Here is a 72,089-nt window from a genome sequence, read left to right on the forward strand (position 1 = left end):
CTCTCCACGGCCACCACTGCACTGGTGACACAAGTTCCACTCGGGACACAGGCTGCACAGAAATGTTTTACTTTGTTGTACAGTGGAAAAAAAATATAGTATCAAAATCATGCTTTTCGGGGGGGGGCCCTTCCTGATTTCTTGCACCGGGGCCCTGAGGTTTCTAGTTACGCCTCTGACTCCACTGTGTGGCCTGTCAGTAAAGGCCCTAAAAATGAAAGAGTAATGACATGGCCACCTTCCTCACCTGACCTAAACCCTATTGAGAACTGGTGAGCCCTTCTTAAATGGGAGATTTACGGTGAAGGAAAACAGTACACCTCTCTGAACAGTGTCTGGGGAGGCTGTGGTTGCTGCTGCACAAAAAGTTGATTGAACTCCACGAATGGAAGGCTTATGACTGTTACTGAAAATAAGGGGGGGGGGCAATATTGGTCCCAGGTTTTTTTTTTTTGTTTGTTTGTTTTTTTATAATAGATATATTTAGAAATGTTTATTTGTAAAGTTTGAGTTGTTTGTTTTTTTATTTTCACATTAACTATTTCCCGCAAACCGCCATCATTGTATGTCGGTACTTTGACGTAGAATACCGCGGCTATGGCAGCCCGGTATTTTCTTCAACGGCGGTTCGCTTTCAGACAGAAGTGGTCTCCGCGGTGGATTCGCCGCAAAATCACTTTTATTGGGGGGCGGGGGAGAAGGCCTGCCATACTCCAATCATCTTAGCTTCTTACCGGAGCCGCCTGTAGTAGCAGAGACGATCTGATCCTATCTTCTCAGTAGCATGGAGCCAAGTGAGAGAATGATGGCCCCCCCCCCCCCCACTCGGCTCCATAACATTGGATGACGGAAGCAATGTCAAACCTCACTTCCGCCCAATGTAAACCCACAGATTTTTTTTTTTTTTTTTTTTTTAAACCCGTAAGGCAAAAGGCCATAATGAGCTAGTATGCACCACATAATAGCTCCTTATGAAATAATTACCTTAGAACAAGGTGTCGACAGGTGATCGCGGTCCACGCCGAGGGAGCTGACATTTTCCCTTGGCGTGTCCTCCGGGACATGTACACGGGAGACTTCTTTCCGGCAAGGTCTGGAATCTGCCAGACCTTTCAGCCGGTAAATTCAGAGCGCATGTGCCGCTGAAGTCAGCGGCTGCATGCAAGGGGAATGTCTCCTAAACCGTACAGGTTCAGGAGGTATTCTTTTTACCTACAAGTAAACCTTATTATAGGCTTACCTGTAGGGCAAAGTCAAAAAAATGACTTTACTACCGCTTTAAAGGGGAATTTTTTTTTTTTTTTTTTTTTAAGACATTTATTTATTTATTTATTTTATTGCATTTTTGTGTAAATATGAGATCTGAAGTCTTTTTTTGACCCCAGATCTCATATTAAAGCGGTAGTAAACCCGCAAATTTTTTATTTTATTTTTTTAAACCTGCAAAGCAAAAGGCATAATGAGCTAGTATGCACCGCATACTAGCTCATTATGAAATACTTACCTTAGAACGAGGCCCCGACATCTGGCCCGATCCACGCCGAGGGAGCTGACATGCTCCCTCTGCGTTTCTTCCGGGTATCGCGGCTCCGGCGCTGTGAGTGGCCGGAGCCGCAATATCGTCACTCCCGCGCATGCGCGCGGGAGATTTCAGTCCGGCCGGTCGGCCGCTGACGGATTTTCACGGCGTGAACCCCCTTGTGCGCATGCGCCGCTGCAGTCAGCGGCGCTTTCCCGAGGGGAATATCTCCTAAACCGTACAGGTTTAGGAGATATTTTTTTTTACCTACAGGTAAGGCTTATTATAGGCTTTGCTGTAGGTAAAAGTTAAAAAATTGAGTATACAACCACTTTAAAGAGGAACCGTCATGCTTTTTTCTTTATAACAAGGGATGTTTACATTCCTTGTAATAGGAATAAAAGTGACCCAAAATTTTTAAAAGGGCAGTGTAAAAATAAAAAGTAAAATAAATAAGAAAAAAAAAAAAAAAAATTTTTAAGCTCCCCGTCCTGCCGAGCTCGCGCGCAGAAGCGAACGCATACGTGAGTAGCGTCCGCATATGAAAACGGTGATCAATCCACACTTGTGAGGTATCTTTGCAATCAGAAGAGCGAGAGCACTATTTCTAGCCCTAGACCTCCTCTGTAACTCAAAACATGCAACCTGTAGACATTTTTAACCGTAGCCTATGGAGATTTTTAAGGGTCAAAGTTTGTTGCCATTCCACGAGCGCGTGCAATTTTGAAGCGTGCAATGTTGGGTATCAATTTACTCAGCGTAACATTATCTTTCACAATATAAAAAAAAAAGTTGGGCAAACTTTACTGTTGTTACATTTTTTAATTTAAAAAAGTGTATTTCTTCAGACAAAAATTGAGCTTGTAAGAATGCTGCGCAAATACGGTGTGACATAAATTACTGCAACGACCGCCATTTTATTCTCTAGGGTGTCTGAACATATATATATATATATATATTTAAAACGTTTGAGGGTTCTAAGTGATTTTCTAGCAAAAATAAAAAAAAATGATTTTAACTTTAAACAAGTTTGAAAAACATGCCCGTTAACAGATGAAAATAAACAAGCGAGATCAGAAACTTTTCATTTAGTTGCCCAATAATTCTGCACACAGAGATATTCTAAAAAAGCCAAAACCTCAATTTTACTTTCTTAAATATTCGGGTTTGAGTTTTTTTTTTTTGCATTTTGGAATGACTGAGAGCGCCGTAGTTGTTCAATTTATATTGTAAAGCGCTTCGTAAACTGTTGGCGCTATATAAATCCTGTATTATAAAACTAATAATAATAATAATAATGAAATGAATCCTAAAGAATACATGTCTAATTAATTGTGCACAGTGCACTAGCATGCAATTCCGCACTCTATGGGGTGGATTTACTAAAGGCACAGCAAACTCTGCACGTGCAGTTGCCCCAGAGCTTAGTAAATGAGAGGAAGCTCTGCTGACTTCCATCATCCAATCACGTGCAAGCAAAAATGCTGTTTTTTGGGGTTTTTTTCCTTGCATGTTTTTGCACAGCGAAGCTTCGCCTCATTTACTAAGGTCTGGAGCAAACGCACTTGCAGATTGAATCATCTGTTTGTCTTTAATAAATCAATCCCCCCCCCCCCCCCCCCTGTTTCCTCTCTACAGAAACAGGACATACAGGGGACCCCATAGAGTCACATCTAGTGATAGGGACCACCATGACAAAAGGTTCTAACAGTCTCTTGTATGATCAAACAGTCCCTCCAGTGCTGTATGTAGACACGGGGACCCCACTATGTGAGATTCCAGCTTTCCCTCTCTGTAGAGATAAGACTTCCACATTCCCAGGAGGTCACATTTACTGCTAATGTCCCAGCATGAGCACAACCTCTAACACTCTCCTGTATGATCAGTAACACTCTCTGGTAATACACTGCTGTATACAGGTAGAGCTCCCCTATACTGGCCGGTCCTATACACATCCCAGGGAGTGACATTCAGCAGCCCCTCCATGACATGAAGCTCTAACACTTTGCTGTACAGTCAGTAACACTCTCTGGTGATACATTGCTGTGTAAAGATAGAGCCCCCTATAATTAATTCCTACAACCCTCTGTACTGGCCGGTCCTTCACACATCCCAGGGGATGATAAACCTCAGTCTCTCCATACCCCAACTCTAACACTCTCTGGTAATACATTGCTGTATACAGTACCTCTGTACTGACCGGTCCTATACACATCCCAGGGGGTGACATTCAGCAGTCCCTCCATGATGTGACGTTCTAACACTCTTTGGTAATACATTGCTGTATACAGTACCTCTGTACTGACCAGTCCTATACACATCCCAGGGGGTGACATTCAGCAGTCCCTCCATGACGTGACGTTCTAACACTCTCTGGTAATACATTGCTGTATACAGGCAGTACCCTCTGTACTGCCCGTTTATATACACATCCCAGAGGGTGACATTTAGCAGTACCAGTCCCACCATGACCTGCCACTCTAACACTCTCTGGTAATCATATGTAAACTCATCCCAGGGGGTGACATTCAGCAGTCCCTCTGTGACAAGAAGTTCTAACACTCTCTTGTATAATAAATAACACTCTCTGGTAATACATTGCTGTATACAGGCAGGGGTCCTCTTTACTATATACATCCCGGGGGAGGGGGGGGGGGCATTCAGCAGCCCCTGTGTGACACATGAAGTTCTAACACTCTCCTGTGTAATCAGCAATGCTCTCAATAATACATTGCTGTGTGCAGGCAGAGCCCCCTCACAACAACACCCCCCCCCCCACTGACCCCTCCTATACACATCCCCGGGGGGTGACCTTTGGTAGTCCCACCGGGACCTGATCCTCTAACTCTCTCTTTTAATACATTGCTGGGTACAGAGCTCCTCTGTGAAATTCAGAGGTTCCTCTATGACATGAAGTTCTAACACTCTCTGGTAATACATTGCTGTATATAGATAAGGTTCCTCTGTCCTGGCCGGTTCTATACATATCCCTGGCAGTGATATTTAGCAGTCCCACATGGACCTGTCTCTCTAACACTCTCTGGTATAATAAATAACACTCTCTGGCAATACATTGCTGTATACAGGCAGAGCCCCTCTGTGACATTCAGCAGTCCCACCATGACATAAAGTTTTAACATTCTCCTGAATAATAAATAACACTTTGTGATAACACATTGCTGGGTGCAGGCAGAGCCCTCTATACACATTAGGTTTGGGGGTGACATTCAGTAGTTCCTCCAAGACAAGTTCTAACACTCTCCGGTATAATAAATAACACTCTCCGGTATAATAAATAACACTCTCCGGTATAGTATATAACACTCTCCGGTATAGTATATAACACTCTCCGTTATAATAAATAACACTCTCCGGTAATACATGCCTTATACAGCAGGGCTCCTATTCTGTACTGACTGGTCTGTATAAGGGGGGGGGGGGGGGATATTTAGAAGTCCCTCCAGAACATAAAGTTCTAACACTCTCGTCTACAAATCATCCCCAACACAACTAATGTCCCGGATCTCCCGGGATCGGAGCTCTGATACTCTCCGGTGTGCTCAGTAATAAGTATTGTAGTCCACAATAGTACAGCATGCACCCCTCCCTCCAGAACACGCCCCCCCCCCCCAGCACGGACCGGGTCACCCCCCCCCCCCCCCCCAGCCCCGGGCTCCGGTGACGTACCTGGTACGGAGGATAGAGGGCTGACGGCGGGGATCGGACCGGATTTGAAGCTGATCGGAGCTGCTGGCGGGGGCGTGGCTTGAGCTATATATATGGCACAGCACTGGATGCCATGGCACTGAGCATGTGCGGCGCGTGGGGCGCGCTCCCGAGACCTGGCAGCTGATACAATGTAACACCGTCCCTATCAGTCTCTACTATTGATACGTTGTATTACCCTGAACTGTCACTGATAACATGTATTACCCTGAACTGTCACTGATACATTGTATTACACTAGATTGTCACTGATACAATGTACAGTATTTCTCCAGACTGGCATATAGACAATGTAACAAGAATTCAATAACCCTGATCTGTGTGGTGGATGCTTCCTCCCCCCTCACTACAGGGGGACTACAACTCCCAGCATCATCCTCATGAAACTACAATCCCATCTTATTATTTGCATAGAATTAGTTAAAGTAATACAGGCTAATTGCTTCTTCAAGGCTGCCAGGGAACTACAAGTCCAAGCAAGTCCTGGTAGCCTCTGCTGAATATGACATAGGCAGGGGCGTAACTATAGGGGGTGCAGCAGTTGCGACCGCAACCGGGCCCTGTGATGCAGGGGGCCCATGCAGCCCCCTCTACATATGGCCGGCAGCAGCATAGGCAGCTAGGGGTACCAATGCACCATGCACACGGGTGGCTGGAGGTGGAGGGTGACTAGCACAGAGCTCCATGCTCGACTATCGCACTGGCTGCTCTTTAGTTGTGCATTCCCCGCATGACCTGTGTCCTCGGCCGGCTCCTCAGAGTACCCCTCTCCTGCTCCATGCATTGCCACTCAGTCCGATGTCTGTTCTCCCCAGCCAGAGTCCCGCCCCCCCCCCGAGTCCGGCCCACACTGCACTGCATACTTCTCCTGGATAAACAAACTTTAAGCACACAGATGCAGTGCAGCCCTATGAGAGCCCCCCGGAGGACACTGCAGGCTTGTCTGGAGTTCCACCGCCGGACTCGGAGGGAAGGGCCCTGGTTGGGGTTCAGGGGGGCCCTTCATGGTTTCTTGCATCGGGGCCCTGAAGGTTCTAGTTACGCCACTGGACATAGGACTGATGCATCAAGAACACGACTATACACTTTTACTGTAGAACTACAAGTCCCAGCATGTCCTGTCAGCCTCTGCTAAGCATCATAAAGATTGTAAGCTCCTTGAGGGCAGGGACTGATGTGATTGTACAATATAAAGAGCTGCATAAATTGACAGTGCTTAATAAGTATCTGTAATTATTTTATATATATATATATATATATATATATATATATATATATATATATATATATATATATACATATATATATATTTTTTTTTTTCTTCTATCTTTTCATGTGACAACACTGAAGAAATGACACTTGTCTACAATGTAAAGTAGTGAGTGTACAGCTTGTATAACAGTGTAAATTTCCTGTCCCCTCAAAATAACTCAACACACAGCCATTAATGTCTAAACCGCTGGAAACAAAAATGAGTACACCCCTAAGTGAAAATGTCCAAATTGGGACCAAAGTGTCAATATTATGTGTGGCCATTTTAACCCTCTTGGGCATGGAGTTCACCAGAGCTTCACAGGTTGCCACTGGAGTCCTCTTCCCCTCCTCCATGATGACATCACAGAGCTGATGGATATTAGAGACCTTGCGCTCCTTCACCTTCCGTTTGGGGATGCCCCACAGATGATCAATAGGGTTTAGGTCTGGAGACATGCTTGGCCAGTCCATCACCTTTACCCTCAGATAGCAAGGCAGTGGTCGTCTTGGAGGTGTGTTTGGGGTCGTTATCACGTTGGAATACTGTCCTGTGGCCCAGTCTCTGGAGGGGAGCATGCCCTGTTTCAGTGTGTCACAGTACATGTTGGCATTCATGGTTCCCTCAATGACCTGTAGCTCCCCAGTGACAGTGTTCTGCCAAAAACTGTCCCTCAATTGGATAATGTCCACCCCGTACTGTGCAGGCGCAGTGCTTGCGCACTACGGAGGACAAGGAGACTGCGAAAGTCTCCGAAGATGAACGGCGCCTGTGCACTGAGTCCAGGTTCAAGCCCCACCATCCAAGTGGACATACGGTAGCACTTAGTAAGAGCGCCCCTCGTGGGCTCGCTTCGCTCGCCACGCTTCGGGCACGGGCTCGCTTCGCTCTGCAATTTTTTATTCTAACTCTATGTCCACTTGGATGGTGGGGCTTGAACCTGGACTCAGTGTGCAGGCGCTGTTCATCTTCGGAGACCTTTGGCGTTTCTTTATCCTCCGTACTGCGCAAGCGCACTACAGGGCGGACACTATCCAACAGGGGACCGTATTCTACACAACACTGGCAGCACTCACGCAGCCCCAGACCATGACACTCCCACCACCATGATTGACTGTAGACAAGACACACTTGTCTTTGTACTCCTCACCTGGTTGCCCCCCCACACGTTTGTCACCATCTGAACCAAATACGTTTATCTTGGTCTCATCAGACCACAGGACATGGTTCCAGTAATCCATCTCCTTAGTCTGCTTGTCTTCAGCAAACTGTTTGCAGGCTTTCTTGTGCATCATCTTTAGAAGAGGCTTCCTTCTTTGACGACAGCCATGCAGACTAATTTGATGCGGCGCGCGGCGTATGGTCTGAGCACTGACAGGCTGACCCCCCACCCCTTCAATCTGTGCAGCAATGCTGGCAGCACTCATACATCTATTTCCCGAAGTCAACCTCTGTATATGATGCTGAGCACGTGCACTCAACTTCCTTGGTGGACCACGGCGAGGCCTGTTTTGAGTGGAATCTGTCCTTTTAAACTTCTGTATGGTCTTGGCCATCGTGCTGCAGCTCAGTTTCAGGGTCTTGGCAATCTTCTTATAGCCTAGGCCATCTTTATGTAGAGCAACAAATCTTTTTTTTCAGATCTTCAGAGAGTTCTTTGCCATGAGGTGCCATGTTGAACATCCAGTGACCAGTATGAGAGAGTGAGATCAATAACACCAATTTTAACACATCTGCACCCCATTCACACCTGAGACCTTGTAACACTAACGAGTCACATGACACCAGGGAGGGAAAATGGCTAATTGGGCCCAATTTGGACATTTTCACTTAGGGGTGTACTCACTTTTGTTGCCAGTGGTTTAGACATTAATGGCTGTGTGTTGAGTTATTTTGAGGAGACAGCAAATACTACTTTACATTGTAGCAAAGTGTAATTTCTTCAGTGTTATCACATCAAAAGATAGAAGAAAAGATTTACACAAATGTGAGGGGTGTACTCACTTTTGTGAGATAATGTATCTATCTATCTATCTATCTATCTATCTATCTATCTATCTATCTATCTATCTATCTATCTATCTATATATATATATATATATATATGACTGATACAAAAGGACAACATGACCATACACTGTTACTGTAGAACTGCAAGTACCAGCGTGTCCTGGTGGCCTCTGCTGAATATGACATAGGACTGATGCAGCAACAGCTTGACCATACACTGTTACTGTAGAACTACACGTTCCAGCAAGTCCTGGAAGCCTCTGCTAAGCATCATATAGGACTAAAGTGGTTGTAAACCCTTACAAACCACTTTGACCTACAGGTAAGCCTAGATTAAGGCTTACCTGTAGGTCCAAGAAATATCTCCTAAACCTATATGGTTTAGAAGATATTTGCCCCGAAAACAGGCACCGCTGTCTACGGCGCATGCGCCATAGACAGCGGCGCGCAGGCGCACTGAGCGCGGCATTCTCAACGACGGAGCTGCCGCGCGTGTCGGCTCCCGTGCGCATGCGCGGGAGTGACGTCATCGCGGCTTCGCCGAATGACAGCGGCGGAGCTGCGAGACCCCACCAAGAAGATGGATGCGGTGGACTACAGGGGACAGTGGTGACTTCGCTGGCTCCTGTGTCAGGTAAGTGACACATAATGGGCTACTATGCGATGCATAGTAGTCCATTATGCTTTACCTTTGCAGGGAATGAAAGAGGAAGTAAACCCATCAGCAACAAAGTAGCAACATGACTATACACTGTTACTGTAGGATTACAAATCCCAGAATGCCCTGACAGCCGCTGCTAACTATCACAAAGAATAAAACTTACTGTGGAACTACAAGTCCCAGCACATGCCTGCTGTTTTGGAATTGCACCCTTGTTTATGCTGTTAGTTTCTATCATGCTGGGGTTTGCAGTTCCACAGCAGATGGAGGTGACAGGGTGCCTGCACCTGCACAAGTGCCAATGGGACAACAAGAACCATCATGCAATGCCTATCTACCAGTGTCCTTGTTTGGCTGATTTTGTTGAATGTTTGTGGAATATTTCATATAAGATATTTAATTTCTCTTTTGTGTTACTGTGATATAGAATAAATGTTTAACTGATTTCTTTGGTAAAGATTTTTTTTTAACAATTAGTAATAATACTAATATTTAAAAAGAAAAGAAAACACATAAATAAACAACTATATATTTTGTTGGGGGGGGGGGGGGGGGGCTAAAACAAGGCATTTCCAAGTTCCATATCTTGTGTTAATGTGTTATGGAAAAAATATATAAATGTTTTGTTTGGAAAATTAAAAAATATATAACATATATGTAGCACCCCCTAGTGTGTGCTACAAGTTAGTGCAGTGTGTTTTAGAAGTAGAGTACTGTAGGTGCATTTTGGTTTAGCTCAGGACTAAGCAGGAGCCATGGAATCTGGGTCAGGGTTCAGTAAAGTTCAGGGCTGAGTGACTCATCCTTGCAGCTCTCTGGTGCCTCCCCCTGGTCTAGAATGTTGGAGCATCTTCTAGAATTCGTGGGAGGAGGTTAGGAGGAGCTGCCTTGATTTTTTTATGGAGCATCAGCCAATCCTTAGAGGTTGGATGGCAGGGGGCTCAGACCACTCCATAAATAGATATGGGCTATTCCAGCAGGGGCAGTCGGGTGGAATATGGAGATACAGTGCTGAGAGGGCTGTCTGTATCCCTCAGGGGTACCCACTAGTCAGGAGGGGTTGTCCTGCCTTGGGCCTGGGCTCGGGTGCTGGAAGGATCCTTCTACAACACAAGGAAGGAGTCTTTTCTTGGGAGCAAGAGAGGACAGAGTGAATAACAGCACTGTGGGGACTAACAAAGGGGGAGAGTCGCATGTTGCCAGTTTCCCTCGAAGACAGCGGTGTGCTTAAAGTGGTAGTAAATCATTGAAAAAAATTTCCCTGCAAGGCAGTGTCATATTGTGCTAGTATGCATCGCATACTAGCACATTATGAGAGACTTATCTTAGAAAGGAGGTCCTCCAGCATTGCGCTGTCAGCCTCTGAGAGGGCTGACATCTTCCCCCGGTCTTCCTTCCAGATTCGCGTCCTCTGGCTACATGAGTGGTTGGTGGCACGATGACATCACTCCCGCACATGCCCACAGTAGCCTCCATTTCCCGCACTGTATGCCGGACCTTCAGATCTCATGCGCTCGTAACGTCACCAGCAACTGAGTTTACTACCACTTTAAGTCTTCACTCTTCCCTGAGAGATATCATGAGAGTCAGCTGGATGGGCTGGTAAAGAGTCAGCCAGGTGGGCTGGTGAAGAGTCAACCGTGTGGGCTGGTGAAGTCAGTCTGGAGGACTGGTCAAGAGTCACCCGTTTGGGCTGGTGGAGTCAGTCTGGAGGACTGGTGCAGAGTCAGCCTAGGCTGCTGAAGTCAGTCTGGAGGACTGGTGAAGGGTCAGCTGGGTGGGCTGGTGAAGTCAGTCTGGAGGACTGGTGAAGGGTCAGCTGGGTGGGCTGGTGAAGTCAGTCTGGAGGACTGGGGAAGAGTCAGCCGGGTGGGCTGGTGAAGTCAGTGGTCAGTCTGGAGGACTGGTGAAGAGTTAGCCGGGTTGGCTGGTGAAGTCAGTCTGGAGGACTGGGAAGAGTCAGCCGGGTGGGCTGGTGAAGAGTTAGCCGGATGGGCTGGTGAAGTCAGTCTGGAGGACTGGTGAAGAGTTAGCCAGGTTGGCTGGTGAAGTCAGTCTGGAGGACTGGGGAAGAGTCAGCTGGGTGGGCTGGTGAAGTCAGTCTAGATGACTGGTGAAGATTCAACCAGGTGGGCTGGTGAAGAGTTAGCCGGATGGGCTGTTGAAGTCAGTCTGGAGGACTGGGGAAGAGTCAGCTGGGTGGGCTGGTGAAGTCAGTCTGGAGGACTGGGGAAGAGTCAGCTGGGTGGGCTGGTGAAGTCAGTCTGGAGGACTGGTGAAGATTCAACCAGGTGGGCTGGTGAAGAGTTAGCCGGATGGGCTGGTGAAGTCAGTCTGGAGGACTGGGGAAGAGTCAGCTGGGTGGGCTGGTGAAGTCAGTCTGGAGGACTGGTGAAGAGTTAGCCGCGTGGGCTGGTGAAGTCAGTCTGGAGGACTGGGGAAGAGTCAGCTGGGTGGGCTGGTGAAGTCAGTCTGGAGGACTGGGGAAGAGTCAGCTGGGTGGGCTGGTGAAGTCAGTCTGGAGGACTGGGGAAGAGTCAGCTGGGTGGGCTGGTGAAGTCAGTCTGGAGGACTGGTGAAGATTCAACCAGGTGGGCTGGTGAAGAGTTAGCCGGATGGGCTGGTGAAGTCAGTCTGGAGGACTGGGGAAGAGTCAGCTGGGTGGGCTGGTGAAGTCAGTCTGGAGGACTGGTGAAGAGTTAGCCGCGTGGGCTGGTGAAGTCAGTCTGGAGGACTGGGGAAGAGTCAGCTGGGTGGGCTGGTGAAGTCAGTCTGGAGGACTGGGGAAGAGTCAGCTGGGTGGGCTGGTGAAGTCAGTCTGGAGGACTGGGGAAGAGTCAGCTGGGTGGGCTGGTGAAGTCAGTCTGGAGGACTGGGGAAGAGTCAGCTGGGTGGGCTGGTGAAGTCAGTCTGGAGGACTGGTGAAGATTCAACCAGGTGGGCTGGTGAAGAGTTAGCCGGATGGGCTGGTGAAGTCAGTCTGGAGGACTGGGGAAGAGTCAGCTGGGTGGGCTGGTGAAGTCAGTCTGGAGGACTGGTGAAGAGTTAGCCGCGTGGGCTGGTGAAGTCAGTCTGGAGGACTGGTGAAGAGTTAGCCGGATGGGCTGTTAAAGTCAGTCTGGAGCACTGGGGAAGAGTCAGCCGGGTGGGCTGGTGAAGACTGGACTATGTTGAGGCTAGTAGCCAATAGCTTTGGTCTCGTAATTTGATCTGAGCATGTGTGGCACTTTGTCCGATTGGAATAGATAGCAATAGAAAGATGTCCCTGAAGCTTTTGCTAAAAGTTTTGCTGAAGTCAAGTGGGCATCCCATAATTTCTCATCCCTATCCAATTTATTACCCTCAATAAATAACAAAAACAAAGTCACGGACTGTTCTCCGACTCCGGAGTGCTGTGAAAATTCAGTGTGCCTGGCTGTGCAGTGCTGAGGATCCAAAGACATCAGCAGTCCCTAGGGGGGTGTGCTACATATATAAATACCGTATGTAAATGATAATAATAACAAAAACAAAATACATACAAAATAGTATTGGCTAAAACATGACATTTCCAGGTCACTGATCATTCCATTTGATCTGATTAAAACCATTAATGTGATCTGAAACTTCTACAGCTACATTGTAATCATTCCATTGTTGGATTTTGTTGATCAATATCTGATTAACAAACACATTAATTATTTTATTTTTTTAAATAAAATATTGAGTTCTTTATAAGAAACAATAATATATAAAGCAAACAAACACGTCAAACCAGCTGGGGGAGAAACCTAGCAGTAGCAATGGAGCAATGGGGGGTTATTTACTAAAACCAGAGAGTGCAAAATCAGGCTCACTTCTGCATAGAAACCAATCAGCTTCCAGGTTTTATTGCCAAAGCATAAAGTGATTGTAAAGACCTGTTTTTTTTTTGTTTTTTTTTTAACCACTTCAGCGTCGGAAGTTTAACCCCCTTTCCTGACCAGGCCTTCTTGTTTTTTTTTTTGTTTTTTTGCTATATGGCATTGCCTTGCTTTCTTTGACAATTGCGCGGTCATGCAACGCTGTACCCAAGTAAAATTATTTTGGTGGTATTTGATCACCTCTGCGGTTTTCATTTTTTGCGCCATAAGCAATATTTTTGACTTTCTGCTATAATACATACCCATTAAAAAAATGGAAAAATCTAATTTATTTGTCAATTTAGGCCGATATGTATTCTGCTACATATTCTTGGTAAACAAAATCCCACTAAGCGTATATTGATTGGTTTGCACAAAAGTTATGGTGTCTACAAACTATGTGATATATTTATTGAATTTTTTATCTATTTATTTACTGGCAGCTCAGGCCAATCACAGCACCGGAGCACGCGATGCCCAGAAGTAACGAAGACCACTGCGGGGGGCTTCGAATTAAGGTAAGTAATTCATAATGAGCTAGTATGCATACTAGCACATTATGCCTTTGTCTTGCAGGGATTTTTTTTTCTGTTCGTGGGTTTACAACCACTTTAAGACCCCTTTTACACTGGGGCGGTAGCGGCGTCGGCGGTAATGCGGCGCTATTTTTAGCGCCACTTTACTGACGTTTTAGCGGTGGTATTGCGGCCGCTAGCGGGGCGGTTTTAACCCCTGCTAGCGGCCAAAAAAGGGTTAAAACCGCCACTGCAGCTGCGCTTTGCCGGCGGTATAGCTGCGCTGCCCCATTGATTTCAATGGTTAGGAGCAGTTTAGGAGCCGTGAATACACCGCTCCTTCACCGCTTCAAAGATGCATCTAGCAGGACTTTTTTCAGCGTCCTGCTAGCGCACCGCTCCAGTGTGAAAGCCCTCCGGCTTTCACACTGGAGTGAAAGGGGACAGATTTTTTCAGGTGCTATACAGGCACTATTTTTAACCTGGAAAAAACGCCCCAGTGTGAAAGGGGCCTAAGTGTGCTTATAGGGAGTGCTTTCTAACTGTGTGGGGTATGAGATTTGACTGGAGGAAGACAGATATCCGCGTCCCTGCTTAGCAGGAACACAAGATCTCCATTTTCCTCTCTCACAGAATAGCGGTCTGCCTTGTTTACATAGGCAGACCGCCGTTCTGCCTCACCTGAGGACGCGATGTCCGCTGGGACCCGCTGATTGGCTCTTGCTGTGTCCAATTGCAGCGGGAGTGGGTTGCCACTGACACTCGCGCATGCTCCAGGTACATGATGTCACGCAGGAGGTCCACCCTGCTGCAGTATATCTGCGTGGGGCGGTCCTTAAGAGGTTAAAAAGTAGCAAACATGTTATATTTACCTCCTCTGTGCAGTTGGACGTGCACAGAGCAGCCCCGATCCTCCTCTTCTGGGGTCTCTCCCTGGCACTGTTGGCCCCTCCATCCTGTTGAGAGCCAACACAGCAAACAGCTTGCTATGGGGGGGGTACCCGAGTCAAGTAGCAGCTCCCTGTGTCCATTCAGGCACAGAGACACTGTTCAGGCTCACCCCCATTCTCACCTCATTGGCTAACTGACTTTGATTGGCAGCAGTGGGAGCCAATGGCGCCAATGCTGTGTCTCAGAAGGGAGAATACCGGATGGCCGAGGCACTCATGCACATCACAGGATAGAGATGAGGCTCAGGTAAGTATTGGGGGGGGGGGGGGGGGCTGAGGGAGGCTACTGCACACAGAAGTTTTTTTTTTTGTCTTCCATAGAATGCACCTTCTGCCTTTACAACCTTTTAATTGTACAAGCTGAGGTTAGAAGCTGATTGGTTTCTCTGCAGAAGTGAGGCTGATTTAGTAAATAAGTCTCAATGTCTCCTCTCCAGCCTTAATTTATTGGAATAATGCCCTCCAGTCACTTCCTGCTATAGAGTGACAACGCTGCCTTGCAGGGTCTGACTGTACAGCGTTGTCACCACTACTGGAGGTTTAATTACTGCCACGATTGTGAAGCAAACCATCAGGACCGTCCGTGGCATGTGCACACCCTGGCCACTGCCTACTTTAAGTAAAAAGAATGAAAATTAATATATACAACTGCACTCAAAAGTTTGTATCCCCTGACAGAAATGGTGACATTTTGGCATTGATATTGAAAATCTGACTGATCATGCAAAAAAAAAGAACTGTCAAAAGACCTGCGTAACAAGGTAATGGAACTTTTTTAAAGATGAAAAGGATATAAAAAGATATCCAAAGCCTTCCAGACAGTACTGTTCAATTACTTATTAAGAAGTGGAAAATTCATGGATCTCTTGATACCCAGTCAAGGTCAGGTAGACCAAGAAAGACTGAAGTGACAACGGGCAGAATATTTTTGGGGATACAAAGAAAAAACCCCCCACAGGTAACCCCAAGATTGTTTCAAGGAGTACAATACAATGATACTTGCACAAAAATGAGCTGGATGGTGGAGTTGCCAGAAAGAAGCCTTTATTGCACCAATGCTACAGAAAAGACCGGTTACAATATGCCTGACAACACCTTGACATGCCCCACAGCTTCTGGCACACTGTAATTTGGAGTGACGAGACCAGAATAGAGCTTTAGGATCACAACCATAAGCACTATGTTTGGAGAGGAGTCAACAAAGCCCATAGCGACAAGAATACCATCCCCACTGTGAAGCATGGTGGTGGCTCAAAGTCACGAGGAATCATGTGAAAACTGATGGCAAGATGAATGCAGCATGTTCTCAGAAAATACTGCCAGACAATTTGCATTCTTCCGCAGGAAAGCTACGGATGGGACACTCTTGGACTTTCCAGAATGACAATGACCCAATGCACAAGGCCAAGTTGGCCCTCCAGTGGTTACAGCAGGAAAGGGTGAAGGTTCTGGAGGCCATAAAAGTCTGCTGACCTTAATATCATGGAGCCGCTCTGGGGAGATCCTTAATGTTCGGTTCTTGTAAGATGACAAAAGACTTTGCATGATCTTGGAGGCATTTTGCCAAGACAAATGGGCAGCTCTGCCACCTGCAAGAATTTGGGGTCTCATACACAACTATTACAAAAGGCTGATCACTGTCATTGATGCTAAAGGGGGCAATACATGGACTTAAGGACTAAGGGGGTGAAGACTTTTGAACAGGGGGCATTTCCTTGGTTCACTTGTTGCCATGTTTTGTTTTATGATTGGGTCATTTTGTTATCACCTCCAGTAACAGAATATGAATCCCATAAGAAATACAAGGAATGGGTTTTGCCGGCTGAGCTCACTCATGTTTTTTTTTTAAAATGGTCCATCCGGTATGCTACAGATTCTCCAAGGGGAGGCAAACTTTTGAACGCAACTGTATATACTGTATATAGATATTCATAGGATGGAAGAGATACATTGAACTTAAAATAGTAATGTGATTAGCTCATACTGACTTCACTCTTTAACCACTTTGCACCCGCACTATAGCTGAAAGACGGGAGGGCCGCAACGTGCTCTGTGATCACAGAGTCCTGATCACAGAGCAGGGTAAAGGGCCAATCATAGCCGGCCCTTTACCATGTGATCAGCTGTCAGCCAATGGCAGCTGATCACAGAAGTAAACAGAAGCCTGTCCCCAGCTTTTTTCTTTCTTCGCAATGTCAGCTTGAAGAAAAGAAGCAAGCCGTTAACCGGCTTCTGTTAGAGGGACATCGGTCCCCTTAGTAAACACCTGTGCTGCAAATCAGTGCCACCTATCAGTGCCCATCAGTACTGCTAATCAGTGCCCACCAGTGTCACCTATCAGTGCCCATCAGTGCTGCAAATCAGTGTCACCTATCAGTGCCCATCAATACTGCTAATCAGTGCCACCTATCAGTACCCATCAGTTCCACCTATCAGTGGCACCTCTGTGTCGCCTATCAGTGCCAATTAGTGCCACCTATCAGTGCCCATCAGTGCCACCAATCAGTGACCATCAGTGATGCCAATCAGTGACCATCAGTGCTGCCAATCAGTGACCATCAGTGCCTCATCATCAATGCCCACCAGTTCCACCTATCAGTCCCACCTCCGTGTCACCTATCAGTGCCAATCAGTGCCACCTATCAGTGCCCATCAGTGCCTCATCATCAGTGCCCATCAGTGCCACCTATCAGTGCCCATCAGTACTGCTAACCAGTGACCACCAGTGCCACCTATCAGTGCCCATCAATACTGAAAATAAGTGCCCACCAGTGCCAACCATCAGTGCCCACCGATGCCACATATCAGTGCCCATCAGTGCAGCTAATCAGTGTCCAATAGTGCCTCATCATCAATACCCACCATTGCCACCTCCATGTCACCTATCAGTGCCTAGCAGTGCCCATGCATGCCACATATTAGTGCCCATCAGTGCCACCCATCACTGCAGCTGCATCAGTGCCTCCTGATCAGTATCCATCAGTGCCACCTATCAGTGCCCATCAGTGAAGGAAAAAAATTACATGTTTGAAATATTTCATAACAAAATATGAAAAATGATTTATTTTTTTGTTTGTTTTTTTCAAAAGTTTGGTTATTTTTTGTTTGTTTAGCAAAAAATAAAAACTCCAGTGGTGATTAAATACCACCAAAATAAATTTTTATTAGTCTGAAAAAAATGCTAAAAATGTCATATGGGTACAGTGTTGCATGACCTTGGCCTGGGGCAGGAAGGGGTGAAAGTGCCCAGTAAGCAAGAGGTTAAATCATGTGCATTATGAAGTTTAGTGATTGCTCAACTAGATAGAATGGGGAAGGGCTGGGGACTTTTATTGCAGACCGTATCTCCATCTAGAGAGGTTCAACCACACAGGAGGTGTGGCAAAATCTCTGCAATGGGGACAAAAACCAGCAAAAACACTTTTCACCTCTATCTACCCCGGGGTCACTGGCCTACAGGTCTACATAAAGTAACACTGGGGTATAGGCGTCCCTGTATTTGGTGACACAGAAATGAATTGGAATGCCAGCTGAGCATTCAGCCTGCCGTCTCTTCAGGAGAGTGGACGGGATTTGGCCATGTGTTGTGACATATGTTGTGGCAGCTTTCATATACACACCACGCTGTGATACTTACCCCTATGCTGGCATCAAGCATCTCTCCTGCTGTGCCTAGTGATCCGAGTCAGCTGCATTGTGAGATGGAAAATCCGCTCAGAGACACAGAAATCCTTAAAAAAAAAAAAAAAAAAAAAAACAATACATTTTGCTTATAGCATATCCACCATTCTAAGGGCCCATTGCAGTTGTGCATTGTGAGTATGTGCTTTTGCAATGCATGTAACACACCTTCACTATGTGCGGTGCATCGCACTGTTTATCCATCCATTCATTCTACAGTATAGCCAGTGGCGTAACTAGAACCTTCAGGGCCCCGATGCAAGAAATCATGAAGGGCCCCCCTGAACCCCAGCCAGGGCCCTTCCCTCCGAGTCTGGAGGTGGAACTCCAGGGCGTGGTCACAGGTATGACCTTTGTGAGCCCTGTAGTTCCACCACTGGCATCAGTAGTTTTTATTTTATTAGTTTTTTATACATTTTTAGGTGCCCCATTGGGGGACTGTCCCTAGGCAGGATGGGGTCCCCTTCCCCCAGAAGAGATGAGGTCCTTTTCTCCAGGGCAGATGAAGTTACTGCCCCCAGATAAGAAGGGGTCCCTGTCCCCAGGGGGAGATGGAGGGGGTAAGTAATGGTGTGTGGGGGATGGGGTCCCCTCACTCATCATGACCAAGCTGTAGGCCGCGCACTCATCCATGTTGGCCTGGGCTCCATCCAGTGTGCTGGACGGGTGATCACCATATCTCCCAGAAAGACCTTTCATCATCTGTGTATGATGGGGAGGAGGGGGGCTGGCAGTGTCCTCCGGGAAGCCGGCTCTCATAGGGCTGCACTGCATTTGTGCGCTTAAAGTTTGTTTACCCGGGAGAAGTATGCAGTGCAGTGTGGGCCAGACTCGGGGAGGTCGGGACTCTGGCTGGGGAGAACAGACATCGGACTGAGGGGCAATGCATGGAGCAGGAGAGGGGTACACTGAGGAGCCAGCCGAGGACACAGGTCATGCGGGGAATGCACAACTAAAGAGCAGCCAGTGCGATAGTCGAGCATGGAGCTCTGCTAGTCACCCTCCACCTCCAGCCACCCGTGTGCATGGTGCACTGGTACCCCTAGCTGCCTATGCTGCTGCCGGCCATATGTAGAGGGGGCTGCATGGGCCCCCTGCAGCACAGGGCCCAGTTGCGGTCGCGACTGCTGCACCCCCTATAGTTACGCCCCTGAGTAGAGCCCAACACACTGCAGTGCCTTATTGGGCCCTAAGGCGGCATTCATACCTGAGCGTACCAGAATCACGGCAAAACCATAGCGCCCAATTGTCCCGGATTTGGAGGGACTGTCCCTGATTTGGAGGGACTGTCCCTGATTTGGAGGGACTGTCCCTGATTTGGAGGGACTGTCCCGGATTTCGAGGAACTGTCCCTGATTTGGAACAATGTCCCTCTGTCCCTCATTTCTCCTAATTTGCCCATCATTTTGGTCTGATCTATATAGCTGTACATAAAATGCACTTTTTATCTATCAAAAAGTGTTTTCCAGCACTAAACCTTTCATCTGATTTCTAAATTGCTGTATATTTGTAAATTCCAAAATCCAATATAAAGGAATAGTAGTGGTTAAAAAAAAAAAAAAAAAACACTTGTGGGTTTAACAAATCTTGTTTTTTTGTACAATTCTCCTTCTTTAAGGGGACGTTGTAAGGGGTGTGTCCTATACCTACGTCCTTTTGCTGATAGGTGTCCCTTATTCTCATCTCAAAAAATGTAGGAGGTATGCAAAACAAGGGACGGGATGCCATTGCTTCTTAATGGCACCCCAAACGCGGTGTGATTTGTGCCGCAATTGTCCAGCGACCAAACATGCGCCTGTACAAAATTTGGTACTTGTGCTTCTTTGGTGCATTTTTTTTAACCACTTCGGCCCTGGAAGATTTGGCTGCTCAATGACCAGGCTATTTTTTTGCGATACGGCACTGCGTCGCTTTAACTGACAATTGCCTGGTGGTGCGACGTTGTATCCAAACAAAATTGATGTCCTTTTTTTCCCCACAAATAAAGCTTTCTTTTGGGGGTATTTGATCACCTCTGCGGTTTTTATTTATTTTTTCGCTATAAAAAAGAAGAGCGACAATTTTGAAAAAAAATAAAAAATAAAACACAATATTTTGTACTTTTTGCTGTAACAAATATCCCCATTTAAATTTTTTTATTATTATTATTATTATTATTTTTTTCCTCAGTTTAGGCCGATATGTATTCTTCTAAATATTTTTGGTAATAAAAATCGCAAAAAGCGTATATTGATTGGTTTGCGCAAAAGTTATAGCGTCTACAAAATAGGATTCAAGATATGCGAGGTATATGTTACAATCCGCTTACTGTTAGCCAGAGCTGGACTGGGACAAAAATTTGGCCCTGGACTTCATCCAGACCGGCCCACTTTAATTTTGCAAACAAGCACAAAAACAGTATATAAAACTATACGCAATTGTGCAAAAAAAACATAAGTAGCATAACATAAGGAGTCCTCACTAACCTCTTTTATTATTTCACTTATTCTCCTCTGTATTTTTCTCATCTTTCTCACATCACTGCGTGAAGTTGAGGGCGAGCCGCGCAGCCATTACTTTGTCACTGAAACCGGCCCACTGAGCCATCGGCCCACCGGGAAACTCCCTGTAGTCCCAATGCCCAGTACATGCCTGCTGTTAGCCAACATCCCAAAATAGAGCAATATGGAAGTTTTCCCCTTAGGAAAAGGCGGGACTTTTTAGGCATAAACTGTGACTCTACAATAGTTTATAGGAATATATAAAATACTTTGATTGAAACATAAGAAAAAAGAAGAATATATACATTCATTTTTACATTACAAAAGAAAAAAACATCCTTTTTCATCTTTTTTGTTTAATTGTTCTTACATCTTCCGAATGTGCATACGTACAATGTGATAAGAGTACAATAAGAGCCGGTTCACACAGCGGGCGATGCGAGGCGACACGACTCGCCTCGCCTCGCTCTCGCAAGTCGCCCCCGTTCTGTACAATGGAACCGTTCTGAGAGGAGCGATTCGAGTCGCTCCGACTCAGAAAAAAGGTTCCTGTACTACTTCTGGGCGACCTCGGGGCGACTTGCATTGACTTCTATACAGAAGTCATCTGCAAGTTGCCGCTGAGGTCGCGGCGAGGCAAGTCGGAGTCGCCTCGCCTCGCCTGCAGTGTGAACCGGCCCTAAGTATAAAACAGTCTTATGGTTTTATGAATATATGAAGGAAATAATGTTTGTAGAGTCACAGTTTATGCCTAAAAAGTCCTGCCTTTTCCTAAGGGGAAAACTTCCATTCGTCTACGAAATAGGGGATAGATTTATGGCATTTTTATGCATTTTTTTTTTTTTTACTAGTAATGGCGGCAATCTGCAATTTTTAATCGGGACTGCGACATTATTGCGGACACATCGGACACTTTTGACACATTTCCGGGTCAAATGACAATTATACAGCGGCCGGTTCTATAAAAATGCACTGATTACGGTATAAATGTCACTGGCAGGGGAGGGGTTAACACTAGGGGGCAGTCAAGGGGGGTTAACTGTGTTCCCTATGTGTGTTCTAACTGTAGGGGGAGGGGGACTGATTATAGGAGGTGAGAGATCGGTGTTCCCAGCTCGTAGAAACTCACGATCTCTCTCTTCTCACAGAACTGGGATGTGTCGTCCCTGTGTTGCCTCTCGTGCCCATGATCGCTCGTGGCTGGCGGTCATCGTGACTGACGGTCACAAGCATCGCCCCTCCCCCCCCCGCACGCTAAGCGCGCCTGCTATCCCGCTTAAAGGGGCTGACGTACAGCAACGAAGGTTCGCGGGAATGTGCTGGCCTGCCGCAGTATAATGACAGTGGATGGTCGGCAAGTGGTTAAGCAGAGATGGTTGGCAAGTGGTTAAAGCAGAGGTCCACCCTAAAGTGGACCTTCCGCTCATCTGAACCCTCCCCCCCTCCGGTGCCACAATCGGCACCTTTCAGGGGGGAGGGGGGTGCAGTTACCTGGATAATCCAGGTAACTGCACCCACTTCTGGGATAGCTCTCTGCGGAAAGGGGCGTAACTTACGCCCCTTTTCCGCAAGTGCCCGCCCCCTTCCGCAAGTGCCCCGCTGCCTGCTGGGAAACACACAGATCCCAGAGGCAGCGGGGACCATCCTTATTGCGCAGCGTGATTCGCGCATGCGCAGTAGGGAACCGGGAAATGAAGCCGAAAGGCTCCATTTCCTGATTCTCATACCCAAGATGGCGGCGGCAGGACCCGACAGGCGACCTAGAGATCGGCTTCGGGTGCCGACATCGCGGGCGCGCTGGGCGGGTAAGTGTCACTATTTTAAAAGTCAGCAGCTGCAGTATTTGTAGCTGCTGGCTTTTAAAAAAAAAATAAAAAAATAGCGGAGCCCTGGTGGACTCCCGCTTTAAGCACTTCAAAAACACAAAAAAAAGCTAAAAAAAGTTTGAGGAGTCAGACACAAGTGGGAGCATTTCCAAATGTTTGGAACTGAGTGCAGCGCCTCCCCTTTTCTCCATGGCATGGCTGTTAGAAACCACGAGACAAAGTGACAAGCGCCCCCCCCCCCCTTCTCCAGCCAAAAAAATAAAAAATGCTTGCTATGCTTCAAACATGAATGAACACAGTGGGAGTTCAGTACCAATCACTCACTGGGGCTGATTTACTAAACGCAAATAGACTGTGCACTTTGCAAGAGAAGTTGCTCCAGAGCTTAGTAAATGAACAGAAGCTCTGATGACTTCCCTCATCCAATCCTGTACAAGCAAACAAAGCGTTTTTTTTACATTTTTCTTGCATGTGATTGGGTATTCTTCTCGTTCAAATTTTTTTATTTTATGTTAAAATAAATTACATGTACAAAATATAAGACAAATTATGTGATACCAGAAATTAAAAGTAGACATATTGATGTACGGATGATACAAAGCAAAGGAGAATTTCAAGATATTCTCGTGGGAATTACAATAAATGGCCTTTATATATTTTAGAATTTGAAAGCATTCTTATAGCTGAGTTTTAAACATTTTAATCCCAAGAAAATATAAATATGTCTAAAAGAAAATATATGATTTTAAAGTTTTGACCATAACTTCTAAAGTATGCAAACAAAGAAAAAGGAGGGGCCAAAAAGGGGCTGGGGAATCACCAACCCCAGGGACTTTATCAGTATCGAATCAAACAAATTTTACAAAAAAAAGGTAATGTATAAAATATTATAATTTTATTCATACTATACACAATTATAAATTGAACATTCATAAAAAAAAGGGGATGATTTGACATCAATTAACAAGACAGGATGTATTGATATTTAATCCCATTTATCACCACACAGAAGAAGTGAAGAGACGGCAAGTTGCAATCGTTCTCAACATGTTTCGCCCAATGGGCTTTTTCAGGAAAAACTGATTGAACAGCCACAAAACTAGGATAATAAACAACAAAGAATAAAAGAGAATGAATGTTACTGTCAATTAATGCATAAAGTGATAATCAGTTGAGAGAGTCAATAATCAATTACTACAGATAAAATTGGCTTATATTGGATTGCTACAACAGATACACAGTATATTTTAAACTGAAATACAGAGCTTAATTACAATGAATATGTATCTCACCAATCTTGCCAATGCTCCAGAAACTTCAAGATATCAAACGATAGTCAATATAAAATAATATTGACAAATCTGTAATCATTTTAGCGAAAAAAGTCGCAAAGCGCAAAGAGGTTTTGTCGCCTAATTGGGAATCTGCAGAGAGACATAAAACAATAGAGGGGTATGAAGAAAACGGAATACAATAGACCCTCTGAAAATGAAAAGGGTCAGTTAACATTGGAATAAATGTATCATAATAGTTACCCAAGTAATACTGTTGAATCAATAAAAAAGTTGCTGGACAGAGGATTTTGTGGGCTTCAAAAATAGGTCAAAATCAGAATCCATATAGTGTATTGGCAGCGGGCATAGTAAACGCTAAAATAGAGAAAAAAAAGGAAATTCCTCTTTAAGCAGGGGAATCTCTTATAATAAAAAAATGAATATATAAATCATAGGAAAAAGACATCCAGTGAGACCCAATTGAAAAGGGTCATCACAGAGTCCAAAATCCAATATTTGAGTAATGACTAAGATGATCAGCTTACCCGGAGTTAGCTGCCTGTGGGTTTGAACAGTATGAATAAAATTATAATATTTTATACATTACCTTTTTTTTTGTAAAATTTGTTTGATTCGATACCGATAAAGTCCCTGGGGTTGGTGATTCCCCAGCCCCTTTTTGGCCCCTCCTTTTTCTTTGTTTGCATCTATACTGGGACGTGGTATCCTTAGCCTTTTAAGATTCCTTCTCTCTCAAAATCTTTTTTTCTTAACTTCTAAAGTATGTTTATAGTAAGTATTATATAGTAAGGGAAGAACATAAAAGGTATATAGGAGGGGAAGGGGAGGGAATAATTCTCCGGAGGAGGTTTTATATATCATCGAATGTTGTAATTCTGTGATTGGGTATTCTTTGCAAAGTGAAGCTTCACCTCATTTACTAAGTTCTGGAGCAGCTGCACTTGCAGAGTGCACAGATCTAGTTGCCTTTAGTAAATCCATCCCCATTGTGTTCATTCAGGAAAGGAAGAGGCTGGTGAATGTGACAGGTATTGTACACCTTCCAACTTTTTGAATGATAAATAGAGCATTTTATATACAACGATATAGATCAGACCAACATGAGGGAGAAATGAGGAGGAAAGAGGGACAGAGGGACTTTGTCCTGAATCAGGGACAGTCCCTCAAAATCAGGGACAGTTGGAAGCTATGCAGGGGCGGCCGTCCATTAAGGATGTGCGGGCGCTGCCCCCCCGCCCATCCATGTGTCTGACTCTGGCCCCTTTAACCACTTGTCGACCGCTGTCAGTAAATATACGGCACGGCTGGGCAAAGTAACGTACCTGTACGTTACTTTGAATTTCCCAACGTGCAAGCGCGCACGTGCCTGCCACGAGCTCCGTGACCGCGGGACCCATGGACTCGATCGCCGCTGGGATACCCGTGATCGTGTCACGGAGATGCTCCCCCGTTCTGTCTAGTGACAGGACACTGATCGTCTGAACCCTGTGATCAGGAGCAGCGATCAGTGTAGTGTCACTGCTAGCCCATCCCCTAGATAGTTAGAATCACTGCCTAGGGCACACTTAACCCCTCCCCGCCCCCCTAGTGGTTAACATACCTCCCAAATATCCCTGATTTTGAGGGACTGTCCCTGATTTGGAGCAATGTCCCTCTGTCCCTCATTCCTCCTCATTTGTCCCTCATTTTGGTCTGATCTATACAGCTGTATATAAAATGCACTTTTTATCTTTCAAAAAGTGATTCCCAGTGCTAAACTTTTCATCCAAATTCTGAATTGCTGCATTTGTAACATTTAAAAGCCAATATAAAGGAATAGTAGTGTTAAAAAATAAAATAAAATAAAAAGTACTTGGGAATTAACCTTTTTTTGGGGGGTTAATTCACCTTTAAGGGGGTGTGGCAGGGGGCGTGTCCTATGGCTACATAATGTTCTAGTACAGTGATGACGAACCTTGGCACTCCAGGTGTTTTGGAACTACATTTCCCATGATGCTCAACTGCACTGTAGAGTGTTTGAGCATCATGGGAAATGTAGTTCCAAAACATCAGGGGTGCCAAGGTTCGCCATTACTGTTCTAGTAGGTGTCCCTCATTCCCATCTTAAAATGTTGGGAGGTACGGGCTAACCCCTTCACTGCCAGTAACATTTTTACAGTAATCAATGCAATTTTATAGCACTGATTGCTGTATTAATGCCAGTGGTCCCAAAAATGTGTCAAAATTGTCCGATGTGCCCACCATAATGTCGTAGTCACGATAAAAATCACTGATCGCCGCCATTACTAGTAAAAAATAAAAATAAAATATTAATAAAAATGCCATAAATCTATCCCCTGTTTTGTAGGCGCTATAACTTTTGCGCAAACCAATCAATAAACGCTTATTGCGATTTTTTTTATTTACCAAAAATATGTAGAAGAATACGTATCGGCCTAAACTGGGAAAAAAAATGCTTTTTATATATATTTTTGGGGGATAATTATTATAGCAAAAAGTAAAAAATAATGAATTTTTTTCAAAATTGTCGCAATTTTTTTGTTTATAGTGAGAAAAATAATGGGCCTTAAGGCGGCATTCACACCTGAGCGTACCAGAATAGCGGCAAAACCATAGCGCTCCCAACTGTCTTGGATTTGGAGGGACTGTCCCTGATTTGGAGGGACTGTCCCGGATTTCGAGGTTAGTGGTTAACATACCTCCCAACTGTCCCGGATTTCGAGGGACTGTCCCTGATTTGGAGCAATGTCCCTCTGTCCCTCATTCCTCCTCATTTGTCCCTCATTTTGGTCTGATCTGTATATTGTATATAAAATGCACTTTTTATCTATCAAAAAGTGTTTCCCGGTGCTAAACCTTTCATCTGATTTCTAAACTGTTGCATTTGTAAATTTCAAAAGCCAATCTTGTTTTTTTTTTTTGTACAATTTTCCTTTAAGGGGGCGTGACAAGGGGTGTGTCCTATGCCTGCATACATTGTCTGATAGGTGTCCCTCATTCCCATCTCAAAAAGTTGGGAGGTGTGCTACAGTGAATGAATACTGAATCCAGTGATTCTCCAATGATTACCATTATAAGACTACGGCTTTACCAAAACAGCAAATTGTGTGGAATTCATGAAATGTCTTATTGTGTCCTCATTTTTCCCATAGAAAGAACAGAGACGGGAGACGGGAGATGAGAGACGGGAGACGGGAGAACTCGGCAAAGGGATCTGATTATCACACGGCCTCCTCCTGTAATGTCACATGTGAGAGTTGTTTGGCATCCCAGCAGAGAAGCTCCAATCATCACGAGTCCTCTGTACATCCAGGACAGCAGGTGACACGTCTTGTGTTCTTTCTTCAGAGTCCTGGAGCCCGGCCTGCGGCTCTTCCATATTTATTGTGGCCCCCCAGCAGCCAGTCATAGTGAGAGGAATGATTGAGTGTCAGTGTTCTGCTTCAGCGATCTAAGCACTGAAAATGTGATCTTGAGAACTGACTTCACCGCATCTGAGCACCAATTCCAAAATGCTATTTCCTTCATTTGTAATATTTATCACAACCCCCCCCCCCCCCCCCCATCCATCCATCCATATCCCCTTAGCTAAATTTTGTTGAGAAATCACATTGAAAAACACCCTCTAGCATTTTTAGCTGCGGCCATCTTGAGTAAGGGCAGACGAATTCTTGTAGCATTTACCAGGCGATGGGCTCTGTGATCACTGCATCCTTCGGACACAGCTGATCTTAGATCAGGGTAAAGGGCCAAACACAGCGGCCCTTTACCACGTAATCAGCTGTGTCCAATGACAGCTGATCATAATGTAAACACAAACCAGTTATCGGCATTCCTTTTCTCACACTGACAGCATGGGGAGAGGAGAGCCGATAACCAGCTATTGTGAAAGGGACATCTACACTGATTATATGTGCAGTCCCAACAATGCCCACCAGTGTTGCCACTCAGTGCCCACCAGTGCTGCCAATCAGTGCTCATTAGTGCTACCAATCAGTACCCATCAATACCACCTCATCAGTGTCACCTATCAGTGCTACCTATCAGTGCCACCTATTTGTGTCCATCAGTGCCACCTATAAGTGCTATTAAGTGCCATCTATCAGTGTCCAGCAGTGCCACCTATCAGTGCAGCCTGTTCAGTGCCCATCAATGCTGCCTATCAGTATCCATCAGTGCCACCTCATCAATGCTGCCTATCAGTGCCCATCAGTGCTGCCGACCAGTGCCTATCAGTGCCCATCAGTGCCACCCATCAGTGCCATCTATCAGTGTCCATCAGTGCCGCCTATCATTTTAGGCTTATCAGTGCCTCCTCATTAGTGCCACCTATTTGTGTCCATCAGTGCCACCTATAAGTGCTATTAAGTGCCATATATCAGTGTCCAGCAGTGCCACCTATCAGTGCAGCCTGTTCAGTGCCCATCAATGCTGCCTATCAGTATCCATCAGTGCCACCTCATCAATGCTGCCTATCAGTGCCCATCAGTGCTGCCGACCAGTGCCTATCAGTGCCCATCAGTGCCACCCATCAGTGCCATCTATCAGTGTCCATCAGTGCCGCCTATCATTTTAGGCTTATCAGTGCCTCCTCATTAGTGCCACCTTTGCCCATCAGTGCAGCCTATCAGTGCCCATCTGTGCAGCCTCATCAGCGCACAACATTGAAGGAGAAAAATTACTTGTTTGAAAATTTTTATAACAAACTATGAAAAACATTTTTTTCCCAAACTTTTTGCTCTTTTTTTCCCTTTGTTTAGCAAAAAAATAAATAAAAAACAGTAGTGATTAAATGCCACCAAAAGAAAGTTCTATTTGTGTGAAAAAAAATGATAAAAATGTCATAGGGGTACAGTGTTGAATGACCGCGCAATTGTCATTCAAAGTGAAAGCTCAAATTTGGTCTGGGCAGGAAGGGGGTGAAAGTGCCCAGTAGGCAAGTGGTTAGGGAGAACTCTGTTGTCCTATTGCTAATCACTAATCATTTTGGAGTATGGCATGCCCCGACCCCTCTCCTGTTAAAGGAGTTGTAAAGGAAGAAGGTGCATTCTATATGCATTAAGATAAAAAGCCTTCTGTGTGCAGCAGCCGCCCTAGTACCCCCAATACTTACCTGAGCCCCCTCTCTATCCAGCGATGTCCATGAGTCCCTCGGCTGTCCGGGACTCTGGCTCCTGTTTGGTGGAGACACAGCAGTGGCACCATTGACTCCCTCTGCTGTCAATCAAAGTCAATTAGGCAATCAGGAGAGAGAGAGAGGGGCGGGGCCAAACTGCAGCTCTATGTCTCAATGGACACACGGCTCTCTGACTCAGCTTGGGTGCACCCATAGCAAGCTGCTTGCTGTGGGGGCGCTCGAAAGAAGGGAGGGGCCAGGATCACAGCAGAGGGAACCGAGAAGAGGAGGGTCGGAGCAACAGAGCAGGAAAGTATGACATTTGTATTTTTGTTTAAACGAGACTTTACAATCACTTTAAAGTTTCTTCAAGCAATAAATCCAAAAAACAAAGACACTCGGTGGAAGTAAATTCTTGGAAATTTCCAAACAAGCCTGTGGGATTTTCCTTAACACTCATTGGAATTGAAGAAGTTAAATTTTTTTTTTTTAAAAGTCAGCAGCTGCAAACACTGTAGCTGCTGACTTTTAATAAGCAGACTTACCTGTCCTGGGTGCCCCCGATGTCGGCCGCCCGAGGCTGACCCGTCCCTCGGCTCTCGGGTCCCGGCACCGCCATTTTAGCTAAGGGAAACAGGCAGTGGAGCCTTGCGGCTTCACTGCCCGTTTCCTACTGCGCATGCGCGAGTCCCGCAGCGCTTTGTAAATGGGGCGCGCTGCGTTCTGGAACACACAGTTCCCAGAACACAGCGCGACCCATTACCCAGAAGACCCCGCACGGAGGAGAGAAGAAAGAAGATCTCCGCGGAGGAGGAAGAGACAGATTAGGACGATGTGCCTAGCAACAGACATTTTTCTTTTCTTTTTTTCAGATTTTTTTCTAAATTTTAATGTATTTTTGTTTTTCAGGGTGGCTCTCCACTTTAACAATTCCATTTGTGTCACCAACTACCACTGGCCACTTCTTCAGTTGTATTGGGGTAAGGCAGATGTTGATTGTCCAAGAACAGGATGGGAGGGGTGAAGGTTATGGAACCCCCCTGTTTTATTTATATAATCCCATCCTTGGTGGCAAGGAGTCTGCGTAGGTGTTAATTCCTCAATGTACATGTCAATTGTCCTCTTTCGGGACAGTGAAGAGTGCATTGGCCAGAGAGGGCAATTAATTTGCAAGAGCCAAAAAACAGGCCACTGGCATCAAACTGGAACAACCTTGAACATGGGTGGGGGGCCTCTGGGACCCTCTGTCCGCCACATGTGAGGCCGTTCTAACATTTAACCTGCCCATTTAACAACAATTCACACCTTCAGCCATGTGATTCAAAACATTAATACCTATGCAGACACCAAAAATGGGATGATGAAACGAGGGAGGGGGTTCCACAACTTCCGAACCTTCTATCCTGCTTTCAACATTACATGGTGATAGGTAGGATGAAGTTGTCTGTGCTGTGTGTGTTTGGCGTTGGGGTGATTATACTTATGTGGTAGGTGCTTTTTCCCAATGCGTTGCGCCAGTCCAAACTGCATTTTAGGATGTGGCAGCCCATTTTTATTGAACAAAAAAGAAAGTTCACATAAACATCAGTTGCCCACAAAGGGGTTTCCACCATCTACATGAATAGTCAACTGGCTCCCTTGTCAGCAGCACCACCGATCTCCTTACCAGACCCCCTGACTGTGTTGCCCAGCTCTTCTGGTTCTCTTGGCTCACTCAGCCTTTAGTTACAGCGCTCTGCTGCATGGCCCACTCCTGGCTTCTGGATAGGGGTTCTCCTGACACCCTGATTGGAGCCCGCCTGACTCCTGAGACAAGATCTCCTGTCTCCTGGCTGGAGTTCCTCTGACCCCTGGGTGAGATCTCCTGTCTCCTGACTCCTGGCTGGAGTTCCTCTGACCCCTGGATGAGACCACCTATGTCTGGGCTCCTGTCTGGGGTCTGAATGTGTACCAACCCTGGCCTGTATCCTGAGTATGCCTCCATCTTATGTTCCTGTACCTTCACTGCCCAGCTGTTGATGACCTTCTGGCTTTTGTCCTGGCTACGCTTCTGTCCACTGATCAAGCTTCTCCGAGTTCCAGTTCCTGTCTGGTAAGCCATGGTCCTCTACTTCCTGGAAACCTCAGCTGGCGCTGCCTGTTATACCTGCCCTCATGCCCTCTATGTCCTCACACCTTCTGTCATCAATACCAGGGGTGTTGGACAAGAGGTGCAAGAGAAGCCCCCTCTACAGCTCGATCTTCACCAGGTATGGGACTCTCCTAATGCCTGGCTGGGGCTCCTCTGACTGCCAGGTGAGACCTCCTATCTCCTGACTCCAGGCTGGGGCCCCTCTGACCCCTTGTTGAGACCTCTTGTCTCTTGACTCCTGGCTGGGGCACATCTGATCCCTGGGTGAGACCTCCTGTCTCTTATCTCCTGGCTGGGACCCCTCTGACCCCTGAGTGAGACCTCCTATTTCCTGGCTGGGACCCCTCTGACCCCTGAGTGAGACCTCCTATTTCCTGGCTGGGACCCCTCTGACCCCTGAGTGAGACCTCCTATTTCCTGGCTGGGGCCCATCTGATCCTTGGGTGAGATCTCCTGTCTCTTGGCTCATGGCTGGCACCCCTCTGACTCCTGAGTGTGACCTCCTGTTTCCTGACTCCTGGCTGGGGCCCCTCTGACCCCTGGGTGAGACTTCCTGTCTCGAATATGGGAGTAGGGTTGCCACCTTTTCTTCAAGCCAAACCTGAACACTTTAGCGGCCTGGTACACCTTTGGGTGCCCCAAGGAGAGTAGTAATGTTTAATGCGTATAGTGTGCTGGAGCAAACAGTGTAACTAAATTGCTCTTGCTAACATCATCACCGTGAACCCCAGTGATGCCAAACCTGCCCCAAAAACAGCCACCTGCAGCTCCCCGGTGCCAACAGATTTGTGTTTGACTATCTTGGTTACTTGGGGAGCCACAGCCCGGTCTGAATAATGTGTCCAGCTTTCAGTCCACCTGAAACCTGGACACAATATTCAAAACCTGGACTGTCCAGGTGAAACCCAGACAGGTGGCAACCCTATATGGGAGCTGTCTACAAATTGGTAGCCGTGAGCTATCCTTGCACAGCTGTGTACTCAAATAGGCTGCAGGCACCCAATAAAATCCAGATACGGTATTGAAGGTTCCATCCCACTCAAGACACTTTGGAACCCTCAAGCTCCAGACCCCAATCCTGGACTACAGAATCCAGAGAGAGACAAAAGCACAGCTTTCTTTCTCTACTCAGAAACAATAGTCTGGAACCTCTCATTAACCCGTTAATAATACTCCTGTGTTATTTTCTTCTACATTTCCACAGCGGCAGGACATCACACAACGCTCATTAGAACTGAAGAATTGGTTTGGAGAAACTATGAGATGTCTTCAACATTACAGAGCAAGTCCAGTTGAATGTGAGAACTATTACTAGATACATCATGACCTGGATACACAAGAACCTTCACAGACAATGAATATGCAATGGAGAGATGAAGATTGCATTTTAAAAAATAAATAAATAAATGTTTTATATTTTTGCTTCGAGCTGAAACAGCTGCTACCATGCAAATTAGTGGATTTCCTGAAGCAAACCTCCAGAATATCCCCAGCCTGGGATCTATAGACACATAATTATCTCAGACATAGACAGAGAATAATTCACCAATCAAACTTTGTTTAGAAACTTTCACGCTTTTCACAGTCATTGGATTAAAGGGGATTAAATGTATTTTCAAAACCCCTCTTACTTTCCTTGCTTTGGCATCCAGAAAAAAAACTTTACTGACCCACACAGCGAAGCCAATGGTATTCTGGGGTGATCCGCAGCTCCGCTTTTGGCAGCGCAAACGCATCTAACAAATGCGTGTGTTTGCAGCTACTGAAATGCATGGGTTTGGTTTGGGGCAGGGTTGTAAAAATTGTGCTTGCCATACTTTTTTTTTTTTTTGCATATTCCAGCATATTTGTGGCAGTCCATTTCCGAGCGTGTGTACAGAAATCCATCGGACAAAAGTCCAAAGTACAAACACGCATGCTTGGAAGCAAGGACGAGCTAGAAGCGGTTGGTCTTGTAAACTAGCGTTCGCAATGGAGAATTAACATTCGCGACGCGGCAAATTATGGAATCTCGAAATGCAGCGCACATTCTCTTCTTCTTTAACCACTTACAGACCGGACCATTTTGCTGGTCAAAGACCAGACCACTTTTTGCGATTCGGCACTGCGTCGCTTTAACTGACAATTGCGCAGGTCGTGCGACGTGGCTCCCAAACAAAATTGATGTCCTTTTTTTTCCCCACAAATAGATCTTTCTTTTGGTGGTATTTGATCACCTCTGCGGTTTTTATTTTTTGCTCTATAAACAAAAATAGAGCGACAATTTTGCAAAAAAACGCATTATTTTTAAGTTTTTGTTATGCCGCGTACACACGGGCGGACTGTACGGCCTACTTAGTCCGTCGAAACACATTTCAGCGGACAGTCCGCTCGTGTGTGGGCTTCAGCTGACTTTTTCAGCGTGAAGTCTGGCGTACTAAGTGTTTCGGATTTTTCGAAATTCTGTCCGTCGTACTTTGGTTTCAGCGGACAATCCGCTCGTCAGTAGGCTAGTTCGACGGACTAAGAATGGCGCATGCTCAGAAAGGATTTACACGGCGGAAGGTTGCATTGCTGTGTATTGGACGTCGTATTTCTAGTCCCGTAGTACGTGCTGTACACGTCATCGCGCAAACTTTCGACGGACTGTTTGTGCATCCGTGTGTGGTCAAGTCCGTTCATTCGAAAGTATGACGGACTGTCCGTCGGATTGTATGACGGACTAAGTAGGCCATACAGTCCTCTCGTGTGTACGCGGCTTTATAATATATATCCCCCAAAAATATATAAAAAAACATTTTTTTCCCTCAGTTTAGGCCGATACGTATTCTCCTACATATTTTTGGTTAAAAAATATCGTAATAAGCGATTATTGATTGGTTTGCACAAAAGTTATAGCGTTTACAAAATAGGGATAGTTTTATGGCATTTTTATTAATAATTTTTCTTTCTTTCTATTTTTTTTTTTACTAGTAATGGCGGCGATCAGCGATTTTTATTGTGACTGCGACATTGCGGAGGACACATCGGACATTTTTGAGACCATTATCATTTATACAGTAATCACTGCTATATAAATGCAGTGATTCCTGGGTAAATGACACTGGCAGTGAAGGGGTTAACCAGTGGGTGGCAGTGTAGGGGTTAAGTGTTCCTAGGGGTGTGTTACTAACTGTGTGGGGGCTGGGCTTTCATTTAGTGAACACTGATCTCTGCTCCAATCACATGGAGCAGAGATCAGCGTCACTAGTTGCTAGGCAGAATGGGGAAATGCTGTTTACATGGCATTTCCTCCATTCAGCCGTCCCGTGAGACGATCGCGGGTATGCCCGCGGCGATCGAGTTTGCGGGACCCGCGACCGGACTCACGGGGGTCCGACCGGCACGAGAGCGCGGCGCCAGCGGCGCGCTCGCAATGGCAGGGCAGCTTCGAAGATTGGACGTACCTGTACGCCAATATGCCTGCCCGTGCCATTCTGCCGACGTACATCGGCGTGCGCTGGTCGGGAACCGGTTAATGGGATAATAATGAAGCTGCTTTGCTGGTGATACTGATGGAGTTATTGCAAACTAATTTTCAAAGGATTCCTTTTTCCAATGATATCAAGAATAATATTATTATGTTTTTTTTTTTTTTTTTTTTCCTTGTCAAAAGTATTTTATTGGAGTACAAAGGAATGTATACAAATAACATAAATAGATTACAACATGTTCAATGAAAGGAAGCTTCTTTGCTAATATACAAATATGAAATTATTTGCAGTAAAATGAAACAAGACAATTTATGATGAATGATAAAAAGGAAGAGAATGAAAAAGAAAAAGAAGGAGTGTTTAACACTCTATTTATTTTGAGAGGAAAAAAAAGGAATTAGAAATGTTGTAAATTCTATTAAGATCATTGTCCTGTTATTTTTTTGTGTAAGCAGAGATATTATTATTTAGATAAAGATTAGAGCTTCACATTCATAAAAAAAAAAGGTAGTATATAAAGAAAATTAATAAAGAGTGAGAAAGAGGAAAGGTAGGGAAAAAATAGAGAGAAAAATAAGGAAAATAAAAGAGAAGAGTCCGCGAGGCCAGGCCGAGAGACACCGCTATGATCTGAGTTAAAATGAATCAACGACTGTTACCAACCATCTAATCTACCACGGCAGCAATACATTTTTGTCTATGGTTGGCATGGAATAAGTAATCCAAGGTTGCCAAGTCTTTTCAAATCTGGGGATCGCGTCCATTTCAATAGCTATCATCTTGGCATTGGTCATGAAGCAATTCATTTTGGCTTTTACTTCATTTGGAACTAATGTCGGTGTTTTACAAGCTTTTACTAAGGTTTGTTTAGCTGCTGTGAAGAAATACACTAAGGCTCGGTTCACACAGGGGGCGACACGACTTGCCGTGCCGCGACCTGCCGCGACCTCAGCGGCGACTTGCAAATGACTTCTGTATAGAAGTCAATGCAAGTCGCCCCGAGGTCGCCCAAAAGTAGTACAGGAGCCTTTTTTCTAAGTCGGAGCGACTCGAGTCGCTCCTCTTAGAACGGTTCCGTAGTACAGAACGGGGGCGACTTGTCAGGTCGCGGCACGGCAAGTCGTGTCGCCTCGCGTCGCCCCCTGTGTGAACCGAGCCTAACCGTTTAACCTCCCTGGCGGTACGATTATTTCAGATTTTAGGTGCTGAAAGCGGTACAATTATTTTGTATGAAAATTTGGCGTTTTATATTGTAGTCCTGTAATTCTTAAGAATAACTCTCTTAAATCTGTCCAAACCAGAGTCTATCAGACATCCCGGGTATGATAAAGTTTGAAAAATGAAATCATAAATTATAATCTAATAAATAACTATAAATAATTGTACCAAATAATAATATAACAATAATAAAAATTATTCAATAATGTAATCAAATCAAAAACACTGAAATTTGCTCAGTTGCAGAATTGTCGCTGTCATTACTTTTCAGTATTTGATGACGGATCTCCCCACAAATCGCTATCCCTCAATTCTGCGAGTGATTCCAATTTATTATCGCTGTTTTCTAGCTGGTCTAAAACCATTTTTGATGTAAAGGGACAGTTTTGGTTGCTATGGACAATCTCCAGTTTCCAGGCAGAAAGAACAGTTTTTATTATATAAAACTACATGCAGGACACTGGGCAGACCACTAGGGACAAAGGCGGATGTGAAATTATTACATACAGCAATGTAATCTGTAAGATTACATTATACTGTATGTATACTGTGTGTTTCACTTTTTGAATTTGGCGCCGATCTCCACCCCCGTGCGTCGCAACGCTCGCAGGGCACGGAGATCGGCTCCGTGATAGATCGAGAGAGACACGGCTCGCTCGTACAGCGGAGAGACAACGCTGGATCCGAGGGAGAAGGTAAGTAAACCTCCTCCTGGATCCAGCGATGCAGTCCCGAGTCTGGCTCGGGGATACCACTTTTGGTATAAAAATTCCACCCCGAGCCAGACTCGGGAAGACCGTCAGGGGGGTTAAATTGGGAATACGTTATGAAGTCAGGCTACAAGTTGAGTAAAGCCATTGCTGGATCAACAGGAACTGTTATACCTACCAAGCAATTTAGTTGCTATTTTAAATATTTCCTTCCAAAATGTTTGAGCCACTGGACACGACCACCAGATATGAAAATACGTGCCCAAATCTGAACATTCTCGTAAAAAATGTGCCGGATAATTTTGTACATATTTTGCTACTCTGGCGGGAACATGATACCATCTTGTCATCACTTTATAATTCCCTTCAACCGCTAATATGTTAGGGGAAGCTGTTTTAATTGTAGACCAGATTTGGTTCCAATCTGATGTATCCAGCGTGCACTCCAAATCTTCTTCCCATTTCCGGACATAAGGTAGTTTATTTTTACTAGAATAGACTAGTAAAGCCCCATACACACTATCAGATTTTCTGCTGATTTTTGTCTTCAGATTTACCAAAACCATGTAGTAGAAGGGCCTGCCTGATTGCATACAAATTGAAACTCCTAAGGTTTGACCTCATATTATATGGTTTTGGTAAATCTGAAGGAAAAAGTCAGCATAAAATCTGATAGTATGTATGGGGCTTAAAGCGGAGGTCCACCCTAAAGTGGACCTTCCGCTCATCGGAACCCTCCCCCCCTCCGGCGCCACAATTGGCACCTTTCAGGGGGGAGGGGGGTGCAGATACCTGTACAGTACAGGTATCTGCACCCACTTCCGGGATAGCTCTCTGCGGAAAGGGGCGTAGATTACGCCCCTTTCCGCAAGTGCCCGCCCCTTTCCGCAAGTGCCCCGCTGCCTGCTGGGAAACACACGGATCCCAGAGGCAGCGGGGACCGTCCTTATTGCGCAGCACGACTCGCGCATGCGCAGTAGGGAACCGGGAAATGAAGCCGAAAGGCTCCATTTCCTGATTCCCATACCCAAGATGGCGGCGGCAGCACCCTGAGAGACGATCGAGAGATCGGCTTCGGGTGCCGACATCGCGGGCGCGCTGGACAGGTAAGTGTCACTATTTTAAAAGTCAGCAGCTGCAGTATTTGTAGCTGCTGGCTTTTAAAAAAAATTAAAAATAAACGCGGAGTCCCGGCGGACTCCCGCTTTAAGTGAGAATATATTGTAGATATTGTGCCTCTAGAATGTGGACTTTTCATACAAATGTTTTCAAAACTAGACATAGGTGTTAATGAGGATGTTGTGTTTACTAATGGTGTATAAAAAAAATTTAATTTGTAGATATCTAAATAGTTCCGATTGTGGTATACCGTATTTTTCACAAAGAGTTGTGAAAGGGATAAATGACAAGGAATGTATGAATTTATACATATTTAGAACGTTTCGGGATGTCCATTTTTTGAAAGATTTAGGGGATACCCACGTTGTATAGAAGGCGTGGTTTTTCATAAAATGACAATAGCGGATTGTGTAAAGATTGTCGTTGATTACTCTTTTTGAATCTATCCCAAAGGGATATATAATGTTTGGTGGCAGGATTCCTTAAGTCTTTAAAATCTTTTGATGAGATTCATAATAGATTAAATATTGGTATAGGATCACAATCTGTGGCTTCAATTGATACCCATATTGGGGCTTCTTGGTAAGCATGGTATTTAGTAAGGCTCACTATATGAGCAGCCCTATAATAATGTGCAAAATTGGGGCAACCTAGACCTCCGTTAAGCTTTGGGAGATAAAGTGTGTGCATCTGTATTCTTGGTTCTTTGGATGAACCCCATATAAATGACGTGACTTTTCTTTGTAGTATTCTCAAGTGATGAGCAGGGATCGGGATTGGTAGTACTCTAAATAAATAAAGTCGTTTCAGTAGTATCGTGATTCTTCCGAACCATGATAATGGAAGAGGGGACCATGAATTCAATAAGTTTGAAAGTTTTTTTTTAAATTGGGGGGATAGTTGACTTTAAATAGATCCTCTAAGGATGCTGTTAGGTGTATTCCTAAATATGGGATTGATCTGTCCGACCATGTATAGGGGAGACACATTTTTTGCAGAATTTAGTTCTATGTTTGAAAGAGAAACATTTAGCGCTAGGCATTTTTTGTGGTTTATATGTAAGCCAGAAATATTGGTGAATTTATTAAGAGTTGGGATGAGTTTTGGGCCTGATACTTGTGGAGAGGAAAGGAATAGGAGGATGTCGTCTGCAAAAAAGACAAAGCTTATGTTGGTAACCTCCTATTTCGATTCCGGTTATGCTTGGGTTTGATCTGATTGATTGCGCAAGTGGCTCTATTAAAAGGGCGAATAATAAAGGGGAAAGAGGGCATCCTTGTCTTGTGCCTCTTTCTATGTTAAAAAGGTTGGATTTATAACCTGCGTATTTGACGTAGGCTCTTTGTTATAAAGTGCAACTATCCATTTTATAAAGTTTGGGCCAAACCCCCATTTCTGTAGTGTGTAGTTTAGATAGAGCCATAAGATGGAGTCAAAGGTTTTCTTTATGTCAAGTGAGAGAAAGCAGGCTGGGAAATGGTGCTTTTTAGCTATATGCGCTAGAAGCAGGGGCGTAACTATAGGGGGTGCAGCAGTAGCGACCGCAACTGGGCCCTGTGCTGCAGGGGGCCCATGCAGCCCCCTCTACATATGGCCGGCAGCAGCATAGGCAGCTAGGGGTACCAGTGCACCATGCACACGGGTGGCTGGAGGTGGAGGGTGACTAGCAGAGCTCCATGCTCGACTATCGCACTGGCTGCTCTTTAGTTGTGCATTCCCTGCATGACCTGTGTCCTCGGCCGGCTCCTCAGAGTACCCCTCTCCTGCTCCATGCATTGCCACTCAGTCCGATGTCTGTTCTCCCCAGCCAGAGTCCCGCCCCCCCCCCCCCCCCCCCCCCGAGTCCGGCCCACACTGCACTGCATACTTCTCCCGGGTAAACAAACTTTAAGCACACAGATGCAGTGCAGCCCTATGAGAGCCCCCCGGAGGACACTGCAGGCTTGTCTGCCAGCCCCCCTCCTCCCCCGTCATACACAGATGATGAAAGGTCTTTCTAGGAGATGTGCTGATCACCCGTCCAGCACACTGGATGGAGCCCAGGCCAACATGGATGAGTGCACCGCCTACAGCTTGGTCATGGTGAGAGGACCCCACCCCCCACACACCATTACATACCCCCTCCATCTCCTCCTGGGGACAGGGACCCCTTCTCACGTGGGGACAGGGACCCCCACCTCCCCTGGGGACAGTGACCCCTTCTCACCTGGGGGCAGTAACTTCATCTGCCCTGGAGAAAAGGACCTCATCTCTTCTGGGGACCCCATCCTGCCTAGGGACAGTCCCCCAATGGGGCACCTAAAAATGTAAAAAAATAAAATAAAATAAAAACTACTGATACCAGTGGTGAAACTACAGGGCTCACAAAGGTCATACCTGTGACCACGCCCTGGAGTTCCACCACCGGACTCGGAGGGAAGGGCCCTGGCTGGGGTACAGGGGGGCCCATCATGGTTTCTTGCATCGGGGCCCTGAAGGTTCTAGTTACGCCACTGGCTAGAAGGATCGCTCTACGTACATTATCTCCTGCCTGTCGAGAGGGTATGAAGCCCACTTGGTCTCGATGTACAAGGGTACCAATGATCATATTTAAACATGAAGCTAAGATTTTTGCTAAAATCTTAATGTCTATATTAAGCATGGAAATAGGACGGTAGTTTGAACTTAAGGCATCATCCGATTGTGGTTTAGGAATCATGCATATGGTTGCTAATAGTGATTCTTGTCTAAAGGATTTATCTTTTAATAAGTCATTGAATGCTTCAGCTAGCAAGGGGAAGATAATATCCGATAGAGTACGATAATAGAGAGCTGAGAAACCATCCGGTCCAGGCCTTTTGTTTAATTTTAGTGTTTTAATAGCTGCTGCTACTTCATCTCCAGAGATGGGTTTTTCTAGTGATGATATTTGGGAATCGGTCATTTGGGGCAGATTTATATTTGAGAAGAAGGAATCAGCAGTATCAGTATTAAATGTGTTTGATTCTGTATATAATGTTTTCAAATGAGTATTGAATTTTTGTACAATTTTAAGGGGATTACTAGTGTATACATTGTCTGCTGTTTTAAGTCTAATAGGTTTAAAGGATTTATTAATAGTGTTTAGTGCCCTTGCTTAGTAAGGACTTGGTTTGTTAGAATTCTTATAAAATGCGTGTTTGGTTCTACGTAGAGATTTATCAGCTGATTCTGTTATGCCGCGTACACACGGGCGGATTGTATGGCCTACTTAGTTCGTCATACAATCCGACGGACAGTCCGTCGTACTTTCGAATGAACGGACTTGACCACACACGGATGCACAAACAGTCCGTCGAAAGCTTGCGCGATGACGTGTACAGCACGTACGACGGGACTAGAAATAGGAAGTCCAACACACAGAAAAGCACCCTTCCGCCGTGTAAATCCTTTCTGAGCATGCGCCATACTTAGTCCGTCGAACTAGCCTACTGACGAGCGGATTGTCCGCTGAAACCAAAGTACGACGGACAGAATTTCGAAAAATCCGAAATTCTTAGTACGCCAGACTGCACGCTGAAAAAGTCAGCTGAAGCCCACACACGAGCGGACTGTCCGCTGAAATGTGTTTCGACGGACTAAGTACGCCATACAGTCCGCCCGTGTGTACGCGGCATTAGAAAGAGGTCATATTCTAAGCGTGCTTTTTCTAAGCGAGTGTTTGCCTAAGCCCTTGTACACACGGTCGGAGATTCTGCCAACCAAATCCGTCGGATTTAGTCCGACGGATTTTGTCCGAAACTGTTGCATACACACGGTCGGACTAAGTTGTCGAAAAATCCGATCTTTCAGAACGTGATGACGTAATTTCGTTACGATGGGACTACATTCAGGCTAGTAGCCAATAGCTTTGATGTAGGAATTTGATCTGAGCATGCGTGGCACTTGGTCCGATCAAAATTCGCTACACATGATCGGAGTATGTCCGATCGAACCAGTTGGTCGGGAAATATTTCCAACATGTTGGAAAATTGGGTCCGACCGATATTCGGACGGAATCAGTCTGATGCATACCACACACAGTCGGATTATCCGACAACACGGTCTGATAGGACACATTCCAATGGATTCTCCTACCGTGTGTACAAGGGCTTAGAGTTAGGATTATTTTGAAAATCAAGGAAGGATGTATTAAAGTCTGTCTCTAGTTGTCATGTGTGCTTTATGCGTTCACGCTTAAAGTGGAAGTAAACCCATCGATTTAAACAGTTTAAAAAAAAGACATGCCGGGAATGCTAACTGCACATTGGCTGTGCTCTCAGCCAAACTATCAAACCATCCAATGGCTGGTGTCACAACGAATCACATGTGTAGCACCATAGCAGCTGAAGATTAAACAGAGGCAAAGATGGCAGCTTCCTTGGCTGAAAACGATAGGGGAGTTCACTTCCACTTTAAGTTCTCCTGTTTGACGTTGTATTACTCCTCTTAAAACTGGTTTGTGTGGCCTCCCATAGTGTTAGTGAGGAAATGTCATTATTGGTGTTGTGTATTCGATAATCTTTTAGGGCTTGCTGGATTTTAAGGCAGTGTGAGGGGTGTTTAAGAAGTATATCTGGAAGATACCAAGTTGGGTCATGCCCTTTGGGTACAACAGAAGCCACCGAGGTAAAGACAGCATTATGGTCAGACCAAGGTATGGGGATAATGTTGGAAGTGATTATTTCAGGTACCATCGCTTTAGTTATAAATATGTGATCTATGTGACTAAACATTTGGTGAGGGTTAGAAAAATACTAATTTATTTTTGTTGGGTTAGATTCTCTCCAAGAGTCACTAAGATTGTGTCTAGAAAGGAGCTGGGCTAAAGAGTTTTTATCGTGAGAATGTAGAGAGGTGTATGGGGTTCTGTCCAGAAATGGAAAAACAACCTGGTTAGAGTCCCCGCACACAAAAATTTACCCCATTTTATGGGTATTTATAATTTGGAATAGACGTGATAAAAAGGAAATGGGTTGATAATTTGGCGCATTGTAAGAGACCACAGTTACAGCTGTGTCAATAATATACCCCGTTAGGATTATGTAACGACCCTCTGCATCTTTGATTTCCTTTTCCTTGATTGCTTAGTAAATGGAATAGTATGGTGGAATGCGATAAGCGTGCCTGCGGTTTTTAGTGAGCGCTGATGCTGTGTATACCTGTGGATATGAGGTATTGAAAGATTTAGGAGTTGAGGTCGGGGTAAAATGAGTTTCTTGTAGACACACAAGATAGAATAACTTGAATGGAGAGTAAAAGAAAATAAAAGTTAAAAAGCATTTAAATATAATGTATATGTAAAAATATTCTAGAAGTACCCGTGTCGGGGTTAGAAACCCCCCCAACAGGGGACAGAAGACCTTCATCCGTTCCCCATAATCTATCATGGGGAACCGAGGAAAGCCGGTGAGGCACATGTAAAATCTGTGGATGGGGAATCCGCCTTAAAAAAGAAAAAAAAAAGAAGATTAATTTCAATAAAATAATAGGTGACTGGGTAAATGAGTCTGCATTGGATTGATTTGTTGAGGACTAAAATAAATATATAGGACATATATCCTTAGGGAATAAAAAGGGAGGGAGAACGAACAGAGGAATATAAGGGTTTGGTGATCTCACTAATAAGATCATTTGAATTAGAGAAAAAAAAAAAAAGGAATATATTAATGATAAGTAAAGAAAACCCAGCCAGCCCATATTGGGGTGATAGCAGAGAAATAAACTGTGTTGTGGAATAAACATTGTCCAAAAATCTATTTAAGTTTAAAGTGGGGTGCCCCTAAAAAAATAAAAATAAAAGTCAGCAGCTACAAATACTGCAGCTGCTGACTTTTAATAAATCGGACACTTACCTGTCCCAGGGTCCAGCGATGCGGGGGAACGAAGCCCCCCCTCGTTCCCCGCTCCACTCGCGGTGCCGTCATTCCTACTGTGGGCACCCGGCTGTGGCTTCACAGCCAGGCACCCATTGCGCAATGCGCGAGCGGTGCAGGGCGCCGTGATACGCCGCACAGGCATCTGGGACACGTGACAGGTCCCAGATGACTATGTGGCGCGAGGGGAAGTGATGTCACCAGCCCGGGCAAGGAAGAAGGCAGACTACGAGGGACCCCCTAGCAACAGGTATTTAGAGGCGAGTAAAACATTTTTTTTTTTTTCCAATTTTTTTTTTTAAACACTTTTTTTTGGTGGCAACAACTTTAAGCAACTTTAAGTTTAAAAAGGAATGCAATAAAGTAACGTTTTTAGGAAAGTATTCCAGCAAGTATTCCAGCAAGAGTGGCTAATTAACAATTGCAGCTAACACTGCTACAATGAACTTTGTTTAAAAAAAAACAAAAAACACTGCTACAATGTAAAAAAAGTGATCAGCACAACTGCTGTTTAAAACTATTTTGGTTGAAAAGAAAAATATAAGGTCTGGGATGACCTCCCACTCACCTCCATCCCTAAAATACACAGGAAAAAAACAGAATAGCCCCAGGATTTACTTAATTTATAGAACATTATATTACTTCCAATTACTATAATCTATGTTTGGGGTTTTCTTTTTGTTTCCATTTTGCTTGTGAGATTGGTGCATCTCTATAGATACACATTATACATACATATATTTTTTAGATCTATCTATGGGTACATCCGAGACCGCTCACCAAATGCCTCATGCAGTCCGTGCTGTTCACTCCGATTTGTTCCTTGCTGCGGCCCTGGTACGCTGCGTCCCCTCAGCCCCTGAGCTGGATATGCTTATTGCCGACATCCTGACACCAGCGGTCGGTGACCCGGCCCAATGGTTTGGGTAAGTATGAGGTCTGTTTTGTCTTGACCTCTCTTGCCCACCACTTTTTGCCCCCATTTTTTCATTTATTAATATACACCCACTCTTTCTCCATTACTTTTCAGATATTTAAACTGTGCATCTGCCCCTGAAGAGCGAACACAGATTCACGAAACACGTAGGGCAACATCGATGCTCTTTATATGCTCATATTGCTGGGTATTTTTGTTGGGTATATCATTGTTTATGTATTGTTTTTACTCATGTATGTCCAATCTTTCCACTCTGTGTGATGTATACATATCCACTGGTTTAGCAATTTACAACGGATATTGTTATTGTTTAAGGCCGGGTTCACACCGCTGCGATGCGGGAACGCCGCGAATCCGCGGCGCTTTCCCGCATCGCATTACTCCCGCCGGCAGTTCACACTGCCCTATGCGGACGGCTGGGAGTGTCAATGAAATGTTAATGACACCCCCAGATCCGTCCGCATATCGCAGTGCGATCTGCAAACTCGGACAGGAATCGGATCGCATGGTGTGAACCCCCATGCAATCCGATTCTGTTGCAGACCAAAAAAAGGGTCCCGTGCGAGTTTGCTGCGGGAGCGATGCGAATTCAGCCATACTATCTGTATGGCTGTACTCGCATCGCTACGGAGATCGGATGTGATTTGCGGTGTGAATCACATCCGGATCTCCCCCCGCAGCAGTGTGAACCCAGCCTAATGGATAAATATCAACTGTAATAAATTGACATTTGTTTTTACCCTTGCTGTTGACTTGGCCACTATGCTGGGTAATGCACAATTATTGCTGTTCCCACTTGGTTATACAGCATCTTGTTATTAATAAATAGATTTTATTACAATTTTCTGTGAACGTGTGCCAAATCTCTCCCACCTCGTTCAAAGTCCTGGGGCTATTCTGTTTTTTTCCAAAACTATTTTGGTTATACAGGATTGTGAAAGGATAAAAAAATTAAAAAATTATAATAAAAAGTAATAAGTAGAAAGTAATGGTATCAGCTTATTAGTATCTTTACTTCTTTACTAGGAAGTGGTTAGGGTTGAAAAAATATATAAAGCAAGATTATAAGATTGTCCTTTAACCACTTGAGATCCGCGCTATAGCCAAATGACGGCTACAGCACGGATCTCCTTTTCCGGGACGACGCCAATAGACGTAGTCCCGTGTACGAGCGGCCTGCGCGCCCCCTGAGGGGCGCGCGCGGCGCGCTCTGTGATCGGCAAGTCCATGAGACTCGCCTGATCACCGTTCCGTGCAAGGGGTCGATCCCGACCCCTTATCACGTGATCAGCTGTCAGCCAATGACACCTGATCATGTGATATAACGGAGCCGGTAATCGGCTATTATTCCTCCTCGTGCTGACAGCGCGAGGAGAAAAAAAAAAAGCCGATCACCGGCGGCCGTGATCGGGACATCAGTCCAGATCACGGCCAGCCCTGCTAGCGCCCACCTGCCCCCTGCCAGTGCCCACCTGCCCCCTGCAGTGCCACACTTATTAAAAGTAAGTGCCCCCCGTCAGTGCTACCCAGCAGTGCCCATAGTGCCACCCAGCAGTGCCCACAGTGCCACCCAGCAGTGCCCACAGTGCCCACAATCTGCCTCAAAGGTGCTGCACCCCAGTGCCACATATCCGTGCCCATCAGTGTCATCTACCAGTGCCCAGCAGTGCCACCCATCAGTGCCCAGCAGTGCCACCTATCAGAGCCACCTATCAGTGCCCATCAGTCCCATCTATCAGTGGTACCTATCCGTGCCACCCATCCGTGCCACCCATCCGTGCCACCCATCCGTGCCATCTTATCTGTGCCCATCTTTGCCTATCAGTGCCCACCAATGCAGCCTATCAGTGCCCACCAATGCAGCCCATCAGTGCCCACCAGTGCAGCCCATCAGTGCCCACCAGTGCAGCCCATCAGTGCCGCCTCATCAGCGCACTTCAATGAAGGAGAAAAATGACCCGTTTGCAAAATTTTATAACAAACTATTAAAACATGATTTTTTATTTTTTTTTGCATCTTTTTTTGTTTGTTTAGCAAAAAATAAAACTCCGAGCTGTAACTAAATACCACCAAAAGAAAGCTCTATTTGTGGGAAAAAAATGATAAAAATTTCATTTGGGTACAGTGTTGTATGACCGCGCAATTGTCATTCAAAGTGCATCAGCGCTGAAAGCTGAAAATTGGTCTGGGACTGAGGGGGGTTTAAGTGCCCAGTAAGCAAGTGGTTAAAGAGGAAGTAAAGGGAAAAAAGAAAAACACACCCTGCAAGGCAAAGGCATAATGAGCTAGGATCCATAGCATACTAGCTCATTATGAATAACTTACCTGAGAACGAAGCCCCGGAAGCGGTCCTCCGTCTTCCCCTTCGCCGCTGCCATGGATCCCGGAGCGACTTCCGGGTCTCGCAGGCTCCGGTGCTGTGATTTGCCGGAGCCGTGATGACATCACATGCGCACGGGAGCCGATACTCACGGCATTTCGCCGCGATCTGCGGCCTGCCCTGTGCGCCTTCGTGCCACTGTCTATGGTAAATATCTCCTAAACCGTATAGGTTTAGTAGATATTTCTTGGACCTACAGGTAAGCCTTAATCTAGGCTTACCTGTAGGTCAAAGTGGTTTGTAAGGGTTTACAACCACTTTAAATAAAGACATATACTGAAGAGTTAGGATGATATAATTTTGAAAATGTAGCTTATCCTGCGTTTTAACTGTTTACTGATAAACTAAAAGAGACGGTTTGTTACAAGTTCAGTGGATAAATTCAGTAATTCAAATTCATTATTATTTCCCACTAGGTGTACCCTCAATCAGGAACAGGTAGATAGTGGTCCTAAGGAGAATTCATCAATCCATGGCATCTTCTTGTCCTTGTTGTGAGGGTGCGAATCATCCTCTTTTATGTGTATGGAGGTTACCAATTCTTGACTCAGATTGTGGCGTATTTCGGGGGGGGGGAAGAGGCAGAAGCCGATCTCCTTCTTGAAGTGGAGGTTGCAGGCGTCCCATCGATTAGGTTGAGGTCCTGGAGTGCTTGCTGTAATTCTTCAGGGGTTCTACAGGAGAATCTGGACCCTTGGTGGGTAAAACATAGGGAGAATGGGAAGCCCCATTGATATTTGATGGAATGACGTTGAAGTTCCAACGATTGGGGTTTCATTGCCCTTCTCTTAGCCCTTGTACACACGGGTCGGAGATTCCGACAACCAAATCCGTCGGATTTTGTCTGAAACTGTTGTATACACACGGTCGGACGAAGTTGTCGGAAAATCCGTTCGTTCAGAACGTGATGACGTTATTTCGTTACGATGGGACTACGTTCAGGCTAGTAGCCAATAGCTATGATGTAGGAATTTGATCTGAGCATGCGTGGCACTTTGTCCGATCGGAATTCTCTACACATGATCGGAGTATGTTCGGTCGGAGCATTTTGTCGGAAAATATTTCCGGCAAGTTGGAAAATTTGATCCAACGGATATTCTGACGGAAACTGTCCGATGCAGACCACACACAGTTGGAATATCCGACAAAACGCTCCGATCGGACACATTCCATCTGAATCTCCGATCGTGTGTACAAGGGCTAAGATATTGTTAATTGGGAGAGGTCTGCAAATAGCTGAAAATTGTGACCCTGAAAAGTTAAGTTATTCTTTTCTCTTGCTGCATATAAAAGTTGTTCTTTGGTTCGGTAAAAGAGAAACTTTGCAATAATATCTCTAGGGGGGGCCATCAACTTTTTTGGGCGTAAGAGCTCTGTGTATTCTGTCTATTTCCAATCTTTCCACAGGTATACCTGGTTAAAGCTCCTGACACAGAGCTGTTTTAGTTGATTGAAGGTCTGTGATTGATTCAGGTAATCCTCTGAAACGCAGATTAGACCTTCTGGCTCGATTTTCTAAATCTTCTAGTCTGTTCTGCAATGTAATGTTTTCCTCTTTGAGGATTTCCAATTCAGAGAAAACATCTTGTGTAGAATTTTCAATTTCTTCAACTTTTAATTCCAGTATTTCTGTTCGTCACCCCAGCTCTCTAATTTCTTTAGGCCTCATACACACGGACATTTTTAAAGGAGCTTTTTTGAGCTTTTTTTGCTGCTTAAGTAGGCAACTCCATGTTATTCAATGGGCTCATACACACCATGGCGTTTTTGAGCTGTAACAGGCATGGTCGTTTTTAAGCTCCAAAAAAAAAAAAACCAAGGACCAGCGCCTTCAGAGGCTCCAGCGTTAGAGCAGTTTTAATGCTGATGCCGAAAAAAGCTCAAAAATGCTCAAAAACGCACATTAACGCTATACCAACGTTTTTTAAGCTGTATAAATGTTTATGTGGGTAATTTGAGAGTGGAAAATAGCAGAGGGATGCTTTTTTTTTTAAAAAAAAAAACGCGCCTTAGTGTTAACGCTTAAAAACTTCATTAACCACTTCCCGACCAGCGCACGACGATGTACGTCGACAGAATGGCACGGGCAGGCATATTGGCATACAGGTACGTCCAATATTCAATGCCACCCTGCCATCGGGAGCACGCCGCCGGTGGCGCGCTCCTGCACTGGTCGGGACCCCTGTGAGTCCGGACGCGGGACCCGATCGCCGCGGGCATCCCCGCGATCGTCTCACGGGATGGCTGAATGGAGAAAATGCCGTGTAAACAGCATTTCTCCATTCTGCCTAGCAACTAGTGACGCTGATCTCTGCTCCATGTGATTGGAGCAGAGATCAGTGTTCACTAAATGAAAGTCCAGCCCCCCCCACAGTTAGTAACACACCCCTGGGAACACTTAACCCCTACACTGCCACCCACTGATTAACCCCTTCACTGCCAGTGTCATTTACACAGGAATCAGTGCATTTATATAGCAGTGATTGCTGTATAAATGACAATGGTCCCAAAAATGTGTCAAAAATGTCCGATGTGTCCGCCATAATGTCGCAGTAACAATAAAAATCGCTGATCGCCGCCATTACTAGTAAAAAAAAAAATAATAAAAAATTATTAATAAAAATGCTATAAAACTATCCCTATTTTGTAAACGCTATAACTTTTACGCAAAACAATCAATAATCGCTTATTGCGATTTTTTTTTACCAAAAATATGTAGAAGAATACGTATAGGCCTAAACTGAGGGAAAAAAACGTTATATATTTTTGGGGGATATTTATTATAACAAATAGTAAAAAATGTAGGGGTTTTTTTTCAAAATTGTCGCTCTATTTTTGTTTATAGCGCAAAAAATAAAAACCGCAGGGGTGATCAAATACCACCAAAAGAAAGCTCTATTTGTGGGAAAAAAGGACGTCAATTTTGTTTGGGAGCCACGTCGCACGACCTGCGCAATTGTCAGTTAAAGCGACGCAGTACCGAACCGCAAAAAAAGTGGTCTGGTCTTTGACCAGCAAAATGGTCCGGTCTGCAAGTGGTTAAGCAATACCTTTTTCCAGTTCCGGGGGTTCAGGAGCTGTAGTGGGGGGATCAGGGCCTATAGTGGAGGGACAGGGGCTGTAGTGGGGGGGAGGGGTCAGTAAGGGAAGTTTATAGTACTGTACAGTTTACATTTAGGCAGCAACTCTGGGCTGGCTGGCAGGTAACTCCAGGCTGGCGGGCATGGCTGGCAACTCTGGGCCTGGCGACAAGTCCAGGCGGTAGCTCCGCCTCTTCCAGGCCATACTGCGGCTCCGTGGCGAGGCATGTCTCTACTTGCGAGTGTATGTAAAGTGAGTGTACTTAAAGCCGGGTATGCCTGTAAAATGTTACTGTGTGACATTTCAATAAAGTTTGTTAAAAGAAAAAAAAAATAGTAAACAGTGCGCTGGTATTGGTGCATCAACCCTGCACAGAGGTTGGTGTGAATGGACCCTAAGACATTTTAATTTGACCATTGCTTATGTAACATTGTAGCATCTTCCATGTGTGCCATTGTTTATTTACAGTGGTGTGAAAAAGTGTTTGCCCCCTTCCTCATTTCCTGTTCCTTTGCATGTTTGTCACACTTAAGTGTTTCGGAACATCAAACCAATTTAAACAATAGTCAAGGACAACACAAGTAAACACAAAATGCAATTTGTAAATGAAGGTGTTTATTATTAAAGGTGAAAAAAAATCCAAACCATCATGGCCCTGTGTGAAAAAGTGATTGCCCCCCTTGTTAAAACATACTATAACTGTGGTTGTCCACACCTGAGTTCAATTTCTCTAGCCACACCCAGGCCTGATTATTGCCACACCTGTTCACAATCAAGGCATCACTTAAATAGGAGCTGCTTGACACAGTAAGGTCCATCAGAAGATCCTTAAAAGCTACACATCATGCCGAGACCCAAAGAAATTCAGGAACAATTGAGAAAGAAAGTAATTGAGATCTATCAGTCTGGAAAGGGTTATAAAGCCATTTCCAAAGCTTTGGGAATCCAGCGAACCACAGTGAGAGCCATTATCCACAAATGGCGAAGACATGGAACAGTGGTGAACCTTCCCAGGAGTGGCCGGCCGCCCAAAATTACCCCAAGAGCGCAGCGACGACTCATCCAAGAGGTCACAAAAGACCCCACAACAATGTCCATGGAACTGCAGGCCTCACTTGCCTCAGTTAAGGTCAGCGTCCATGCCTCCACCATCAGGAAAAGACTGGGCAAAAATGGCCTGCATGGCAGAGTTCCAAGGAGAAAACCACTGCTGAGCAAAAAGAACATCAAAGCTCGTCTCAATTTCTCCACAACACATCTTGATGATCCCCAAGACTTTTGGGACAACATTCTGTGGACCGATGAGACAAAAGTGGAACTCTTTGGAAGGTGTGTGTCCAAGTATATCTGGCGTAGAAGGAACACTGCATTTCATAAAAAGAACATTATACCAACAGTAAAATATGGTGGTGGTAGTGTGATGGTCTGGGGCTGTTTTGCTGCTTCAGGACCTGGAAGACTTGCCGTGATAAAAGGAACTATGAATTCTGCTGTCTACCAAGAGATCCTGAAGGAGAATGTCCGACCATCTGTTCGTGTACTCAAGCTGAAACGAACTTGGGTTCTGCAGCAGGACAATGATCCTAAACACACCAGCAAGTCCACCACCGAATGGCTGAAGAAAAACAAAATGAAGACTTTGGAGTGGCCTAGCCAAAGTCCTGACCTGAATCCTATTGAGATGTTGTGGTATGACCTTAAAAAGGCCGTTCATGCTCGAAAACCCTCTAATGTAACTGAATTAGGACAATTCTGCAAAGATGAGTGGGCCAAAATTCCTCCAGGAAGCTGTAAAAGCCTCATTGCACGTTATCGCAAACGCTTGGTTGCAGTTGTTGCTGCTAAGGGTGGCCCAACCAGTTATTAGGTTTAGGGGGGCAATCACTTTTTCACACAGGGCCATGATGGTTTGGATTTTTTTTCACCTTTAATAATAAACACCTTCATTTACAAATTGCATTTTGTGTTTACTTGTGTTGTCCTTGACTATTGTTTAAATTGGTTTGATGTTCCGAAACACTTAAGTGTGACAAACATGCAAAGGAACAGGAAATGAGGAAGGGGGGCAAACACTTTTTCACACCACTGTATGTAACATTGTAGAGACTTCTATGTGTATGATGGTTTGTGTGTATATTGTTGTAGGACCTTCCATGCCTTCCAGGTCTGCCATGGTTTGTTTATGTAACATGGTAGAATCTTTGATGTGGAGTGTTTATGTAACATTGTAGAATATTTCATGTGAATCATGGTTTGATTATGTAACATTGTAGAAACGTCCATGTCTTCCATGTGTATCATGGTTTGTTTATATACCCTGTTTCCCCGAAAATAAGACCTAGCGTGATTGTCGATGATGGCTGCAATATAAGCCCTACCCCCCAAATAAGCCCTACCCTGTTTCCCCAAAAGACCTATAAGGACTTTAACTAGGGCTTAATTGGGGGATAGGGCTTATATTGCAGCCATCACTGACAATCACGCTAGGTCTTATTTTCGGGGAAACAGGGTAGCAATGTACAATCTTCCATGTGTATCATGGTTTGTTTATATAACATAGAATCTTCCATGCCTTCCATATATATCAGGGTTTGTTTATATAACATAATAGGATCTTCCATGTCTTCCATGTGTATCATGGTTTGTTTATATACAATCTTCCATGTGTGGCATGATTTGTAAATATAACATAGAATAACGTCCTTACAGGATGTCTCCAATTTACAAGCCAACCTCAATGCACTGTGTCACGTACCTTAAGGCAGAGCCCGGAGTGCAGGGAGCGGCCTCTCATAAACCTCTGACTCGGGAACCCCTGGTAGAGATGACAGGGGCTCGGGAGCACAAAGGAGCACAAGCACCTGACTGGATGGCTGATGTAGAAGGCAGGAAACCGTAGGTGGTAGGGAGGTGTCCTGTAGTCCAGCAGAAGGATGCAGATGGCAGCAGGATGCAGCAGGCAGCAACAGCCGGATACAACGGAGAGCATGGAGGTGTCTTGTAGGCCAGTGGCAGAGTGCAGACAGCAGGCAGGATACAGCGGGCAACAAGGAGGTGTCTTGTAACCCAGTAGCAGAAGGCGGACAGCAAGCAGAGGAGTCAGGAACAGGCCAAGTCAAATACGGATCAAGTAATTTCAGATACAGGGTAGCAGGGTGCAGGAAACGCTGTTGATCGGGTAGCAAGACAGCAATACATGGATCCCCTTTGAATAGAGCACAAAGCGGTTTTCTTGTGCACAGGTATTCTTCTGGTTCTCAGACAATTTTGATGTTTGCTAGAAAGGCTTTCCTGACACATTGTCTAATTGAGAAATGTAAAGTTCTGCACTTGGGTGCTAAGAATATGCGTCATACATACATACTAGGGGGAGTACTACTGGGGGAATCCGTGGTGGAGAAGGATCTGGGGGTTTTGGTAGATCATAAGCTCAATAATAACATGCAATGCCAAGCTGCGGTTTCAAAAGCGAGCAAAGTCCTTTCCTGTATTAAGAGAGGTATGGACTCCAGAGAGAGAGATATCATTTTGCCCCCCTTGTACAAATCATTAGTAAGGCCTCACCTAGAATATGCAGTTCAGTTTTGGGCACCAGTTCTCAAAAAGGATATCAGGGAACTGGAGAAAGTGCAGAGAAAGGCAACCAGACTGATAAGAGGCATGGAGGAGCTCAGCTATGAGGAAAGATTAGAGGAAATTAATTTATTCCCTCTTGAGAAGAGGAGAATAAGGGGGGGTATGTTCAACATGTTCAAATATATAAGGGATCCATATAGTGAACTTGGTGTTGAGTTATTCACTTTAAGGTCATCACAGAGGACTCTTTACGTCTAGAGGAAAAGAGATTTCATCTGCAAATACGGAAAGGTTTCTTTACAGTAAAAGCTGTGAAAATGTGGAGTAGGCTCCCTCCAGAAGTGGTTCTGGCCTGCTCAGTAGATTGCTTTAACCTCCCTGGCGGTACGATTATTTCCGATTTTTGGTGCTGAAAGCGGTACAATTATTTTGCATGGAAATTTGGCGTTTTATATTGTAGGCCTGCAATTCTTAGGAATAACTCACATAAATCTGTCCAAAACAGAGTCTAGAGTAGACATCCCGGGTATGATAAAGTTTGAAAAATGTATCATAAATTATAATATAATAAATAACTATAAATAATTATAAAAAATAATAATATAATAATAATAAAAATTATTCAATAATGTAATCAAATCAAAAACACTGAAATTTGCTCAGTTGCAGATTTGTCATTAGATTTAGTGTTTAATTACAAATTTCCCAACAAATCATTATCGCTCAATTCTGCGAGTGATTCTAATTTCTTATCACTGTTTTCTAGCTGATCTAAAACCACTTTTGACATAAAGGGACACTTTTTGGTTGCTATGGACAATCTCCAAATTCCAGACAGAAAAAACAGTATTTATAATATAAAAGTGCACGCAGGGCACTGGACAAAGGGTATGTGCAATTTTTTTTTTTTTTATACAGTACTGTAATCTGTAAGATTACAGTGTACTGTATGTGTACTGTGTTTTTACTTTTTTTTTTTTTATTTGGCGGCGTTCTCCGTCCCTGTGCGTGGCAACGCTCACAGGAAATGGAGCCCGGCGGAACTCGGCACTGTGTGAATTGAGCGAGGAGAAACAGCGGGGAGACATCGCAGGATCCAGGGGACAAGGTAAGTAACTTTCCCTGTATCCTGTGATGCAGCCCCAAGTCTGGCTCGGGTTTACCGCTAATGGTACTGGAATTCCACCCCGCGCCAGACTCGGGAATACCACCAGGGAGGTTAAGAAAGGCCTGGATACTTTCCTAAATGTACACAATATAACTGGGTACTAACATTTATAGGTAAAGTTGATCCGGGGGAAAATGCGATTGCCTCTCGAGGGATCAGGAAGGATTTTTTTTCCCCTGCTGTAGCAAATTGGAGCATGCTCTGCTGGGGTTTTTTCGCCTTCCTCTGGATCAATTGCGGGTATAGAATTGGGTATATTGGATTGTACGATATTTATTTATTTATTTATTTAATTTTATGGTTGAACTGGATGGACTTGTGTCTTTTTTCAACCTGTTTTTACATAGTTGAAGTTTTTTCTTCAACTATGTATTGTAGAATCTTCCATGCATTCCATGTGTATAATGATTCAAATTCAGAATACTTTATTATTCCTAAAGGAAAATTATTAAATACAGTTACATTCAACAAAGACAACAATCACAACAACAGCAGCAGCAAACAGCAAACAAATAAGATCACAAATAGGAATGGAACCAGACACAATAACACAATAAGATTACCAATAATAGCAATTAGTACCAGATAAAACTAAATTAAGACTATACTCTAATAAACCATCTATACTATTAAAATACAACATGGATGACATCTTGTTATTTCTGTCATCTCCACAAGTCTCAGGTCCTAACCTCCTGCCCACTCTTAAAGCGGAGGTCCACCCTAAAGTGGACCTTCCGCTCATCGGAACCCTCCCCCCCCTTCGGCGCCACAATTGGCACCTTTCAGGGGGGAGGGGGGTGCAGGTACCTGTACAGTACAGGTATCTGCACCCACTTCCGGGATAACTCTCTGCGAAAAGGGGCATAGATTACGCCCCTTTCCGCAAGTGCCCGCCCCTTTCCGAAAGTCCCTCGCTGCCTGCTGGGAAACACACAGATCCCAGAGGCAGCGGGTCGATCCTTATTGCGCAGCGCGACTCGCGCATGTGCAGTAGGGAACCGGGAAATGAAGACGAAAGGCTCCATTTCCTGATTCCCATAACCAAGATGGCGGCGGCAGCACCCGAGAGACGATCGAGAGATCGGCTTCGGGTGCTGACATCGCGGGCACGCTGTGCAGGTAAGTGTCACTATTTTAAAAGTCAGCAGCTGCAGTATTTGTAGCTGCTGGCTTTAAAAAAAAAAAAAAAACGCGGAGTCCCGGCGGACTCCCGCTTTAACAAATTTGCGATGTTGTCTGGTCTCTCAATTAATCCTAAAAAATTTATAGCCCTTGATGTATCTCTCTCCAGATTGGAACTGGACTCAGTAAAAAAATGCGCCTCCATTTACTTGGGCTGAGAAATCAATTCCTTATCTCAGAATTCATTTAACAGCCTCTTTTTTCAGACCTTTTCGCAGCAAATTACCCCCCAATCCTAAAGCAGATTACTACCCTCCTAAAGCAATGGTCACATTTTCCATTATCATGAGTTGGCAAAGAACAATGCAATAAGAATGACAATCCTGCCAAAACTACTATACTTATGCCGTGTACAAACGATCGGAATTCCGGCCAGAAAAAGACAGATGAGAGCTTTTCATCGGAAAATGCAACCGTGTGTACGCTCCATCGGAATTTAGCTGTCTGAATTTCCGCCAGCCAAAAATTGATAGCATGTTCTCAATTTTCCCGACGTAAAAACTTTCTATTGGAAATTCCGTGTGTAATGCAATTCCGACACGCCAAAAATCACGCATTCTCAGATTCAACTACGAGACGGAAGCTATTGGCTACTGGCTATTGAACTTCTGTTTTCTAGTCTTGTCGTACGTGTTGTACGTTACCGCTTTCTAAACAGTCGGAATTTGGTGTGACCTTGTGTAGGCAAAACAGCTTGAGCGGAATTCCGTCAGAATTCCCTCGGGAAAACCATCAGAGCTTTTTCCGACGAGAATTCCGATCGTGTGTACGCGGCATTAGAGTTTTGCCAATCCCAGTCCCTTCTTACTATTTAAAGTGGTTGTAAACCCTTACAAACCAGATATTTGCCCGAAAACAGGCACCGCTGTCTACGGCGCATGCGCCGTAGACAGCGGCACGCAGGCGCACTGAGCGCGGCATTCTCAGCGACGGAGCTGCCGCGCGTGTCGACTCCCGTGCGCATGCGCGGGAGTGACGTAATCGCGGCTTCACCGAATGACAGCGGCGGGGGCTGCGAGACCCCCACCAACAAGATGGATGTGGCGGACTACAGGGGACAGCGCTGACTTTGCTGGCTCCTGTGTCGGGTAAGTGACACATAATGGACTACTATGCGACGCGATGCGATGCATAGTAGTCCATTATGCTTTGCCTTTGCAGGGAATGAAAGAGGAAGTAAACTCATCAGGGTTTACTTCCTCTTTAATAAACATTACCTATGCATTTAATTATACCCCAATATCTCCAAAGATTCTGGTTCAATAAAATAGAACCAATTCTACTGCTATATAACTTTCTCCAAACCCTTGAATAGACAATAGCTATATATTAACTGGAAGATATTGTATTGATTCTCCTACTGTAAACAAACTGTATATCAATGAGTTTTACCATTCTATTACATTATTATATTATTTCCTGTATCTAATATGTACTAGATATTCTTGTATTAATTGTTCAATCAATAAAACTTTTTGACAAAGAAAATTCAACATTGAAAAAAATAACACAGATAACAGAAAATCAAACTACTACAATGCAAATAGTTCACCACTTTCTTTCGCATGGCCCAGACTCATAATTAACCTACATATCCACATACAATGAAAACGGCATAAAAATCCAGATCATAAACCAGATTAAATCCTCACATCCCCGGCACTCACAGAGAAGAATTCTATCATTTGATGGCCACAGGCAAAAATGATTTCCTGTGTCTCTTGCATCGTGGTTGTAACCATGACCTGTTTATATAACATTGTAGAATCTTCCATGTGTGTCATGGTTTGTTTATGTAACATTAGGGGAGAGATTTACTAAAACTGGAGCACACATAATCTGGTGTAGCTGTGAATGGCAGCCAATCAGTTTCAAACTTCAGCTTGCTGAATTAGGCTTGGATAATAAAACCTGGAAGCTGATTGGTTTCTATGCAGAGCTGCAGCAGATTTTTGCACTTGAGAGTTTTAGTAAATAATCCCCATTGTGGCATCTTCCATGCGTACCATGGTTTGTTTCTATGACACTGACATTGTAGAATCTTCCTTGTCTTCCATGTTACATAGTAGGTGAGGTTGAAAAAAGACACAAGTCCATCAAGTCCAACCTATGTGTGTGATTATATGTCAGTATTACATTGTATATCCCTGTATGTTGCGGTCGTTCAGGTGCTTATCTGATAGTTTTTTTGAAACTATAGATGCTCCCCACTTCTATGAAAAAGTTTTCTCCCTATTGTGGGGTCACCAGTCCGGTATTTGTATATTGAAATCACATCCCCTCTCAAGCATCTCTTCTCCAGAGAGAATAAGTTCAGAGCTCGCAACCTTTCCTCATAACTAATATCCTCCAGACCCTTTAACTTTGTTGCCCTTCTTTGTACTCGCTCCATTTCCAGTACATCCCTCCTGAGGACTGGTGCCCAGAACTGGACAGTATACTCCAGGTGCGGCCGGACCAGAGTCTTGTAGAGCAGGAGAATTATCATTTTATCTCTGGAGTTGATCCCTTTTTAATGCATTCCAATATTTTGTTTGCTTTGTTAGCAGCAGCTTGACATTGCATGCCATTGCTGAGCCCATCATCTACTAGGACCCCCAGGTCCTTTTCCATCCTAGATTCCCCCAGATGTCCCCCCCTCCCCCCAGTGTATAGATTGCATTCATATTTTTGCCACCCAAATAAATTATTTTACATTTTTCTACATTGAACCTCATTTGCCATGTAGTTGCCCACCCCATTCATTTGTTCAGATCTTTTTGTAAGGTTTCCACATCCTGCAGAGGCGTAATTGCCCTGTTTAACTTAGTATCATCTGCAAATACTGAGATTGAACTGTTTCCCCCATCCCCATCCTCCAGGTCCTTTATGAACAAATTAAATAGGATTGGTCCCAGCACAGAACCCTGGGGGACCCCACTACCCACCCCTGACCATTCGGAGCACTCCCCATTTATCACTACCCTCTGAACTCGCCCTTGTAGCCAGTTTTCAATCCATGTACTCACCCTATGGTCCATGCCAACCAACCTTATTTTGTACAGTAAATGTTTATGGGGAATTGTTTTAAATGCTTTTGCAAAATCCAGATACACCACGTCTACGGGCCTTCCTTTATCTAGATGACACCTCCTGATAGAAGGTTAATATATTGGTTTGGCAAGAGCGATTCTTCATGAATCCATGCTGATTACTGCTAATGATACTGTTCTCATTACTAAAATCTTGTATACAGTCCCTTATCATCCCCTCCAAGAGTTTACATACTATTGATGTTAGGCTAACTGGTCTGTAATTCTCAGGGATGTATTTTGGGCCATTTTTAAATATTGGTGCTACATTGGCTTTTCTCCAATCAGCTGCTACCATTCCAGTCAGTAGATTGTCAGTAAAAATTAGAAACAATGGTCTGGCAATTACTTGACTGAGTTCCCTAAGTACCCTCGGGTGCAAGCCATCTGGTCCCGGTGATTTATTAATGTTAAGTTTCCCAAGTCTAATTTAGATTCTGTCCTCTGCTAATCATGGAGGTGCTTCCTGTGATGTGCCATGGGGATAAACACTGCAGTCTTGGTTACTGAAGCCCCCCGATTCCCTCGTGAAGACTGAGGAGAAGAATAAATTCAATACCTTCACCAGCTCCCCATCCTTTGTAACCAGATGTCCTTCCTCATTTTTTATGGGGCCAATATGGTCTCTCCTCCCTTTTTTACTGTTTATATACTTAAAGAATTTCTTGGGATTGTTTTTGCTTTCCTCCGCTATGTGTCTTTCATGTTCTATCTTAGCCGTCCTAATTGCACTCTTACATTATTTCTTGTTGCATTCTTTATAAAGTCTGAATGCTGATGATGATCCCTCAACCTTGTATTTTTTGAATGCCTTCTCCTTTGCCTTTATATGCATTTTTACATTGGAGTTCAGCCATTCAGGACTTTTGTTCACTCTTTTAAATTTATTACCCAATGGGATGCATTGGCTAATGCCCTTATTTAATATGCTCTTAAAGCAAACCCATATCTCCTCCGTGTTCTTTGTTCCTACCTTGTATATATCTCCTCCTTGTTCCTGCCTTCTAGCAAGGTTTGTAGTTTAGGGAAGTTGGCTCTTTTGAAATTCAGTGTCTTTGTGTTCCCCTTATGTTTCCTATTTGTGTGATCTATACTGAAGCCAATTGGTCTGTGATCGCTGCTACCTAAATTGCCCCGTATTTCCACATCTGTGATCTGTATTGTTGGTAATCATAGGTAATAATAATAATAATAATCAGTAGATCCAGTAACGCTTTATTTCTAGTTGGTACGTCTACCATCTGACCCATAAAATTGCCCTGCAAGACATTTAGGAACTGGTGAGCCTTAGAAGAATGCCCAGTTCCCTCTGCCCAGTCTATGTCTGGATAGTTAAAATCCCCCATTATGATAACACTATCCCATCCTTATTGCTTATCCAAATTGTGATAGGAGATCAGTCTCCCCTCCTCCCTCAGGTTAGGGAGCCTATAGCATACTCGTAGTATTATTTCCCCCTTATTCCTTATTCTGGTTGTTTATATAACAGTGTAGAAACTTCCATGCCTTCCATGTGTGTTCTGGTTGTTTATGTAACATTGTGGAATTGTTGTTGTGGAGTGTTTATGTAACATTGTAGCATCTTCCATGTGTTGCATGCTTTGTTTGTTTGTAGCCTCTTTTTGTTACATAAATAGTAGAATGTTTTCCTCCTATATTTAAAGCTCTCCAGCATATGTTCCCGCTCAGAGCCGTCATCCAGAGAAAGTGAGATTGGTGACAGAGGAGGTGACGAGTGTTCGGAGCAGATGTCCCCCCTCGTCATCCTGACACACGCACACAAGTGGCAGCCTGGCGCTGTCCTATACAAACCATCTCCGCTATTAACGGGACTAGACAGCCATATGTCTGCAATCAGGGACAATACCAGATCCCACCAATCAGAGGAGGAACATCACTCACCATGAAATCAGAAGACATTCCCATAAACCGCATGCAGAACAAAAACGGAATCAATGAACTTCCAAACCAAAATAAAAAGAATTGCCATCGTACATTAACCACTTCAATGCCGGGCACTTTCACCCCCCTTCCTGCCCAAGTCAATTTTCAGATTTCATCGCTGTCACACTTTGAATGACAATTGCGCCGTCATGCAACACTGTACCCAAACGACATTTTTATAATTTTTTTGAGACAGATATATCTTTTTTTTGGTAGTATTTAACCACTTGTGGACCAGCCACCGTCATACTGTGGCAGGTCGGCTTGTTCCCGCGAATCACTGTAGCTGTATGTCAGTCCGTTTTACATCTATAGCAGGTGCCCGCACGCCCGCTGCACAGCGGGGGGAGCTGATGCGTGTGGCCTGCGATGTCCACCGGCCACCCGCGATCGCTCCACAGAGAGCCAGAATGGGGATCTGTCAATGTAAACAGACAGATCCCTGTTCTGTCAGGGGAGGAAAGAGAGATCTGATGTTCCTATTGATCAGGAACAGCCTGATCATTAAGGGGGGAAATCTTCGGGTCCTTAAGTGGTTAATAACCACAGTTTTTTCAGTTTTTTGCTAAACAAATGAAAAAAAAAAAACATTTTGTAAAAAAGTTTTTTTCCTCCTTCATTGATGGGTATTGATAGGCTGCACTGATGGGCCCTGATGAGATGAAACTGATTGGCAGCACTATTGGGGCTGTAGTGATAATCAGGAAACTGATGTGTGTATTTGCTGCACTGTATGGCTCTTTACTCCGATCTGCGATGGGCTCTGTACTCCGATCTGTGATGGGCTCTGTACTCCGATCTGTGATGGGCTCTGTACTCAGATCTGCGATGGGCTCTGTACTCCGATCTGTGATGGGCTCTGTACTCCGATCTGCGATGGGCTCTGTACTCAGATCTGCGATGGGCTCTGTACTCAGATCTGCGATGGGCTCTGTACTCAGATCTGTAATCGGCTCTGTAGTCCGATCTGTGATCGGCTCTGTACTACGATCTATGATGGGCTCTGCACTCTGATCTGCAATCGGCTCTGTACTCCGATCTGCGATCGGCTCTGTACTCCGATCTGTGATCAGCTCTGTGCTCCGATCTGTGATAGGCTCTGTACTCTAATCTGTGATCGGCTCTGTACGCCAATCTGGGATCGGCTCTGTACTCCGATCTGCGATCGGCTGTGTCGATCACAGGAGGACATCAATAGACCCCCTTCCTGGAAATGTGCAACCGTGTTGTAGCCGTTATTCTGCTATAGCGCGGTTGGGAAAAAGTTAAAGCAGCTCACTCATGTCACATAAAGTCCTTCTCTTTTCATTACATACATTATTTTAGCTCCAGTGTGCAGGAGGCCTCACGGTAAAGAGGAGAAGGGAAGGTGCGCTTTAGTTTTTTCCCAGGATGACAACACTTCTCCTCCATTGATACAGTCCAGTGAGCGTTGTCACCTTGGGACAGGAAGTGTGTTACTACCAGGATGACCAGCTGAAAATAAAGAGAAAAAACATATAAAAAACAAATGTAGCCATTACATCTAAGCATTGGCAAACTGCATTATGTTACATTTTTTTTTCCTCTCGGGATTAGTTACATTGTATTTGTGGTTTCACACATTAAACCCTTCATATGATCCTCTTCTATACACTTCTACAACAAAGCTGATCGCTGCTCATGGCCAAGATCTCAGATATACAACCCCGAGCACAATGCCGATAACAGCTTGGCTCGGGTATGAGAATCTTGTGTGTGTGGAGAGGTGAGGCTGCACAAAGGAATGTGAGGACTCTTTAATAGGAGCCGGATTAGTCAAGATGGATAAACAAACATTTCTGATGAATAGTTTATTTGCGCACTCTGACCCTGAGGCTGAACTCCGCCAGACATGTAATCATTAATACATTACTTTTTTTTTTTAACCACTTACCTACCTCCACTTATACCCCCCCCCCCCCCCTCCTTTCCAGCCCATGACAATATTCAGCTTTCAGCGCTGTCACACTTTGAATGATAATTACGCGGTCATGTAACACTGTATCCATATGACATTTTTATCATTTTTTTCACACAAATAGAGCTTTCTTTTGTGGTATTTAATCACCACTGGGTTTTTTGATTTTTTGCTAAAGGATAAAAATTTTGGGGGGGGGAACAAAACTTTTTCATAGTTTGTTATAAAATGTAGCAAACAGGTAATTTTTCTTTTTCACTGATGAAGCTGCACTGATAGGTGGTCCTGATAGGCATTAATGGGCACTGATAGGCTGCACTGATGAGGCAGCACTGATGGGCATTCTTGGGCACTGATGGGCATTCATAGGCACTGATGAGGCAGCACTGATGGGCATCCATGGGCACTAATGAGGGAGCACTGGCGGGCATTAAGGGGCACTGATAGGCTGCACTGATGAGGTAGCACTGATGGGCATTAATGGGCACTGATAGGCTTCACTTATGGGCACTGATGAGGTAGCATTGATGGGCATTAATGGGCACTGATAGGCAGCACTGATAGGTGACACGGATGAGGTAGTCATCATTTGGCTAAAGAGAAGTCGGGAAGTGGTCAAATACAAGCAGTGTAGGTACTTGAAACTGATCTGGTGTCAGTCTCTTACAGTCCTTGTCCAGCTGGGCTGGAGTGCGAAAGGAAGAAGCAGCAAAAGGAATCAATCAGATCATGTGCTGACAAGAAGCACACTAATAGGAGGAGAGAGCAGAATGACAGAGAGATTAGCTTATCACTGTGCTGCTGCTCCTTTCACTGTCCAATCACAGTGTTGGGGGCTCGTCCGGGACTACCTGGGAACAAACAAAGCAAGTGGAATGAAGCTGCCTGGCCATCAGACCAGATTTCTAGATTGAAGGTGAATATTGTGGATAAATCTATATGTGTTTTTAATCTTTTAACCCGTTTATCATCACTGCTGAATACTTTATGTTGGGGGTTTTACACACATTGGCAGCCTCCAGGAATGTGTGTAAATTTGACAAGGCGACTGTTGGCTGTCAGATGGTTGTGATCCAGCGGGCGTGCAGCTGCCCAATCGTTTCCACACTCCCTGGTAACTGGTGCCCCCTTCCTTGCACACATCCCACCATATTACCCAAGCCCGTCAGTTGACCCTGGGTTGGCATTGCGGGTGCCGCAGGGTAGAGGGGGGGAGGAGTGAATATCCCAGGAGGCATTGGGAGCCCTGAATTCACTAATTCACTAATAGATACGGGGTGGGCCTAGCTGCGAATCATTGGTGGGCTGCACCAGAACCCGGAAGAGCTGGCACAGCCTTTCTGATGACATCACAAAGGAACATGGCGGCACGGGGCCCCAGCGGAGACTGCGCGGGGTCTTCTGTATAGGTGATCATCTCAACTGTGGCTGTCTCAGCAGAAGCTAAGCGGTGGAGGAGAAAAAAATAATAATGGGGGGAGGGTGAAACTCCTCTGTAAAGGAAATCGGTCACCGAAAAAGATTGCGTCACATAGGGGACTTTTTGTTTCCAATATGAAGAAAAATAAAGTTTAGTGAAAACAAAATATATACAGTGTAAAAAATTTAAATGACACCCCAAAAAATTGTTGCGCCTCCTTCAACCCCCACATACAAACATGTAAGAAAAAATACACGCGTCAGGTGCCTATACAGAAAAACGCCAATTTCCATACAAATGTTACATATTGCCGTGCGCACCAGAATGAGATCAATAATTCTCAGCTCATTATTCATAGTTAACTCTAAACTGATGGGGCTTGTAAAATATGGGGTACCAAAGTTTTTCACTGTTTCACAGGTGCATGCAATTTTACCCTTGACATGTTGTGTATCTATTTACTTGGCACAACCTCACAAATGACAATACTTCAGTTATGAATGGACACGTACATGATTGGTACTGATCACTCACTGTGATTTACCAGCCCCCTCCTTTTCTGAATTAACACAGTGAGTGATTGGTACTGATCACTCTTGTGTCCATTCATAACTGAAGCACAGTAATTTTTGAGGTTCCAGTCAATGCTGCCCCTGACGCCCTCCTGTCCAAGTTTCCCTTCTTCTTGCTGCCCAGGCCCCCCCCCCCCCCCTCGTGTGCTCCCCTGGTTCTCCTCTCCCACCCCATGGTTGCTATGAGGGGATCTTCCAGATAGAAAAAGGGGACGGGGCCAACAAAAATTTAATTTGCTAGCCCCTTCTTTTTCTGAATTAACACAGTGAGTGATGGGTACTAGTCACTCCTGTGTCCATTCATAACTGAAGCATAGTCATTTTTGAGGTTCCAGTCAATGCTGCCCCTCCTGTCCAAGTTTCCCTTCTTCCTGCTGCCCAGCCCCCTCCCCCCCCCCCCATTGTGTGCTGCCCTGGTCCCCCCCCCCCCCCTGTTGCTATGGGGGATCTTCTAAGATTTCCCTGTATTTGGCTCCATCCATCTTCCCATCAACTGTGACCAGCTTCCCTGTCCCTGCTGAAGAAAAGCATCCCCACCACATGATGCTGCACCGCCATGTTTCACGGTAACCATACCTATCTAACCCCTAATATGGTGAAAGGTTAGCTCAGGAGATTCTGTGCACAATGGTAAAATTACAGGATAATATGACATAAGAGTATTTGGGTCAGTCTATCCGCATACTAAAATCACATTGTTAACCTAGGGGTTGTCTACTGTAGCAGTTGCCGTAGTGTCATCATCTAACCAGCAGGACCACACCTTCTCAAATTTTTGTGGGCAACCCCTGCCCGAGTAGGTGGCTTTATAAAGGGGCAAACTGGCGTTCACCCCGTTTTTCCAGAACTTGAGGGAGGGGGGTCGATTGTTTCCAGTGCATAGCGTGCATACCTTGCGCGCATAGTACAATAACAGGGATATAAGTATCTTCCTAGCTCTAAGGATCACCATTTGTTCCACAAGCCCAGGCAGACAATAATTAGGATCATAAGGGATACTAGTCTTAGCCCTTGTACACACGGTCGGATTTTGCCCGTCAGATTGTGTCCGAAACTGTTACATACACACGGTCGGACAAAGTTGTCAGAAAATCTGATCTTTCAGAACGTGATGACGTAATTTCGTTACGACAGGACTACATTCAGGCTAGTAGCCAATAGCTTTGATGTAGGAATTTGATCTGAGCATGCGTGGCACTTTGTCCGATCGGAATTCTCTACACATGATCGGAGTATGTCCGATCGGAGCATTTTGGCGGAAAATATTTCCGGCAAGTTGGAAAAGTTGGTCCGACGGATATTCCGATGGAAATTCTGATGTAGACCACACACAGTCGGAATAAAACGCTCTGATCGGACACATTCCGTCGGAATCTCCGACCGTGTGTACAAGGGCTTAGTAATCTGAACTATCGCTTGGAGCACCTCCCTCCAATAATGTAGGAGCAGCGCCAGCACGCCGGGGAATGCGCCGGCAACATCTGGTGCAGTCTGTGGGGGGTGTAGCGAGCTCTGTGTATAATTTTGTATTGGACCAGTTTGTCTCTGGCTGAGATCATACGTCTATTTCTTAAAGACAACCTCTGGATATCACAATGAGCACGTGACCTCAACTTCTTTGGTGGACCATGGCGAGGCCTGTTCTGAGGGGAACCTGTCCTGTTAAACCTCTGTTTGGTCTTAGGCACCATGCTGCAGCTCAGTTTCAGGGTCTTGGAAATCCTCTTGTATAGAGCAACAATTCATTTTTTTCAAATCCTCAGAGAGTTCTTTGCCATGAGGGGCCATGTTGACCTTCCAATGACCAGTATGAGAGAGTGAGAGCGATAACACCAGATTTAACACGCCTGCTCCCCATTCACACCTGAGACCTTGTAACACTAACGAGTCACATGACACCGGGGGAGGGAAAATGGCTAATTGGGCCCAATTTTGACATTTTCACTTAGGGGTGTACTCACTTTTGTTGCCAGTGGCTGTTATACAAGCTGTACACTCACTACTTTACATTGTAGCAAAGTGTCATTTCTTCAGTGTTGTCACATAAAAAGATAGAAGAAAATATTTACAAAAATGTCAGGGGGTGTACTCACTTTTTTTGAGGTACTGTATGTGTATGTGTGTATATATATATATATATATATATATACACACACACACATCTTCTGCAGCATATCCCCAGCCAACAATGTATCCTGTCCTCACTCTCTGACTCTCATTTGCTCTGTTAGGTCTGCAGTCTCTGACAGTCCTCTCCAGCATTCATATATTGAACATTATGTGTGGCCCTTTGGTGATGTCATTTGAGGTTCCCTTTAGCTCGTAAGTTGGCAATCACTGTTCTGCATTCTCCTTGGCAGACCATTCTCTGGCTATATGGGACTATCCGTTCTGAGCTCCATGTGGTTTTCCCGGTTTACGTAACGCGTCTCTCAGAGTTCAACATAATCCCATTTAATTGAGCTGAGAACTAGAACACAAAGCCCTCTAATCTGGAGGAGAATCCTCGTGTCTGTATTGTGTCCTCGTATCCAATGTGCATACAGATGTATCCTGCCCTCAACGCCATGTCTGATGTCTCCTCATCTACCCTCCGCCCAACTCTCAAGAGAGCTTCATGAGACCATGAGGGACCATTCCCACTTGTGGATTGTGGCAACACACGCTAAAATGTGCGCACAATCTACCACAATGGACATACCACGCCTTGTTGCTAAAAGGGTCCTTTTTTTTTACACCCTTTGCAGTATGTTGTGCAACACGCATTAATGCACAACACCCAACTGTCCCTGATTTGAAACAAAGTCCCCCTTTCCTCTTCATTTGTCCCTCATTTTGGTCTGATCTCTATAGTTGTATATTAAATACACGTATTATCTTTCAAAGTGTTTCCCAGTGCTAAACCTTTCATCCAAATTCTAATTTGCTTAATTTGTAAATTTCAAAAGCCAATATAAAGGAATAGTAGTGGTAAAAAACAAAACTTTCCCGCCTACGGGTAGAACAAAACTTAAAGAGGAAGTAAACCCTGATGAGTGTTACTTCCTCTTTCATTCCCTGCAAAGGTAAAGCATAATGGACTACTATGCATCGCATCGCATCGCATCGCATAGTAATCCATTATGTGTCACTTACCTGACACAGGAGCCAGCGAAGTCGCCGCTGTCCCCTGTAGTTCGCCGCATCCATCTTCTTGGTGGGTCTCGCTGACAGCGGCGCGCCCAGTGCGCCTGCGCACCGCTGTCTACGACGCATGCGCCGTAGACAGCGGTGCCTGTGTTTTGGCAAATATCTCCTAAACCATGTAGGTTTAGGAGATATTTCTTGGACTTACAGGTAAGCCTTAATCTAGGCTTACCTGTAGGTCAAAGTGGTTGTAATGGGTTTACAACCACTTTAAAGGGGAAGTAAACCCTGATGGGTTTACTTCCTCTTTCATTCCCTGCAAAGGCAAAGCATAATGGACTACTATGCATCGCATCGCATAGTAGTCCATTATGTGTCACTTACCTGACACAGGACCCAGCGAAGTCACCGCTGTCCCCTGTAGTCCGCCGCATCCATCTTCTTGGTGGGTCTCGCAGCTCCACCGCTGTCATTCGACGAAAGTCGTGATGATGTCACTCCCGCGCATGTGCACGGGAGCCGGCAGTTGCGGCATATCGCTGTTGACAGCGGCATATCACCGTTGACAGCGGCGCGCCCAGTGCACCTGCGCACCGCTGTCTACGACGCATGCGCCGTAGACAGCGGTGCCTGTGTTTTGGCAAATATCTCCTAAACCGTGTAGGTTTAGGAGATATTTCTTGGACTTACAGGTACGCCTTAAAGCGGTAGTAAACCCGCATTTTTTTTTTTTTTTTTTTTTTAAACCTGCAAAGCAAAAGGCATAATGAGCTAGTATGCACCGCATACTAGCTCATTATGAAATACTTACCTTAGAACGAGGCCCCGACATCTCGCCCGATCCACGCCGAGGAAGCCGACATGCTCCCTCGGCGTCTCTTCCGGGTATCGCGGCTCCGGCGCTGTGAGTGGCCGGAGCCGCGATATCGTCACTCCCGCGCATGCGCGCGGGAGATTTAAATCCGGCCGGGCGAGCGCTGCCGGATTTTCACGGAGAGAACCCCCTTGTGCGCATGCGCCGCTGCAGTCAGCGGCGCATACCGAGGGGAATATCTCCTAAACCGTACAGGTTTAGGAGATATTTTTTTTACCTACAGGTAAGCCTTATTATAGGCTTTCCTGTAGGTAAAAGTTAAAAAAGTGGGTTTACTTCCACTTTAAGTAATGGGATTACAACCACTTTAAAGAGGAAGTAAACCCTGATGAGTTTACTTCCTCTTTCATTCCCTGCAAAGGCAAAGCATAATGGACTACTATGCATCGCATCGCATTGCATTGCATAGTAGTCCATTATGTGTCACTTACCTGACACAGGAGCCAGCGAAGTCACCGCTGTCCCCTGTAGTCCGCCGCATCCATCTTCTCGGTGGGTCTCGCAGCTCCGCCACTGTCATTCGGCCAAGCCGCAATGACGTCACTCCTACGCATGGGAGCCGCCACTCGTGGCACATGCGCCGTAGACAGTGGTGCCTGTGTTTTGGCAAATATCTCCTAAACCGTATAGGTTTAGGAGATATTTCTTGGACCTACAGGTAAACCTTAATCTAGGCTTACCTGTAGGTCAAAGTGATTGTAATGGGTTTACAACCACTTTAATGCCTAAGCACAATTTTGCAACTTTGACATATGTTAGTAAAACCGTACATATCATCACAACGTAGGATAAAAAAATAAAAAATAAAAAGCAAAATGCGCACTATTGATTATGAGCTGTACTACAGGGTACAAACACCAATTAACATCCACATATGGGGTGTCACTGCGATCATCAGGAGAATTTATTTTGTGATGTTCTTTGGTGGAAGGATTTTGGTAATAGCAAGAAATATACAGCTAATTTAAAAAAAAATATATATATATTTTTTACGATTTTGCCCCAGTTTTTTTTTTTAAAAAAGGAGATATTCATTAGACATGTGCACTGACAAAAAATGTGTTCATTTTCGTTTCATTCGTTTTTTGGCTTTTTTCGGAAATTCAGAAATCCCAAAATTCAGATTTTCAAATTTCCGAATTTTGAATTTCTGTTTTTCCCGAATTTTCTCGGTTTAGTGGGACTGCGACATTACGGACAGATTGGACACTTTTTTTTTTTTGGGGACCATTGACATTTATACAGCGATCAGTGCTATAAAAATAGCCGCTGATTGCTGTATAAAGGTCACTGGCAGGGAAGGGGTTAACACTAGGGGGGCGATCAAGTGGTTAAATGTTCCCTAGGGAGGTGTTTCTAACTGTGGGGGGAGGGGACTGACTGGGAGTAGAGAGAGATCGCTGTTCCTTATTACTAGCAACAGCAGCTCTCGCTCTACTTCCCAGACAGAACAGGGATCTGTTTGTTTCCCCAGATCACCATATATGTGCCTCATGTACAATGACGGCGCGTTGGAACGAGAGCAATAATTTTGTCCCTAGACCTCCTTTGTAACGCAAAACATGTAACCAGGAAAAAAAAATGTCATGTGTCGCCTATGGGGATTTTTAAGTACCGAACTTTGGCGCCATTCTACGAGCGTGTGCAATTTTGTAGCGTGACATGTTAGGCATCTATTTACTCGGCGTAACTTCATCTTTCACAATATGCAAAAACATTGGGCTAACTTTAGTTTTTTTTTTTTAAAGCACCAAACTGGTTCATTCCAAAAAAAAAAAGCGTTCGAAAAATTTCTGCGCAAATACCGTGTGAGATAAAAAGTTGCAACAACTGCCATTGTATTCTCTAGGGTCTTTGCTAAAAAAAAAAAAAACACATATATGGTTTGGGGGTTCTATGTAATTTTCTAGCAAAAAAAAAAAAAAATGATGATTTTTACATGTAGGAGAGAAATGTCAGAATTGGCCCGGGTGGCAAGTGGTTAATATATATTTTTTTCTATCTCTGCAAGGACAGAGAATGATACAATCAGGGGCGGACTGACCACTCATGGGGCCCCGGGCAATAGGAGATTATGGGGCCCCCAGGCAATCAGAGATTATGGGGCCACACAGTATACACACACACAGTATACACAGACACAGTATACACACACACAGTATACAATCACACAGTATATACACACACACACAGTATACAATCACACAGTATACACATACATGTACACACGGTATACACAGACATGTTTCTATTGGCTGAGAAGGTACTTGAGAGGCGGGGCAGCTATAATCGCAGGATTTTTAGACCAAAAGGATGTCGGTAAGAGACATTTCAGAAACAGATGTAGAAAAAACACAGATTTTTACATACTGTCCCTGGTTTTACTGAGGCTGGCAACCCTGATGGGGCCCCCTAGCGGCCCGGGGCCCTCGGGCAGTGCCCGAGTGGGCGAATGGTCAGCCCGCCACCTGGATACAATGTATGGAGACCATATGACCATACCAGATCACGTGGCCAGATACACACACTACAGCACTCTGACAGGAGGAGCACAGGGTCAACCAACGATCGATTCAGACCTGTAGCCACTTTATACAAGCTGCTACTCCTTCACCAACTGGTGTGCAGGTCCACATGACCGACATTAAAGCAGGAGTCCGCCGGGACTCCGCGTTTTTTTTTTTTTTTTTTAAAGCCAGCAGCTACAAATACTGCAGCTGCTGACTTTTAAAATAGTGACACTTACCTGTCCAGCGCGCCCGCGATGTCGGCACCCGAAGCCGATCTCTAGATCGTCTCTCGGGTGCTGCCGCCGCCATCTTGGGTATGGGAATCAGGAAGTGGAGCCTTTCGGCTTCATTTCCCGGTTCCCTACTGCGCATGCGCGAGTTGCGCTGCGCAATAAGGACGGTCCCCGCTGCCTCTGGGATCCGTGTGTTTCCCAGCAGGCAGAGGGGGACTTTCGGAAAGGGGCGTAATCTACGCCCCTTTCCGCAAAGAGCTATGCCGGAAGTGGGTGCAGATACCTGTACTGTACAGGTACCTGCACCCCCCTCCCCCCTGAAAGGTGCCAATTGTGGCGCCGGAGGGGGGGGAGGATTCCAATGAGCGGAAGGTCCACTTTAGGGTGGACCTCCGCTTTAACAACTACTGAACTACAATTACCGTACAAGAGCGTTGTGATGTGGATGGGAACACCACTAGAACAGAGGAGAATCCACCATCTGTCATGTGACACATCTCCCACACAGTCATCGCTCTCTATTTAACCACTTGCCTGGATTATCATTAAGGAGGTGAACTGGATCTATCCCATGCATGAGACAAAACTGTATGTGAATACCCAGAACTGAAGTTTGAATTTTCTTCTCCTTTTTCTTCTGATGAAGCTGGATGTGTGA

This window comes from Lithobates pipiens, unplaced genomic scaffold (genome assembly GCF_037356315.1).
Source record: "Lithobates pipiens isolate NorthernLeopardFrog02 unplaced genomic scaffold, aLitPip1_a1.2 Scaffold_37, whole genome shotgun sequence".
NCBI classification, from domain to species: domain Eukaryota; kingdom Metazoa; phylum Chordata; class Amphibia; order Anura; family Ranidae; genus Lithobates; species Lithobates pipiens.